Below are 72,089 nucleotides of genomic sequence, written 5' to 3'. Positions count from 1 at the left end.
ACTAAGATATCCATAAAGACAATTTAAAAAAAAAAGATTCACCACAACTTTGGAAACCAAGACTGTCAGAAAACATAAAAACAGAATGTGAGAGGAATTGACACTAATTATTAAGTAGATCGAACTAGAGGAGGAAAAACTCACACAACACAGCTTGACTTTGTTTCTGAAAGAGAGAATTTGATAAAAGGCACTCTGACTTCCAGATGAAGACGGCAGAGGGAAAGCAGGCATTTACTCTGCTCCCTTCTGAATTTTTACTGAAACTACAGGACGTGTTTTATTTCAGATGTAAGACCAAAAGTAAGAAGAGGAGATAAAAGAATAAAACAGCAGTGCAATTTTTAAAAACTGAAATGTAAATAAAAAACAGCCAACTTACTCACCAAACCTTTGCGTGCTGGATCCCAAAGCAGTGGTGAAGAAAGCTCAGGAACAGCCCAACTGATCCCACAGCTGTTAGCACTTGATAATCTCATTTAAGTATCAGTGGCACCTGAAGCCTCTGACCTTAGCCTCTGACGTGGAGGCGGAGCTACAGAGAGGAGCAGTCATTGAAAGTTTGTACCAGTAGCTGTGAGTGGCCTCAATTCTACCCCCTAATCTAGCAGCTAGATGCCTCTACCTCTCCAATGTTGGCAGAAGAGAGGAAATTTGTTCTCTAATATAGTAAAACAGACATTGTTCAGGGAGAATCAGGCACAGTTTAGGATAGGAGTACAGTAAATGACAACAGATGAATTCAGTGAATATTTACATCCAGACTCTGAGTCCACTTCAAATGCACATGTATCCCTGACTAAATGTAAGAACTGAAACTAGAGAACTTTTAGATAAAAACGTGTTCATCTTTATACCTTAGGTCTTGTAGATACGACACCAAATGTACAAGCAATCCAAGAAAAAGTAAATCTGACTTACTTAGTCACTAAGTCATGTCTAACTTTTGCGACTCCATGGACTGTAGCCTCCTCTGTCCACGGGATTTCCCAGGCAAGAATACTGGAGAGGGTTGCCATTTCCTTCTTGAGAGGATTTTTCAAGCCAGGAATCGAACACAAGTATCTTGCATATCCTGCATTGGTAGGCAGATTCTTTAACACTGAGCCACCAGGGAATTCAACATTTAAAACATTGGACTTAAAACAACACTACTGAGAAAAATTGAAGGCAGGAGGAGAAGCGGACGACAGAGGATGAGATAGTTGGATGACATCACCAACTCAATGGACATGAGTTTGAGTGAACTCGGGAGTTGACGATGGACAGGGAGGCCTGGCGAGCTGCAGTCTATGGGGTTGTAAAGAGTCAGACACAACTGAGCGACTGAACTGAACTGAACACCAGTAGAAATGGAGCAAACTTTACCAAGGAGCAAGGTATTTTAAAATCTTTCATTTTCCTCTTTTTCTTATTGAGAAATGTTCCTTCATAGTCATCCCAGTTTAAGAATATTCTATTCCTTATCCATGGTTCATTTGAGACCTCCTGATGGGAAATTAGTGGCAGCACTCTTGGCTGTTTAAACAACAGCAATTTTTCCTTTTTCCTTGGTAATCCACCCCGATTTGTTAAAATATCAACCTACTCAGGGCTCAGGGGAGGCCAGCTTCCCCTCCCCCTCATTACCTAAGGAAAGGAATCCTGATTATTCTAAGCCACTGAGTGTAAGCTATTCCTTTTGCCTGGTGGCTCAGACAATAAAGAATCGGCCTACAATGCAAGAGACCCAAGCTTGATCCCTGGGTCAGGAAGATCCTCTGAAAAAGGAAATGACTACCCGCTCCAGTATCCTTGCCTGGAGAATTCCACGGACAGAGGATCCTGGGCGGCTTACAGCTCATGGGTTGCAGAGAGCACTTCCAACACTTTTCCCTTTGCCAGCAACTGCTTTAGGACAGGACAAGTGACACAATTCTCAACAGAGAGGTGTGAGGGGAAATCTGCTAGGGACATTCCGAGAAAGTCTTTCTTCATTAGAAGGTTTTCTTCCCTTTATTAATATTGTGTAGGTTACGTTGTATCCAGAGCTGCCAGACACTTCTGCAAACATGGCGGGGGGCGGGGGGAGGTGTGGATAAGTGTATGGGTGATGACGTGAAGATTAGGTAGAGCAGAAAGATAAGGAAAATCTGGGTCCATGTTTATTTTGGATCATAAATTTAACAACCCCTAAAACAGCCATATTTTTTAATTTAAAAGATAACACATTTTTGTTATTATTCAATCACATTTTTTAAATGTCCAGACAAAATTATCCTTCACTCATCCTTCACTGAAGATATAAATACCCATAACTCGGGATAGTTGTATGTTTAGGTGGTGGATATAGGGAGGATCGTCACGGAACTGAATTATTTGGGGGCTCAAAATGTTTTAAATGATTGAAATAATCTAATTAATGGTGATATAAAGCCTGGACCATCACAATAAGAAAGCAAACCCTACAAAAGCAAGCCTCAGAAGTCTCCTCTAGGTCTTTATTTATTAGTGACGCTAGTTATTTTCTGTGGATTTTAGGTATTTATGATGATGAGTATCAGGGATGGAGATTATCAGAACAGAAGAAAAAGTGGAAATATTTGGCAGGTGGGTTCACCTATAAAACTTAATAAAATAATCTTTCTAAAAAATATGTCTTAAAATCAGGTAGTCAGTTCCATATTCTTTTCAGAACACCTTGAAACCAGTAGAATTCCCTAATATTATGTGACTAAACTCTAATTTCTTTTTAGAATACATATTAGGATCTTTGTGTGTCATGAGTACAATGTCATTAAATTATATGATAATAAGAAATTCAGTGACATGGAAATAAACACACATTTGCACACACACACACACACACATATAGCAAATGCATGCTTCTAAATTACTTCTAACTCAAAGAAAGAATCTAAATTATAATTGCAGACTATTTAAAAAGTAATGATATTAAGAATTCAACTTACCAAAACTTAAGTGATATGGCAAAAGTTGTACTGGGGAAAAGAAATCTACAGCCTAAATGCTTTCACTTTTTTATGAAGAAGAAATAAAATCAACTCTAGAAACTAGAAAAATAACAGCAAAATCTACTGAAAAGTAGAAATGAGAAAATCATAATGATAAAAGAACAAAGCAATCAAATATTAAAGGGATAAATTCTTTTTCAAAATACAAGATAATGGGACTCTAAAATATACAATAGTGATGGATGGTAACTAAACGTTCAGTGGTGATCACTTCATAGTATATACACGTCTCAAACTATTATGTTGTACTTCTGAAATATACACAGTCTTCTATATGTTTCACTTCAACATTTTTTTAAAAAGACTAGAAATATAACAAGCTTTCCTGTTTTTGACTTCTACAAGTATTTCAAGCTACCAAAGAAGTGGCGATATGAAGCAGCCTGATGAGAAATACTCATACAGTTCTTATTCGTCTCCTCCCAAGTGGTCAGTATCAGAAGTGCACAAGAACACACAGGAAAACACCAAACCGTAAAAGTCTAAAAGGTTATTTAAATATTTCACAAGTACCCGGCTGGCAATGAATAAAATCACATCTTTTTTTCTGTGCTTCTGCATGTAAAAAAGAAAAATTTATCTTCTGCCAGGGATTAATCAAGAAATAAGAAAAAGTCTAAATACATGACATCAGGAATGGCGAAATTTCTCTAGAAACATAAAAACAGAAAAGCAAAATTTACTTAATAACAGGTAGAGCAACTGAGTAGAGCTAGGACAATTGAAGAAATAAATTGTTTTTCCAATGAATTATTTTAATAAAGATTAGTCCCAGTCAGTTGTCTTGGTAAGTTTGATTATACATTTAAAGGTAAGATGATTCCATTTAAATTGAAATTCTTCCCAATTCATTTTGCAAGCAAGACATAACTTTTGAATAGAAATGTTATTAATAGAAAGCAAAGGGAAATTAAAGCCACAGACTAATTTTACCTGAACTCTAAAACTCAAGCCTTAATAGAAACTGTTCTGAGTTCTGCAATTCAATAAACCATATTTTAGCCATTTACTTAGCTACAGCTTAACAGAGACAAATTTTCAGCCCACACCCTGACTCAACCAACTTCACATTGAGATTTGACACTTGTATCTCTCTGTTTCCACTTACCAAGTGCAAGACTCATTTGACTGCTAGTGACTTCTCCCCTCCTTGATTGAACAGTAAGGGAAAGGGTTGACTCATGGGATGGCCAAGTCCAGGGGTATGATGGCTACAGGAATGGCTGGATCCAGGGATGCAAGAAAATGGCAAAAGACTGGGCCGTTGCATGCAATCGTCCACTACGTACACTACACATTTGTACCCAGACCACCCCCACTCTTACAATCATGCGCTCTGGCATGAGCTGCATCCACCCAGAGAGAAAGACCTCTCTTCCTTTGCACAAAGGTGGGTTCCCCTGGCTGAAATTTGAAACTGGGTCCCAAACACAGAGAGAGCAAGGAGAGGTGAAAGAAGAAGGTGCATCGCTCCAGGCTGGTTTTAGTTGCCAGTTTCAAAGAGCAAGGGGACGTATACACAAGGATGGCCTTGGGTGCCTGCTAGAATCTTAAAAGCTTATATAGAGGCTTTAACGGGGTTCAGTCACATACTCAGTCCAGATGGGCTCGTTAACACACTGCTCTCTCAAGACTGTGTCCTTGAGACTGGCTCCCACCGTGGGAGCCATGGGTGGGACATACATTCAAAGGATGGGATGGGGAAGGAGCCACCTGTTGCTGGGGTCCAGCTCGCAGTTCAGCAAGCATTTGCATTCTTCCCATGACCTTCTCCAATTGGCTCTTGTCTAAAGGAGACAGCTTTCTCTAGCTATCAAACACCTCCATTTAGACAGGCAAAGATCATAGTGTGGGATGCAGTCTGCCTCTCCCCATCTCCCGTTTTCTGTCCTCTCTGATGGCTTCATGTATAGAAAAGGTGTCTGTGTAGTGTCACTGATCAAGTTGATGGTGCACAACCCAAGGCTTGCTCTGTCCTTGGTGCCAGAAATCCAAAAAGGTGAATGCATCCTTTTCGAGATAATCCCTTGATACATTCTTCTTGGGTAAACCTGAGTCATGTTACCTGATTGGCAACTCCTGAATCACATAGACTCAGAGCTGGAGAAAGGAGACACAGTGAAAACTTAGGGTGCTGCTTCCAAAAATGAGGTTAGGGAGGGTGGGTAAAGAAACCTTGAAGATACCTTTCATAATCAAGACCATTATTATCTGGCTTGACATCTGCATGCACCTGTATTAAATGGGTTTTCCTCACAGAAAATGGGAAGATCAAATGATAGACCCTACCAAATGGTGTGTGGTCACAGAGCTGTGTGATACAAAAGATTGTTGACACCTTAACCTTCATACATGTGTGCTCGGTTGCTCAGTCACAACGGACTCAGGCTCCCCTGTCCATGGAATTTTCTAGGCAATCTTCCCAAACATGGGATAGAACCCATGTCTCTGGCATCTCCTGCATTGGCAGGCAGATTCTTCACCACTAGTGCCACCTGGGAAGCCCAAACGTCATACCTACACACACACTATATACAGCAAACACATATTGACTCTCTCCATTGTCGGGTGTAAAAAGATATTTCAGTATGGTATTTTCTCTTGGTGTAATATTTCTTGCTACACAGAGATACAGTATGGGCAGCTTCTCTTTCTACTGCAAAATAATCAGAACTCTGCCAAAAGAACTTCATTTAGTGAATTAAAATCTGTGGGAGTTTTCATGTTTGTCTTTCCTGCAAAATTTCTTTTTGTGCTTCTGTTAGGTCAGATCTTTCTTTTGGTGGTTGTAACAAGACCTTATGGATTGACCTTGAGATTGATTTGGGGGCAGTGGGGGGTGGGAGGGAGCAGAAGGGGGGGAGGGAAAAGCACTGATTAGAATTCTACATTGACATTACTCTATTTTCCAAATTTTGTTTTAACTGCTCTTCCAGTATATTCAAAAAAGGTGAAACTGCATGTCCCTGTAGTGAGGAGCCCCTGCTACAGAGAATTGTTTTGAAAAAATTATAAGTCATGAAGTCAAGAGGTCCTGACCCTGAATCCAAGAAGCCTCCTTTTATCCCACACCTAGGGAGCTGTGATCCATTAGAATCCCCAGGTTGGTGCTGTGATCTCCTTACCGCTGGAAGAACTTTTCATAGTCAAACCAAGAAGGCAGGACTCGCTTCACACTCTGCAGGTGGGTGTCCCATTTAGAAGTGTTGAGGGGGGTGGTGTGTGGGTGCGTGTGTACCTGCACACATATGGGGGAGAGACAGAGAAAGAGAGTTTAACCAAAGTCTAAAAATCAGGAAACAAATGCTAGCGGCGGTGATGCTACTGGAACGAGTATGTAAATAACCTTACAGATAATGTCTTTGACTTATCATTTACCTTCATTTTGTGGAAACCATTGCTTGCTAGCTAACCAAATTTTCAACTCTGGCAGTGTTGGTGAAAATAATGAACAATCAATGATAGCAGTCGAGAACAGTTTTACATGCACCAAAGCAAGGATCACAGGCCAGAAAACAGCCTCTCAGATAACTATAAGAAACTGCTACAGAAAAATGTGGTTTTCAGCACAATATTCTGTCTTGTCAGAACAAAGAATATCAAACAAGTCGGGGATACATTCCTTCAAGGTTTCAGGATCAGAAACACAGCACATAAACAGCGAGTCAGTATGGCCTCAGTATCAGGGAACAGAGTCTTATCATCAAAGGAGGACCAGCTCTGGTGTGCCAGGAAGGGAGGCATTTAATCTTTATTTTTAGCATGGACATTCTGTATTTCTAGTCAACGTGCCCTTTTCTTTATTAATTAAAGCAGAAGCACAATGTTATGTTTGAGAGCCACAAACGGGCTATTTCAGTTAGCATAAAATTCAAGTTAACCCCTGTGTAAGCCAGTAACCATGTATGGATGTGAGAGCTGGACTATAAAGAAAGCTGAGCGCCAAAGAATTGATGCTTTCAAACTGTGGTGCTGGAGAAGACTCTTCAGAGTCCCTTGGACTGCAAGGAGATCCAACCAGTCCATCCTTAAAGGAAATAGGTCCTGAATATTCATTGGAAGGACTGATGCTGAAGCTGAAACTCCAATACTTTGGCCACCTGATGCGAAGAATTGACTCACTGGAAAAGACCCTGATGCTGGGAAAGACTAAAGGTGGGAGGAGAAGGGGACAACAGAGAATGAGATGGTTGGATGGCATCACTGACTTAATGGACATGAGTTTGAGTAAGCTCTGGGAGTTGGTGATGGACAGGGAAGCCAGGGGGTCACAAAGAGTCAGACACAACTGAGTGACTGAACTGAACTGAAGACAGAATGACTTACCTGTACCTCAGCATGTGAAAATTTCTTTTATTAGAAGCAAAAATGAAAATAAACCTCACTTCAGGGCAGGGAGAGACGCAATGGAACATAGTGATGCTGAGTATGACAGAAGGCGCTAGTTGGATCATACATTTCTATCTCACTCCGCACTTTTGAGTATGAAAATGTCCAGTCATGCTGAGTTCATGGAAGAAAGAGCAGTGTTAAGAAAATAGTACAAAGTAGAAAAACTTCCACTTTTCTGTTTGCTCTATCCTTGGTTAAGCATTGAGTTGCTTGGCAACTATGTCTGGACTTCCTTGACTTCCTCCGTGAAATGGACAAAAGACTGTATCTGAGTTTTGTTATAAAACTGAAATAAGCTAATAAATGACACATGTTTAAGACGGCAGGAGGCTAAGATGTGCTTTTCTACAAATTATTAAAGATACATCAGCAATGTGGAAGAAAAGAGGCTGAAGGGACTCATTTTAGAAAGCCAGCAAAGAAATATTTTCCTTAAGATTGTACGTGTTAAGAAACTACACAATGTCCCAACGACTTTCCATCAAAGACTCCTGCAGAATTGGCAAAAACTGTGTGACATAATTCAATTACAATTGATTCACTGGGTCAGATTAACTCCCAAACTCAGCACATTCCAGGCAGTCAAGCACCCCAGCCTTCATGCAGAGTTTCATGGGGCTCCCAGAGTGTGCCTCCTACCAGAATCAATTTTGGCTTTGCGCATTCCCCCCGAGATTGCATTAACACTTCCCTTGTGTGTGCTGCCATCCTAGAGGCACTGTTTGCCCATCTTGCACCATTTGATACTTGTAGGGAGGGTAACAGGCTTCCCAGGTGGCCCAGTGGTAAAGAATCTACCTGCCAGTGCAGGAGATGCAGGAGACACGAGTTCGATCCCTGGAGAAGGGAATGGCCACCCACTCCAGTATTCTTGCCTAAAAAACCCCCATGAGTAGCGGAACCTGGTGGGCTGCAGTCCATGGGGTCGCAAAGAATCAGACATGACTGAGCACGCATGCAGGGAGGGTAACAGGACTTAAAACCATGAAAGCAAAGACTCAGAGTGAGTAATTCACTGGACATCACTCAGCTTGTAAGTGTTAGAGTCAGAGCTCACTGTATTTCTCATGTTCTTTTAGCCTAGAAGGGAGGCCCTAGGACTTTATTCGTTCCTTTGGTATAGTATTTACCAAAGCGCTCTGGTTTTTAATTTTAAGTTTATTGAGGCACAATTGACAAAATTGTGAAAGGCTATCTTCTTCTCGGTGTTTCATGTTAATGCAGGAGAAGGATGTCTTCCTGAAAGGCAGTCATGTTCACCTCTGGAACATCTCCAACATTCATAGCAGTGCCTGAGAGGTTTCTGACACTCAGTATGTGTTTGGTCAAATTAACGTTTTAAAGTTCATGTTTAAAATAGAGCATTTTACCCACCACGCTGCCTTGTTAAGTTAAAGAACAAAAGGAGGCCCCCCCCACCACCACTGCACTAAACAGTTTTTGAACTGAGACTTTCTAAGACACCTTGGAAGTTGGTTTTCTGGGCAGCAGGTTTCGAATGCACTTGCCCTTTTCCTTCCTCCGCGTCCCCCGGCCTCTTTCCTCTGGCAGCATTTTTCTATTAACAGGAAAAAGGCTACAGAGGAGATGCTTGTCTTAAAGAAATGTCTCTGCTTTCAACATCTTGACTTGAGCACAGAGCTGTCTCTGGTGGGTTTCTCTGAGCTATCTTTGCCTAATTTTGTATCCTAGTAATTGTCTCAGTAAAATTTCATCCCTTTGCTCTTCTAATACATCACACTACATTTGCTTCTATTTATACAGATCTCTTCCACAGGAGGGGTAGAGGCATAGTTATTTATGTCTACATATATATGTATATATAATGGATTTTTTTTCCCCCATACAAATCTCCCTAGCTTTCCATCTCTTCAATGGAGCTTTAAAACCTCCAGGCAGATTATATCAATGCTTCATCATGCTTCCATTGTCCAGGCAACAGACAATACTCTGAATGGTTCCAAAAGAAAATCACTACCTGCTGATAGCCAGGGTAGATGTCACTTACCAGATGTCTGGCTTTCATTGTTGCTAACTTGTTTAATTTCTACACCCAGCAAGGAAAGTGTTTTGATCCTTCAAAGCAGAATGCACGCTGTACCAATTGATTCCAAATGGCCTCTCTTTAGATTGAATTTTTATTTTATTTGGTTGAATGATTCTCTTTCATTGAAACCTGTATTTATGTGGAAAATTCAAATGCATGCCACTTTGCATTTCAAGAAAAAAGAACCTTTGTGTTTATGAAATCACTTTTGAGTTGCAATTACAGTTGTTTGTCTCTGGGATACACAACATGCAATTGGGTCAACACTGTTAATGAATGACTAGTGTTATTGTTAATGAGTTACTAGTGATAGTTTTAGTGTTTCATCCCCAGTAGGTGGTAAAAACAATATGTTAACAGAGGTAATTATGTTAATGTTTCAAATATCCACGGACCAAGGAAGTCATTAAAAACATACAACTAAGAGGTTAAAAGGGACAAACACATGAAATGGACTATTAGCCAAAAATGCATTAGTCTCCCCTGCATAGAAATTTTGTTCTATATCTCAGTGTCCAGTTCTGTTCATTCACAGAGCATAAAAATGGCAAGAAAAGAACGCTGATTTCATCTATAAATAACAAGTACTGGAGAGAGTGTAGAAAAGAAGGGAACCCTCCTACACTATTGGTGGGAATATAAATTGGTACAGCCACTGTGGAGAACAGTATGGAGGTACCTTCAAAAACTAAAAATAGAGCTACCATATGATCCTGCAATTCCACTCCTGGGCATATATCTAGAAAAAAAAAAAACATAATTCAAAAAAATACATGCGCCCCAGTGTTCACTGAAGCACTATTTACAACAGCCAAGACATGGAAGCAACCTAAATGTCCATTGACAGATGAATGAAGAAAGATGTAATACATATACACAATGGAATTTTAGCTATAAAAAAGAATGAGATAATGCCATTTGCAGCAACATGGCTAGACCTAGAAATTATTATACTAAGTGAACTGTTAGAGAAAGACAAATATCATGACATCACTTATATGTAGAATCTTTAAAAATGTTACAAAAGAACTTACTTACAAAACAGTCTCAGACATAGAAAACAAATTTATGATTACCAAAGGGGAAAGATTAGTAGGGATAGATTAGGAATTTGGGATTACCATATACATACTATTGGGCTTCCCAGGTGGTGCTAGTGGCAAAGAACCGGCCTGCCAATGCAGACACAGGTTCGATCCCTGGGTTGGGAAGATCCCCTGGCGGAGGACATGGCAACCACTCTGGTATTCTTGCCAGGAGAATGCCATGGACAGAGGAGTCTGGTGGGTTACAGTCCATATGGTTGCAAAGAGTCAGACATGACTGAAAAGACTTGGCACGCGTGCACGCATACACACTACTGTATGTAAGACAGATCACCAACAAGGACCGACTGTATAGCACAGGGAACTCGACTCAGTTCTCTATAATAACCTATATGGGAAAAGAATTTTAAAAAGAATAGATATATGTGTATGCATAGCAAAATCACTTTGCCATACACCTGAAACTGACACATTGTAAATCAACTATATTCCAATATAAAATAAAAACATTTTAAAAAGAAGGCTGATTTCAGCTGGTTTTGGACACTACCAACACAGGCAAGTGATAGACCTTAACGCTTCTGGTTTGAGATGCTTAACTGTGTAGGGTAAATATTCAGGTAGTTAACAAGAATTTTATCATTAGAACCTGAGAAAGCCATTGTGTGGAACATGTAAAGTAACAAACAGACAATCTGGTTCCTATCTAAAAGAAGCTTAGAAAACCTTTAGAGAGGCAAGATGCATGCATGTTAAATGGTTGGCAAGACACAAGAAGCAAACTTGAAGACACAAGAAAACAAAACAAGGTAGTTTGTGATTGAAAGCAAGCTGAAAATAGATTGATCAATCAGGGTCAACAGAGGAATAACTCCCTGCACCTTTTGTTGTATGTTTCCATCATTAGAAAGCAAAAATAATGAAAAGAGCAGACGCTACATCATTTCTCTGATGCCTTAGGGGTCAATGATGATTGATACATGCAAATACTTTTATAATTTTGAAAATGTCTTTTATGAAAAAAATTCCCATAGTAGAGACAATACAGAATTTGAAAGAACAAAAATGTGGGCAGGAGTCATCGGAAAATTATCTATGAAGATGGAAGCGTCTATCAGTCAGACATTTGCTTTTTTGCCTGAAATCTTAGAATACCTAACTAATAGTGGCTTCAACCAGTGGACACATTTAAATCTTTCACATATTAATTTGAAGTTAGGAAATTCCAGCACCAAAACAGAAGCTTCAGGGTGTCTTCAAAGACTCAAAAAGCTTTCTGTGTTTACCTCTCTTCCTTCTCCAAAATGCCAATATTATAAAATATATAATCACTAATTGGCTGCTGCTGCTTTAGAATCTTTTTTATTTTGGGGGGAAATTAAGACTAAAAAGGGTTAATATCAAAGACAAAAATAATAGTAATTGTAACTTGGGTTTGTATGATCCAATAGATACAAGAAAGAGTAGAATATTAGAACTAGAGAATATGATAAAATGTGAAGGAACAGTTACAGAACAAATGAGGTATCATTTCATTTATCTACAAAATATCTATTTATACACTAGACGTGTGTGAATTCTGAGAAAACCCAGAACCATCAACATGGCATTTTGCCTATGCTCAGATTAAACTTCAGTATGAGGAAGATGGGATTTTTTTTTCAGAAAAGGAATTTTCAAAGTTATAAAAGTATTTCCATGTTATCAATCATCATTGACCCCTAAGGCATCAAAAAAATGATGCTCTTTTCATTATTTTTGCTTTCTAATGATGGAAACATACAACAAAATGTGCAGGGAATATTCCTCTGTTGACCCTGATTGATCAATCTATTTTTAGCTTGCTTTCAGTCACAAACTACCTCAAACATGTTTGTCTATAAAAGACTTATAAAAAGATAAATATGCAGGTTTTTAGACCATGACTTATTGCTTCTAACATATGACACTTTGCAAAGTCACAAGTGTCTGTTTTTAAACAATCATAGCCTCTGATAGGGAAACACTCCAAATGAAGAGCAAAAGCATCAGAAGGACAAGTGAGCAGGCCCCTCCCCAGTCCTAGGACCTCTAACTTTGCCAAACATCACAGGTGTTTTCTTTCTCAATTTCCAGATCCCTTCAATAAAGCAAAGGCTCTGTGTGTGAGTCAGTTTCATTCCTGTGTACAGCAAGGAAATTTAGCGATCACATTTCTCTCCATTCTAAAAATATCTCGAATTCAGAGCATGTCTTTCTAGGCTCACTCCTATTATTTTATTCTAGGCCACCATCATCTGCTTGGAAAATAGAAACCTTTGAGCAAATAAATAAATAAATAAAAGTCTTGTGTCTCCATTCTCTGCTCACTCAACCCCAGTCTCTACACAGTAGCTAGAGTAACCCTTCCAAAAATGTAAGTCTATTCATCTCACTGCTCATCCAACCATCTCCACAAAACGATTCAACAGGTTGCAGTTATCTCAGCATGTGTATACTAAATCACTTCAGCCATGTCCAACTCTGCAACCCCATGGACTGTAGCCCTCCAGGCTCCTCTGTCCGTGGGATTCTCCAGGCAAGAATACTGGAGTGGGTTGCCACGCCCTCCTCCAGGGGATCTTCCCGACTTAGGGATCCAACCAGGATCTCTTATGTCCCCTGCATTGACAGCTGCGTTCTTTACCGCTAGTGCCACTTGAGAAGCCAGAGGACAAGACACAGACAGGTGGTGATGGCCCTCTGCTTACCTTTACATCATCAGCTGCTCCGCTCAGCTCCAAGAGCTCCTCATGTCAGCTCACCCTTCTGAGCCCTTAGCTGACCAGCCCCTTCAGTAGGCTGCTCCTCTCTCTTCCCCATCCTTCTCACCAGGCAGAAGCCTGTTTATGGGCCCGATCTTACAGCTCTCTGCTCCCGTGTTGCTTCCCCTTGGAAATCCTTCCCTTCCCATCCCTTTTAGACCAAAATAGGGCCTCCTCTGACCTGTTCTCTTCACACACTCACTTCCTCCCATGTAACCCTTATCACATTGCATTATCACTGGGCTGTTTCAACATTTTGGTTTCAGAAACTACTAGTTGGCCCATTATTTCTATTAGTAAATATTTGTTCAATAAGTGCTGGAGGCATTTTGTTCTAGCCCAATAAGAAAAGTGAGCCGAGCTGACTTGCAGCAGCGGACACAGAAACAAATGGTTAATACAATGTGGCTATTTGGGGAACTAGAGAGAATAAACCATCAAACTATGGAGGTGGGAGCAAAGCAAAACTGAATCTGAAGTTAAGAGTATGTGACAGCTGTCAGGGGGTGATGATAAGAGAGGGGGGCCAGGGTTTGGAGGGACAGAGCCACAGGTGATGGCCTGGGGCAAGTGACTCAGTGAAGAAGAAGTTTTGATCATACCCTCATAATCTAGCAGAATGTAGGGTTTGGAGCAGATGAAAATGCTGGCCCAGGTGGACAAAACAAAGATCAAAGCATTTTGGAGCTGACATAACCACACCCGATGTGTGATCATCATGGGATTGTTGCCTTTAGGGTTTCAGGTCAGACTTAGGTCAAATATTTGCCAGTGGTGCCGCTGCCTCTTTTCCGATGCGTCCAACAGAATGAGTCTTCCAGGAAGACAAGGCATCGTATGAAAGATTGGTACCCTACTGGAGCACCCCTTCAAAACAAGTACATAATCCACCCCCCTCAATGTGTATAGTCTTAATGGCTAGACAGCATATCAAAAAGCAGAGACATCACTGTGCCAATGAAAGTCCATATAGTCAAAGCTATGGTTTTTCCAGTAATCATGTATGCATGTGGGAGGTGGACCATAAAGAAGGCTGAGTGCCAAAGAACAGATGATTTTAAATTGTAGCACTGGAGAAGACTCTTGAGAGTCCCTTGGACTGCAAGGAGATCCAACCAGTCCATCCTAAAGGAAATCAACCGTGAATAGTCATTAGAGGGACTGAAACTGAGGCTGAAACTCCAATACTTTGGCCACCTGATGCTAAGAGCTGACTCACTGGAAAAGCCCCTGATGCTGGGAAGGATTGAAGGCAGGAGGAAAAGGGGACGACAGAGGATGAGATGGCTGGATGGCATCACTGACTCGATGGACATGAGTTCGAGCAAGCTCCGGGAGATGGTGAAGGACACAAAGTCTGGTGTCCTGCAGTCCACGGGGTCGCAAACAGGACTGAACAATAGCAAAAGTAAGCTGATAACTTCTGGGTGTAAAGCAATGTCTGTGCAGCTTTAAGAATAAAAAAGCACTTCTCTGCCTTTGTGGGTTCATTTGTTTCTGCTTAATTTTTATTCCTGGAGAATCTTGAAGGGCAACACAGTACATAACCTTCAGCTCATGTGTACTGGGTCTCATAAACCAGCTAGTTCATCTCTTCAGTATCCTTTTAATTGGATCCATGAAGGCCAGTGTGTTTTGGAAAATCTGAGCATATTAGTCTCAAGAAAATATTTCTCTCTATAAACAGTCGATGAACTTATGAAAAAAAAAAAGTTAAACTTCACCAGTTACCAAAGAATACAAATTAAAACAGAAAGTATAAAGTGGTTTACTTATCAGATTGTAAAAGAAGAATGAAAATGTTAGTGTCTACTATTTATGAAGGTGAAGGAAAGAACGTTCTGTACAGCTGCTGAGATTGCGAATTGTCCCAACCAGAGGGCATTTGGTAACATATATCAAAAATCTAAAATAATGCCCAGGATCACCTAGAAGGTTAGAATTTGTCATAAGGAAACAAATGGACATCTGGTAAAATAATTTAATAATTAGTTAAATGTATAGCAGTGGGCTATTTTATCCAAATGTTATAGTTCATCCATAAGATAGACTGCAATACAGTCTTTAAAAATACAGATGCTTTTCTGTATCTGGTGACATGAAAAGATACTCGTGATAAATGTAGGTAAGAAAAATAGGTTACGGAACAAATAAAAGATATATGTTATGCAGTCAATAACCATACACACAAAGCTTGAAGATACATAAAGTCTTAACCATAGTTTTACTATTATGGGGAGATTATTTGATTATTATTACTTGATTTTTATACTTTAAATATTTTTATTTTACACACTTATATGGTAAGTGGTCATGATTGAGATGGGCAGCCAGATGGGGGTGACTGAAGGCAGAAGTCATGCAGTGAATCAGAAACAGGCAGTTGAGGCTTGAACCACCAACCTTTTGGTTAACAGCTGAATGCGCCATAGAGACACCCTTGGGCAAACTCAGCCATTTCTTAATGAAACAGAAAAGGTCAGTTTCCTTCTCAGGTCGTCAGTTCCCTCATATGAAGCATGAAAGGGATTAACTAGATATTCTCACAGTCTATTCTAGTCCATTTCAGGCTCAGGGAGTTTAGACTGATATCATGATGTTTGAATACCAAGAGGCTTTCAACCCTTGAGTTGTAACTACCAGCAAAAAAGCCAGAGGATTCATTACAAAGATATTGTTCATTTTCTTTGTCTCTCAATGGCCTGAAGAGGGGATTGGAGGAGGAGTGGGGAGCCACAAGGACTATGGCATGTTTCAACAATCAGTTTGCAGGACTGAATCACTAATGTTCTCTGAAGCTTACCTCTGTCTGGGCTGATCCGCTGGACATATCCATACAGTGCTGCTGCGCAAAGGTTCTAGGCTAAAGATCCAGGTGAGCCTATTCAAGCTCATGACCAGCCGCATTTAAAACATAGAGTCCAGCAAAGGGAGAAAAAGTGGGCTGATTCCATGCAAATCAGGACTATTACTGGAAAATTAAATTAACAGTCAGTGTCTTCATTACCCTACAGACTATCCCAAACCACATCAAATAGCTATATGACGTTTCATCGGTCATCACCATTTCCATCACTGATTTGGAGTTACTGACCTATAACAAAAAAAGATTTCATGCAAATCAAAACCACAATGAGGTACCATTACACGCCAGTCAGGATGGCTGCTATCCAAAAGTCTACAAGCAATAAATGCTGGAGAGGGTGTGGAGAAAAGGGAACCCTCTTACACTGTTGGTGGGAATGCAAACTAGTACAGCCACTATGGAAAACAGTGTGGAGATTTCTTAAAAAACTGGAAATAGAACTGCCATATGACCCAGCAATCCCACTTCTGGGCATACACACTGAGGAATCCAGAACTGAAAGAGACACGTGCACCCCAATGTTCATCGCAGCACTGTTTATAATAGCCAGGACATGGAAGCAACCTAGATGCCCATCAGCAGATGAATGGATAAGGAAGCTGTGGTACATATACACCATGGAATATTACTCAGCCGTTAAAAAGAATTCATTTGAATCAGTTCTAATGAGATGGATGAAACTGGAGCCCATTATACAGAGTGAAGTAAGCCAGAAAGATAAAGAACATTACAGTATACTAACACATATATATGGAATTTAGATAGATGGTAACGATAACCCTATATGCAAAACAGAAAAAGAGACACAGAAGTACAGAACAGACTTTTGAACTCTGGGGGAGAAGGTGAGGGTGGGATGTTTTGAAAGAACAGCATGTATATTATCTATGGTGAAACAGACCACCAGCCCAGGTGGGATGCATGAGTCAAGTGCTCGGGCCTGGTGGGCTGGGAAGACCCAGAGGAGTCAGGTGGAGAGGGAGGTGGGAGGGGGGATCGGGATGGGGAATACGTGTAACTCTATGGCTGATTCGTGTCAATGTATGACAACACCCACTGAAAAAAAATAAAATAAAATAAAATGCAAAGACATTACTTCGTCAATTAAAAAAAAAAAAAAAGATTTCAAGAGGAATAAGGTCAAGCCTTGCAGAACTTAACTTTGGAGTAGTATTTGCTAACTTAATGACACCCCAGGGAAGTTGGAGGCATTCAGCCTTACTCAATTTTGAGTCCCTTTTTCACAAATTCAGACTGTTGATTACTCACTACTACATAAGGAATTTGGAGAAGGAAATGGCAACCCACTCCAGTGTTCTTGCCTGGAGAATCCCAGGGACGGGGGAGCCTGGTGGGCTTCTGTCTATGGGGTCGCACAGAGTCGGACGTAACTGAAGCAACTTAGCAGCAGCAGCAACAGCACATAAGGGATATATCTCTCTCCTGTCCTTCTACCCAAGTCCATCCAAACCTTTTTCACCCATTTATGAAGGGTGAGATAAAGCCCCACTTCTGGGAGGAAGTCCTATAGACCCCTTCAGTTTCCATCAGTTATTCTTTGCTCTGGCCCATTTTTATAACACTGCGTAAAACTATCTTGAATCGTATTCTGTCTCAGCAACTCTGAAATGTTTCAAAGGTGTCAGTTTTTTGCCTCCATAATAGAAGCTTCTTTGGGATTAAGACCAGGTCCTGTAGTTCTCTGTATTCCCCCAAAGTATTTAATGGATGTCCTGTAAATCTCCTTTAATTGGTGATTAAATAGATGATAAGTAAATACATACCCATGAGCTAGTAAAGAACTATATATGAATAAGCCATCAAGTGTAAAGGAAGATCAATAACCTTCAATCCTTCTGAGAAATGTCCATCAGTTGTTGGGGACACGTTGTGGCAGTGTGGGAACCAAGAGAGGGATCTGGGAGAAGAATCTCAAGGCCAGCATATAGGGAGCAACTGGCGAGGACTGGGAGAAGGATGGGGTGGGACTCCACACTAGAGAGTGTGGGTGAGCTGATACAGACCTGAAGGAAGGACCACTGGACTTCAGGATCCTAACAACTGCTGAAACTGAAGACTCTCCTCTATCCCATTTGGAGAGGCGGAAGCTGACCCAGTTGATATGCTACCTTGACTCTTCCAGGGTGGTGATTCTATTTCTGGCTGAGCCTGGCTGCTTTAGGTAGACCTTGTCCTGAGGATGCTGTAAGTAGCTGCAAGGGCAGTCTCCCTTCCCCCGGCCAGCTGATGGACAGCTGCTGAGGGATGGACATTGGTGACTCTGGCCACACGCCCCAGCGGTCCTCTCCCCACTCCTGCTCTCCTGAGCCTCCTTCACACCTGGCTAGGGCCAAGCAGGACAGCTGGAGCTGTTGGAAGATCTGCTTTATAGCTAGTATCATTTAAAGTGAAGAAGACACTTTTAACCTTGTTTGGTTTTCCAAAATAAGAAGCAGAGGGTGGTGCGAATACTGCAAGGTATTTTATAGGATTATTATGGATGCAAACTTGAAATCTGCCTGGCAAAAAAGGAGCCTTTAGATAAACTCTGGCTATCTCTGCCAGCCCAGGAAGTCTGTGATAATACTGAGAACAAATGCCATTTTCAAAATGGCTCTAATTAAAAGTTCACAAGTAGCACAGTGCCTAGCAAACTGTGTGTGTGGAAGCCTGGGGGTGGGAAGTGGGGAGGGGGCAAACGTACCAAGAGAGAGAAAAAGGATGATATTAATATGTTTAGTCTTACTTTATAAAACTATTCATAATGTTTTATTATTTGAAAAAAAATGAAAATCACGTGATAAGCAGAAATTCTGCCAAAAAATATTCAAAGAATATGCTCCAAAATGTAAAATGATGATCTGTTAGGTATAATAATGGATACTTAAATGTATTATCTCTTTCTGTGTTGATTTTTTTTTTTACTATAAGCATTCATTAATCATAAGATCAGAATTAATTAGAAAAAAAGAAGAAAATTCTTGTCAGTTGGTTCTTTCCTGCACAGCTCCTCTCAGATCTGTGACATCCGCTTCCTGATGTCAGGACATCTGGTGCTCCTACACACAACAGCTTGTTTTTGAATATCAGCTGTGGCATTCTTGGGTCTTTGAGACAGGCCACTGCATTTTTCCTACTCTCCTGAAATTTAAGTGCTGAAAGAAGCAGCTTAAGGCCCAGTTTCTAGCCAGGCTAGTGTTGAAGTTTAAAAATAATGAGACATCTCATCTGTTACTCCCAGACACATAAGCATCTAACCAGAATCTTGCCTACTTCTGCAAACAAAGGAATTGGAATACTGTTTTCACAATTTTCTACTTGTCTAATCATGGAAGCCAAAGTGCATTTGCTTCTAAAATAAAGGGAAAAGAATCAAAGGTCATGGGGTGGTTGGATTTCCTGCTCCATGAAAAGAACAAGGAGACACTGGGTGACATGTAACAGCTCAGAGTTAGAAATGGTATAGGAGCAGCCAATTGCCATTAACCTTTGGAGCACTCTGCCCTGGAACGTTACCCAGGTCAGCACCTTAGCAGGCTTTCAAAAATAGTGTTGGAAGACAAGGTGCATTTAAACCAGATCCCACAATTGTACCAGGTATGCCTATAGTTATTAGCACTATCCATCTCCCCAGACATGAGCAGAGGATTTCAGCTAGTGTTAAGAAACCACTCCAACACTGGTATATGCAACTTGGCTATAAAATTATGTATTGGACAAGGAAGTGTCTGGTCGCAGTCAAAATCACTTGTATTGTTTAGCACTTTGCCATTCAGAAACTACTCCCCTTTATACTTTCATGTAATTTCTAGAGCATTCTGGGAGGAAGGTTATTAATCTTCCCATTGCACAGATAAGGAACTCAAGGCTCAGAGAATTTAGCTGACTTGTGCATTATTACATAGCTCTTGAATGCTAGAATTCCAACAGAGATGCGTGGTCTATTCATCTCTCACCTCATCCTATTTGTCAGATCAGCGGCTGTTTACTGGAATCACACAGTGAGTTTAAAATTAATAATGATGATGATGTTAGGGTACCCATTTCCCACTTAACCACCCCTGTGTATTCAGAGTTAACTGGGACCTGAGAGTTCTTATTTTTCCTAAGAGTTCTTCAATAGACTCAAATGTACAGTTAAGGCTGAAAATCAAACTGTGAGATGAAAATTATGACCCACTGTGATGTGTAATGCTCAGAACAGGCTGTTCCATGACACTAGGGACCCTTTCCATCAGAGAAGGATGAAGATTGATGTTTTCAGGCTGATGCTATGTGTAGTTGAATAAGTGATCACCTACTTGGTATAATTTGACAACCAATGAAGGACACTTGCACCTAAAATGGGCTCCCCTCTGTCCCTTCACTGTGCCTGAAATAGTAGAGAACTGAAGGCTCAGTGCAGGATCAGAGTCTGGGAGGTGCCTGTTGGGCCAAGCAGTGATCCTTCAAGGGCTAGCTCATGGGCAGGTTTCAGATGTATCACTAAAGGGATTTGATGGCCTGGTCAACTGGGGCCCTTGAGGATCTTGGAGCAGCAGGTTTTATTGCCAACTAGTACAGAAGTTTCCAGTGGTCATGTATGGATGTGAGAGTTGGACTATAAAGAAAGCTGAATGCTGAAGAATTGATGTTTTTGAACCGTAGTGTTGGAGAAGACTCTTGAGAGTTCCTTGGACTGCAAGGAGATCCAACCAGTCCATCCTAAAGGAAATCAGTCCTGGTGTTCATTGGAAGGACTGATGCTGAAGCAGAAGCTCCAAAACTTTGGCCACCTAATGCAAAGAACTGACTCATCTGAAAAGACCCTGATGCTGGGAAAGATTGAAGGTGGGAAGAGAAGGGGATGACAGAGGATGAGATGGTTCAATGGTATCACTGACTCAATGGACATGAATTTGGGTAGGCTCCAGGAGTTGGCAATGGACAGGGAAGCCTGACATGCTGCGGTCCATGGGGTCGCAAAGAGTTAGACACGACTGAGCGACTGAACTGAACTGAGCAGAAGTTTTCCTATAATTTGTCATTCATTATGGCCATATTGGTATACACTAACAAAGATGGCATGTCATCTTTGAATATGCTCCCATCTCAGTGTTTAATAACCAGTGGAGAAGCAGGAGTAGAAACCCTGAGTTGCAGTGTTTCCAGTTCCCTTGGTGTAAATACTCTCATCATGGCCAAGTTTAAGCCACCAATGTGATATCACTAAACTTGGAGTTGAGAAGAGGTGTACAGTAATACACAGTTTTGTAGTATTTATACCACATGGATGCAACAAATGTGTAACCTCAAGAGTATGGATACTAGTAAAATAATTAGGAAATGGGGAGCTTTTATCAACTTTTAAAATATAATTTGTCTTATAAGTTTAAATAATTTAATTTTTAATAGTTTACATAATTTAATTTTTAATAAAGACTGATTTTAGCAATCAGATTGTAAAATTCATGAAAATTTAACAACTAACTCTCAGGAACCAGTACAATCTGACTCCAGCACACCAATGACCCATCCCCATCTAATCATTAGTGTCACTATTTGAGGGAAAAGATTGGAAGGTCCCTAATGAAGAACATATATCATGCCTGAAAAAGGGCAATACAGTCACCCAAAAGAATCCATAAATAACTTATGGCAGATTAATTTGTTAGATTGATGAATATTTTGTAATATCCTGGAAGAAAAGGCAAATAGAGAAGTCTCAGTATCTTTGTAAAGAATATGGACATAATGATACCTAAACTCAATAAGGTACATAAAACACAGTGGCTAAAGCATAGTAATCCCTACATAGATGACACTTTTACTTTTTTGGAGTAGACAAGAAAATTAATATTTAATGAGCATTACATATTTGTTAGATATTGCACTAACACTTTGGAAGACTGGTATGATAACAAGAAATATGGCAGATGGAATATAAGAGTTACAAGATGATGAACTAGTCCTCACCCTCTCCATTGTTTGGGGGTTAGACAAACAGAACAGTAACTATACATATCACCTGATGACAAGAGAAAAAAGGCACGGCATAGACAAAGGACTGTTGGACACAAGTTAAGCCCCCCAGTGTTTCGTAGAGGGAATAAGGACAGATAGACAGTGGGGAAATAGTTGCACCTTGAAGACCTAAGAGAAGTCCTTTGGGCAAAAAAATGTAGGCCTTTTCACTTAAAAAAAAAAAAAGCTTACACAAAGGCTCAGGAAGGTCTAGAAGGTCTCTAAAAAGATCCTTTGATGGAGTCTAGGCTGTGTGATGGAGAGAAGTTGTAAATAAGATCTGAGAGAACCTTGTGAAGGAGTTGGGACATTACCCTGTTGGCTACATAGGCTTTATCAAAGGAAGGGAAATTTTGAAATATATGTTTTAGAAGAAAATCTTGCCTGCTCTGAAAGCAAATGCAAGTACTGTATTTGTTGGGTAGGTGTGCTTGGGGAAGACCCAGTTGGGAGACAATTTTAATTGTCCGAGAAATATATATATGGAAACGACCAGAATTACACGCTTACTTCCAGTCAGGGAAGTAGAGGAAGAGCAAACTGGAAAAAATATTTAGAGAATAAAATGAATAACACTCAGTGCGAGTGGGCAGAGGGATGGAGGAATAGAAGATGAGTCAGAAGTTCCCTGGTGGCTCAGTCGGTAAAGAATCTGCCTGCAGTGCAGGAGACCACCTGCAATGCAGGAGACCTGGGTTCGATCCCTGGGTCAGGAAGATCCCTTGGAGAAGGAAATGGCAACCCACTCCAGTATTCTTGCCTGGAGAATCCCATGGACAGAGGAGCCTGGTGGGCTGCAGTCTATGGGTTTGCAAAGAGTCGGACATGACTGGGCGACTTTCACTTCCCTTCAGAGGTTTTTTCGTGGGGAATCTCGGTAGATTATGATGATGCTAGTCAAAACAAAGAAATAGTAGAAGCATAGCTTTCAGAAATACAGTATGAAAAAGCCCATTGTGAGACTTATACACTCAGTGCTTGCATTTAGGGCCCTAGGAGCCTGTGCCAAAGTACCCCCACCCCAGGCAACCCCACCCCAAATCTGGCCACCTCTCCTCCAGCCCAGCAGGGGACAAGGACAATACAGGGACTGAACTGTAGGATAGCCGTCTTTCCTCTTCATTCAGGAAAGTGTTAGAAGAATACTTATGGGACTGGAATTGAGGAGAGGCTACCAGAATCTGCTTTCCTTGGCAGAGACAGGCTGGCCAAAGTGGCCGCAGAGAGGCAGGCAGGAGGCCAGAGAAAGAAGGAGAAACACGGTGACCCTATACAGGGGGAGGGTGTAAGACAGACCTGTCAAGACCACTGGGCTAGTCTAGGGTGTGGGACACAGGACACGGCCAAAAACAAGGCAGGAACGTAAAAGGAAACAGGAACTTAGGTGGGAGAGACGCAGAGGATAAATCCACGAACAGAAGTCAGGTTCAGGTTGATCGTTAACTCCCAGAAGCCGCGGGCAGAGTGCAACTCTGCTGAGATCAGAGGCAGGATTCAGAAGGTTCATTCCCCTCAGAGCAGTTCTTGCTGATCATGCCTCTTTCTAGCAGAATGCTGTGGAATTCCCAAGAAGCTCATCTCAGTCCTAACAAGCAACAGTCATCAGAGCAGGGCGATTTCCAGTCAGCCAGAGTCTTGCCCTCTGGTTCAGGAGTTTCATTGAGTGCAAAAGTCACCTTTGAGAGTGCATGGACTCTATGGGTGACTGAAATCTTATTTACTGAATTTATTTTCCCAGCATTGAGTCCTGGCACAGGGGATTCTAACCAAGACTCTGATGGCAATTAAAGTAACGGCACAAAGTGAGGTTGCTGCCCTGGCAAATTGTTCCTACTGCAGGGGCTCCCTACAGGTGGAAACCTGAGAACATTTAAAGAAAAGGTCTTTTCAAACTTCTGGAGGAGATTAGGATGACTGTTGTTAATAGTATATCCCTCAGTCGAATTTGCTCTTGTTGCTCAGTTGCTCAGTCATGTCTGACTCTTTGTGACCCCATGGACTGCAGCATGCCAGGCTCCTCTGTCCTCCACTATCTCCTGGAGTTTGTTCAAGTTCATGTCTATTGAGTTGGTGATGTCATCCAACCATCTCATCCTCTTTCATCCTCTTCTCCTCCTGCCCTCAATCTTTCCCAGCATCAGGGTCTTTTCCAATAAGTTGGCTCTTTGCATCAGGTCGCCAAAGTATTGGAGCTTCAGCTTCAGCATCAGTCTTTCCAATATATATTCAGCGTTGATTTCCTTTAGAACTGACTGGTTTGATCTCCTTGCTGTCCAAGGGACTCTCAAGAGTCTTCTCCAGCACCACAATTTGAAAGCATTCATTCTTTGGTGCTCAGCCTTCCTTATGGTCCAACTCTCACATCTGGACATGACTACTGGAAAAACCCATAGCTTTGACTATACTGACTTTGTTGGAAAAGTGATGTCTCTGCTTTTTAATACGTTGTCTAGGTTTGTCATAGCTTTTCCTCCAAGGAGCAAATATCTTTTAATTTCATGTCTGCAGTCACCATCCACAGTGATTTTAGAGCCCAAGAAAATAAAATCTGTTACTGTTTCCACTTTTTCCCCATCTATTTGCCATGAAGTGATTGGACTGGATGCCATGATCTTAGTTTTTTTGAATCTTGAGTTTCAAGGCAGCTTTTTCAATCTCCTGCTTCATGCTCATCTAGAGGCTCTTTAATTCCTCTTCATTTTCTGCCATTAGAGTGGTATCAGTTGAATAGATCACATTTTTAATGATTAAGAAAAATATAATCAAATACAAATCCATCTCAAGAATCAATCAACTCAATCCAGGTTTGGCAGGGACCAGTTGTCCAACCTTGACCCTGGACAAGGCACTCCTTCTCCCTGGGTCAAGGGCAGTTATTTGGAAAATGAAGACACTGCATCACAGCATCCTTGATTGCCCTTTGGGCTGGTTTAAGGAATATAAGTAAAGTCAGCAAGATTTGAAACAAAAATAATTATATTTTGTTCCTACACTCTTCCTGTGTAGGCCCTAAGTTGATAGAGATGTTAGATCTCACAAACAAGTTAAGAGAAAAGAGCCAGCATTTGTGTGGTGGGTAAAGAAAAGTCTCCTCCAGCGTTGGCCCAGGTGCAGTTCCTTGAAAGGCAGCCCCCACAACACATGTGCTAGTTTCAACAATGAAACTTCTGCGCCAGAATGCCGCTGGGAACAGCACGATTTCTCCCTCACTCAGTGTCTTCCCAGAAAAAGGAGGAAGAACACAAGAGGCAGTGACTGACACTAAGGTGACCTATTGATTTCTTTGTCAAGTACGATATGTCTGCTCTCACAGCTTTGGGTCAGGGTGGAGGCCATTGAGTCCTGAAAGGGCACCAGCTGGGACCGCCAGGCAGCTGGGCCTCCCTTGAAGACCATCCTGGAGCGTGAGTGTTACCTTACGGCCTGTCATTAATGCCGCAAACACAGCGAACAAGCAAAGAGGGGAAACAAGACATCCATGCTTCCTATGTTCTCAGTAAGAATACAGCTGTGTGCACTGTGTTGCTAGAAATGTAAACTGGTGCACCCAGTATGGAGGCTCTTCAGAAGATTAAAAACAGAATTACCATACAATCCAGCAATTCCACTTCTAGGTATTTTAATGAAGAAAACAATCAAAAAGATAAATATATATATGTATATATACACACATATATATACACATATATATTGCTATGTTCATTGCAACATTGTTTACAATAGCCAGGATATGGAAGCCATGTGTCTATCAATAGATGAACGGATAAAGAAGATGTGAGACATCTCATAATGATTTAACTTACACATGGAATTTAAAAAAATATATATAACAAAACAGAAATAGACTTATAGATACAGGAAACAAACAGGGGATGGCCAGAGGGAGAGAGGAGGATAAATAAAATAGGTGAGGGAAATTAAGAGGCACAAACTTCCAGCAATAAAATAGACAAGTCACAAAGATAAAATGTATAGCATTGGGAATGTAGTCAATAATATTATAATAACTTTGGTGACAGATAGTAACTATGTCTATCTTGGTGATCATTTTGCAGTGTATAGAAATATTGAACCACATGTTGTATACCTGAACTAACATAGTGTTACAGGTCAATTATATTTCAACTTACAAAAAAGAAATGCAGCTGTGTAAAAGAAGAAACCAAGTAACAAAGCTCACAATTGAGAAAAAAGCACTTTCCAAGTCCAACTATAGAAGTACTAAGTTATTTACTAAAATATTATTAAGGAGGGTAGTACCTGAGCCCATGTGGCTTAAATTTAAATTAATTAAAAATTAAATAAAATTAAAACTTTGATTCCTCAGTCTCACTAAGACATTTTGGGGACTTAAGAACCACAGGAGGCTAGCAGTCACCATATTGAACAGCACAGATATACAACATCTCCATCCTGACAGAAAATTGCTGGACAGAGCCGTCTAAAGAGCTAAGCAATAATACATGCAACAAGTCTGCCTCCCACATCACTTTGTACCTAGAACAAAAATGTGATCTTTACTACCTGTTGGCTAAATCCCTGCCTCTTCTATTTCTTTGGCTTTGGTACCTAATCTCACAGCTTACACTCAACTGTGAAGGAATCAGAGTCACAGCACTGAGACATCGAGAAGCACTTCCTCAGCGTCGGGGGCACGTCCCCCTCCTTGTCGCTAAGAAACCCAGGGGACACGACGCAGCTCTGCAGCTCAGGGCCTCCAAGTCTCCTCCAGCAAGTCCTTGCCTGGGTCTCCTCTCTGTGAGCAAGTCAGACTGTGTTCTCTCAGTGTCTCCAACTCCCACTTCTTAATTACCTCCTCCCTCAGGTTTTCACTAAGTGACTCAGCAAGATGACTTTTTAAATGAGCTTTCACAGTTGGATATTCAACCCACATACAAACTGTGACTGGGGCTGATTTTTTTTTTTTAAGTAAACAAACTGACAGTTTAACATCAAACTAGTATCTTTTAAATAATCACCCTTATTATTATGGAAAGTAACATACTTCTTCCAGTTGTATAATCATTGCTCGAATTATAGCTAGAACACTACTTACAGAAGTGGCTAGGGCAGGTGTGAGTGTAAAATGGAATTTTCCTGGAAGAGGGATGTGGCTATCTTCTTGCCCTCATCTCTTTAGGATCTCTACTTATAAACTAAGAGGGCCCAGAACTTTTGATTTTACAAAGCAAGGCTACCAGTCTTCTGACTCTTAGAACTGTACCTCACATACCTCCAAAATTAACAGGGTCTCTCATGAAGTGCATGGGAGATAGTCAAAAGGTGCATTTGTTTGCCTCTCACAGAGTTGAGATGTTTTAACTATTCTTTCTTCTAATGACTGTGTATATGTTTGAGCATTTCTTTCCAGGCTTCACAGTCACTTCTGTGCTGCTTTGCATACGTGTAAATTTGATAATGCTTACCCAGGAATAGTTTGGGCTTCCCTGGCGGCTTCAACAGTAAAGAAACCACCTGCAGTGCAGGAGACCCAGATTCCATCCCTGGGTCGGGAGATCCCCTGGAGGAGACCATGGCAACCCACTCCAGTACTCTTGCCTGGAGAATCCCATGGGCAGAGGAGCCTGGCGGGCTACAGTCCATGGGGTCGCAAGAGTCAGACATGACTTAGCAACTAAACCACCACCATGCTCAGACTGATCAAGCGACCAAGACTCAGTTTGAGTGACAGCAAAAACCATAAAACTAGCCTCCATGAGGAAATAGTCTGGAGTTGCAAGAGGTCAACTCAGCAGAGGCGTGTGGCGTCTGACTGCCCTTTGGTGGTCATGTTCTGGACCCCCGTTACTGTACAGAAGTGACAGAAGAAGGGATGGCCACGGGGTAATGAATGCTGACTCAGCTCAGGCAGTTCATTTGCTGATGCATAAAGTATCCACGTAAGAACATCTTATCCTATAGTTAAAGGTAATACATAAACTCTTGCTTAAGTGGTAAGTGATTTACTCTTGGCAAAGCTTCAAAGAGGAAAATATCAACACCTGTGATCCAAAGGGGGAAGAAGAAATTACTCAAACACTAATGTGTAGATACTAACTTTCAAGTAGGACAGACAATAGATGAGGGGAGGACCCTACGATATGAATGAAGACCCCTCTGCTGGCCCCAGAGTAGGAACAGAAAAGCAAAATCTAAGCCGGTTGCTGATAGCAAGCAGTACAAGAACTAACCACGGGAGAGGGGGCTGGTAAGAGCTACCCAGCATGTTCAGTATCCATCTAGCTTTAGGTAAGGGCAAGGCTCTGGTCCAAGAAGCACACGCACCAAAAAGTCCAGTCGTATAAACACGACCAAGATTGCATTAAAGACTGAGCTGAAGGGACATGCAGATGCTCAGGCAGCACACCCAAGCAGACCAGCAGATGGCACCATACTCATTTCTCTTTTAGCGTCAGCCTTTTGGGCTTCCCGGTGATGCCGTTGGTAAAGAATCCACCTGCTGATGTAGGAGACGTGGGTTCCATCCCTGGGTCAGGAAGATCCCCTGAAGGAGGAAATAACAACCCACTCCAGTATTCTCCATGGCCTGGAGAGTGCCATGGTCAGAGGAGCCTCGTGGGCTACAGTCCATGGGGTTGCAAAGAGTCGGACGTGACTGAAGTAACTTAACACACACACAATTTGGTGAGAATTGGCTATTGGACTTGAGTAAAAGCATCCGTACAACTCGGATTAGCTGGAGAAGAACCAATAAAACCTTTCAAGCATTGAAGCTTGTTGCTTGCAGCAGCTATTGATAGCAACTCTTTACAGCCTTACTCCAGTTATCTCCAAGGCCAAATCTGAATGAACACTATCCCAAGCAGTGCTATGGCTAAGGGAGGTAGTTATATAAATGGTCATATTAAAAAATGAAACATTTGTATTTCACAAGGAAGCCATTGTTCTTTGTTCAGTCTTAATTCACAACATCATCAGTATCTTTACAGATGAAAAAATACGGTGAAATTCAGTCATAGGGTTATTAAAATCTAACATTCTAAATTATCATTGATTGAAGATAAGATGCTAGACCAATACTGTCTATGCAATGACAGTTTGGGGAGGTTCATATGGTCACCTGTATATATACAAATATGATTGTCCTTGTACCAGTATGTATAGCCCCCGATGAGAAATTATAGAAATTCTACCAATTGCATCAGTGGTATTTATAACATTTTAAGAAGTGGCCCATAAATGGATGATACCATACCAATTTTTCAGGAGTTTATATCTCTATTCCCTCAGTTTCAGCCTTTCTGTTTCCCCAGTCTAACTATAACCATTTTGCATAATATTTCTGGAGGTTTGTTGTCCTGGCTTCAGCCTGAATGTAAATTTCTCCTGATGGGATCACAACGGAGAGAACTGGCGTCTTGAAGATCATCATGTGATGCAGACCCCAGGTGACACACCAGTGCTGCAGCTGAGCGCTAGACATGACGTTCGTCCCATGTTACAGGGCAAAGGGAAAGGAAAGTGTTAAGTCTTCAAATACCTGCTAAAATTATTTGCAAAACACATCTCGGAAAAAAGATCATGAATCCAGAATAAGTAAAGACCTTTAAAACTCAATAGTACAAAACAAAAATTCTTAATAAAAGCTGGGCAAAGGATTTGAAAAGACACATCACCAAAGAATAAATACAAATGGCAAATAAGTACCTGAAAAGATGCTCAACATCATTAGTAATCAGAGAAATTCAAATCAAAATCACAAAGAATAAACTCACAATGACTTAAAGACCTAAGTATGAGACATGCAGCCATAAAAGTCCTAGAAGGGAGCATAAGCAAAACACTCTTTAACATAAACAGTAGCAATATTTTCTTGAACCAGTCTCCCAAGTCAAAAGAAAGAGAAGCAAAAATAAGCATATGAGACCAAATTAAACTTAAAAGCTTTAGCATAGCAAAGGAAACCATCAGCAAAACAAAAAGACAATCTCTGGAATAGGAAAAAATATTTGCAAATAATGCGACTAAGAAGGGGTTAATATCCAATTCACATAAAGAGCTCATACAATTCAATGTTAAAAAGCCAAATAGTTCAATTCAAAAATGGGCAGAAGACTTAAACAGCCATTTTTCCAAAGAAGACATACAAGTGGTCAACAGGCACATGAAAAGATGCTCAACATCACTAATTATTAAAGAAATGCAAATCAAAATCACAATGAGGTATCTCAAGCCACACCAGTCAGAATGACCATCAGCAAAATGTCTACAAATAGCAAATGTTAAAGTTGATATGGAGAGGAAATAAAAATGAGGACATTAATGTGAAAAGATACATGCATCCCAATGTTCACAGAAGCACTGTTTACAATAGCCAAGAGATGGAAGGAACCCAAGTGCCACCAACATCCTGGATTAAGATGGTGTGGTATATGTATATATACACACTCAGTGTTTGCTCTATAAATGGTGAATGAGTAGTTTCAGATACATATGCACTGTGAGTCAGAAACAGTTTATAAACAGCTGCAAGAGCTATAGTGTGTGAGGGAAGTGAAGGAATAGGAAGACTGCAGAGTTTTTCTAGGATCTAGTCTCCTCTGGCGTGTTCAAGAGTTGCAAGTTAAGAATTTGAGCTATTTAAAAACTATGCTTGGCTGTTGCTCTGTATTCTTTTGATTGCAACACTGAGTCAGAGCTACATGGGCCACAGCTTTGTAGCATGAAAACTACATGTGTTGCATTATACCTACCCAAAGTAAAAGTACTATACAAATGCAGTGTACCATTGATACTAATTTCTAGAATCCATTTATATAAAGAAGAAACTCCTCCGAGGAAAAAAGTCCTCGTTCCCAAGGGTTGGCAATGATGCAAAGGGTTGAGTACAGTGGGACATTGAGAGGGAACATTTGAGGTGATGGAGCTGTTCTATCTCAGGACAGAGAAGGTGGTTACACAACTATACATATCTGTCAAAACTCCTGTGGCTGTATACCACCAGGAGTTAATTTTACTATATGTTTTAAAAAAGTGAATAAAATGCAGCAAAATTGTAAAATTTATATTGATTGATAGAAGTCAAAATCAACATACAGTTGTCAAATTAAAAATCAAACCACATTTTATCCTGTATTAAAAGTGCTCTGGGAAAAGGGAATGCTTTTGCACTGTTGGTGGGAATGTAAATTGATACAGCCACTATGGAAGATGGTTTAGAGATTCTTTAAAAAACTAGGACTAAAACCACCATACGACCCAGCAATCCCACTCCTAGGCATATACCCTGAGGAAAACAAAATTGAAAAAGACACATGTATCCCATTGTTCATTGCAGCACTATTTACAATAGCTAGAACGTGGAAGCAACTTAGATGTCCTTTGACAGACGAATGGATAAAGAAATTGTGGTACATATACACAATGGAATATTACTCAGCCATAAAAAGGAACGCATTTGAGTCAGTTCTACTGAGGTGGATGAACCTAGAGCCTATTATACAGAGTGAAATAAGTCAGAAAGAAAAATAAATATCATATACGAATACATATATATGGGTTCTAGAAAAAATGGAACTGAAGAATTTATTTGCAGGGCAGCAGTGGAGAAACAGACATAAAGAATAGACTTATAGACATGGGGAGAGGGGACGAGAGGGTGAGATATATGTTGAGAGTAACACAGAAACTTATATTACCATATACAAAATAGATAGCCAACGGGAATTTGCTGTCTGGCTCAGGAAACTCAAAGAAGGGGCTCTGTATCAACCTAAAGGGGTGGGATGGGGCGGGAGATGGGAGGGAGGTTCAAAAGGGAGGGGATATGTGTACACCTATGGCTGATTCATGGAGAAGGAAATGGCAACCCACTCCAGTGTTCTTGCCTGGAGAATCCCAGGGATGGGGAAGCCTGGTGGGCTGGCCTCTATGGGGTCGCACAGAGTCGGACACGACTGAAGTGACTTAGCAACAGCAGCAGCATGACTGATTCATGTTGAGGTTTAGACAGAAAACAGCAAAATTCTGTAAAGTAATTATCCTTCCATTTAAAAAAAAAAGTGCTCCGGTAAAGTAACAAGGACTAATTTACTTTTTAAGGCTTTACCATCAAGGATATTTGTCTGAGTTCTCAAAACCTCAAGTTGGAAGCTGGGTCAATCCTCAGGATGTCCCAGAAGAGCCTCAGTGTTTGAGATACCATGAGGAATAGTGTAATATCTCCAATGGTATTAGCAATGCCTGCCTCCATCTGCCTGGAGCTGGCCTGGTCTAATTTCTATTAATTGAAGACAAAGGGCAAAAAAATCCCTGCATGTGTTGGAGCTTTTCAAGAACTTCTGATCCCTTATTATGAGTAATTTACAAAAAAAAAAAAATTGTCCTCCTTTGAAGTAAAGGAAGAAATAGGATTAGTCCCTGGTTCTTAACACTCATTCTCAAAGTAACAAACCAAAAAAAAAGAAAAAAAAGAAGAAGAAGAAGAAAGAAGAAGCATAAGCAAAAGGCCCGCAACGCTTCAAACACATTTGGGGGAAATGAATTCCAACCCAAACACAGTAGCAAGAATTATGGTTTTTTAAGTTCTGTATTTATAGAATAAGAAATTCAGAACAAAATAAATACCCACAGACATATTTCTTCAGGAAAAGAACCTAAAAATCAAAGTTTCCTAAAATACATCTTTAAGAGTCTTAAACACAATTTTCTGTCCAGTCAAAATAACCCCAGCCACCTCCATACCTCTAACATGCCACCATCTTCACCTGTGAAACTCCTACTCATTCTTCAAGATGCAATTCAAAAGAGTACATTCAATCTGAAATAACTTTGGAATTGGATTTCCTGGTATAGTTCTAGAAACTTGGCAAAATCCAACTTCAATAATTCTTAATCATCACATGTGAAATGAAAAGGACATCATGCGATCAAAAGAGCCCTGCATCACTGGTTCTCAAACTTTAGCAGGCTTTAGAGTCAGGAGGAGGGCCTGTGAAAACCCAGGTTGCTGGGTGGGTCCCATCCCCAAAGTTTCTGATTGAGTGGGACCTGAGAATTTGCATTTCTAGCAAGCTCCCAGGAGACATTAATGCTCTTAGAGAAACATACTTTGAGAATTACTGCCCTACATATTGCAAGAATCAAATAAGACAATACATGTAAAACTGCTTTATGAAGTGGTGGTGTTCAGTCGCTAAGTGCTGTCCAGCTCTTTGTGACCCCATGGACTGCAGCACGCCAGGCTTCCCCATCCTTCACTATCTCCCAGGGTTTGTTCAAACTCATGTCCATTGAGTCGGTGATGCCACCAGCCATTTCATCCTCTTTCACCCTCTTCTCCTCCTTTATATAAGGTATAAAGTGTTATATTAGTATAAGTGAGTCTTTTTTAATTGTTAAACCTACCCTGAATCCTTTAAGAAGGTTTCTGTTTCCCCAACCAGATTTTAACAGTTTTTTCTTTGAAAACTTTGCATTTCTTCTCTGATGTTGCCAGTAGTCTGCCTAGGATTGAAGCCATTTTTATTCTGTTTTTATTACACCAAATAGACTTCACTGAAATCATTGAGATCATTCAGTCCCCTGCAGTGCACAGCGGAGTGTCTAACGCTCTGGGCAATAATTTGTTGAATTGAGTCGAATCCCTTATTATAAGAATATTGCTTTGCTTTCTGGTGGTTGAAATAAAAATACAGTAGGAACATATTCCAAAGCACAATTTATTATTTTCCTGATGTAAAGATCACTTTGAAATTGATACTCCATTGTCTATTTGAACAAACTATGGATGTTGAATAAACTGTAGACTCTACCTATGAAAGTAATCATTGCTAAGAATAACATTCATGGTCATAAATTTTTAAAGTTATATATAAGTTTCTTGATCAATAATGTAAAAGTTCCAAATATGACCTTTATTCCATGAGTAAACCTGTTTTCAACTTTATTGCTTCTTCCAAGAATAATCTGCTACAGGTATGACAATCGTGACTTTACTTCTATACTAAAAAAGGAAATAGTCCACACAAATACTCACAGGCTCCTGATTGTGGTAAGGGGACATTGTGTGCCCACTGTGAAGAAGATGGACAAGCCCATTTTTAGACCTGGGGATACAGCACAGATTTTAAGCTATGGAAATGGCCACTAAGTACTAAGATGTTAAATCATCCATCGTTCTTTGTATTTTAACAGCCAAGGCTCATTTGTTCAAGACAAAGGAACTGAGCCCTAATTATAAAAATACCTGCTTATGAAAATACACCCATAGGTGATACGCTAAGGGATTGAAGGGCTTTCCTCACATCCTCAAATGATGTCCTCATTGACAGTTACTTATTTTGCCCCCTTATAAAGTCAAAGTCTCAGAGGACTGGCAAAATAAAATTCTGAAATGAACCTTTGCCCATTCACAATTCATTTGGTTGATGTTATTATTAAGATTTACAACACAAACTCAGAAGGGGAAAGTCAAAATTGATGCCCAGTTTATTTTGAAAGCCTGCTTGATGGGCCCCCATCAACTTATAGACAGGTAAATTTTGGTTATCAACTGCTGTAAAATAAGTCATCACCAACAATTTATTCACTTTGGCTTGGCAGTTTGGACAGCTTCCCTGGTATCTCAGATGGTAAAGAATCTGACTGCAATGCAAGAGACCCAGGTTTGATCCCTGGGTCAGGAAGAACCCCTGGAGAAAGGAATGGCTACCCACTCCAGTATTCTTGCCTGGAGAACTCCATGGATGGAGGAGCCTGCCAGGCTACAGTCCATGGGGTTGCAAAAGTCAGACACAACTAACAGCTAAACCACAGTTATAAACGGGATGGTTTTCCTCTGCCCCAACTCGTGTAAGCTGAGGCAGCTCCACTTCCAGGATGGTTCCCTCTCAAGACTGGTCAGTTGGTTCTCACTGTTGCCTGTGAGCTCAGTCAAGAAAGGTGGATAGTGACCTTGACTCTTACTCCTGTGGAGATGACTGCTTGGGCTAACTCACAAATGACAGAGCAGGGCACAAGAAGGAGGAAACAGCAGCTTTCTGCCATGTTAAAGCATCACTTCCTCTGCATTCTGTTGAGTAAGCTATCACAGAACAGGCCCTGATTAAAGGGAAGAAGAAAGAACCACCTCTCCATGGAGACAGTGACAAAGAATGTGAGGCCATCTTTAGCCTGTTACTGCAGATTTTAGTTAAGTGAAAGTGAAAGTCGCTCAGTCATGTCTGACTCTTTGTGACCCCATGGACTGTAGTCCATGGAATTCTCCAGGCCAGAATACTGGAGTGGGTAGCCTTTCCCTTATCCAGGGGATCTTCCCAACCCAGGGATCGAACCCCAGTCTCCCACACTGTGGGTGGATTCTTTACCAGCTGAGCGACCAGGGAAGCCCAAGAATACTGGAGTGGATAGCCTATCCCTTCTCCAGGGGATCTTCCTGACCCAGAAATCAAACCAGGGTCTCCTGCATTGCAGGTGGATTGTTTACCAACTGAGCTATCAGGGATTTTAGCTAAGACCAGACATTAAATTGGGGCAGAGGAAACCAAAGTTTTCCGTTAATCTTAAAACAAGACAATGCTTGACATTAGCACTTCTCAATGTGTGGTCCCTAGACTAGTAGCATCACCCAAAAATTTGCTAGACATGCAAATCCTCAGGTCCCACCTCAAACTTACTGAATGAGAAAGTCTGCTTTACATTAAGGTTGAAGATATTTTTTCCCTGACTCTGAATTTTGCTGAACCAATTGTAGAAGATGAAAATGAATTTAACTGTAGTAAACAGCTATGTTTACTTAGAAGAGAGATAACAAATGAAGCTGAAGATCTAGATTTACTTGAAGCAATACACAATGTTTACATATGATTTAACATTCTAAAAATATTTATTGGGATTTCTACATAATAGATTTGTATTGCCATGGTGGTTAATCTTCAGTAAATATGTTTAGTATCATGTGATTTTTACTTATTATGCACTCAGTGTCTTATTAAACTCCAATTAAATCCATATGTGAGAACATTAATTTAAAGTGCTACTGGAAGGACTGATTACAAAATCAGTTACTGACATGAAGTCCTGGCGTTATTCAAAAAAAATGGTTGCCTAAACTTGGTGATCAGAGAAGGCAATGGCACCCCACTCCAGTACCCTTGCCTGGAAAATCCCGTGGACAGAGGAGCCTGATGGGCTGCAGTCCATGGGGTCGCGAAGAGTCGGACTCGACTGAGCAACTTCACTTTTACTTTTCACTCTCATGCATTGGAGAAGGAAATGGCAACCCACTCCAGTGTTCCTGCCTGGAGAATCCCAGGGACGGGGGAGCCTGGTGGGCTGCTGTCTATGGGGTCGCACAGAGTCGGACACGACTGAAGCAGCAGCAGCAAACTTGGTGGTACAAAAGAAAAGCAATTAAAAAGTCACACAGTCCCCAATGTTGTTGTTGTTGTTCAGTCGCTGAGTCAAGTCCGACTCTTTGCGACCACATGGACTGCAGCATACAATGCCTCCCTGTCCTTCACTGTCCCCCAGAGTTTGCCCAAGTTCACGTCAGTGAACAATCACTGACATGTCAGTAAGCAATCTTTCAAGTATTTTGTACCTATGATTGTATCTGTCCAAAGAAAGGTGAGAAAGTGACGTCATGAAGTTCATTGTAGGTTCGATCCTTGGGCTGGGACTATGCCCTGGAGTAGCAAATGGCAACCCGCTCCAGTACTCTTGCCTGGCAAATTCCATGGACAGAGGAGCCTGGCAGGTAACAGTGTGGGGTCGCAAAGAGTCGGGCAGGATGGAGCAACTGAGCACAAGCTCATGTACAATTCTGAGAGAAACAATACTTACACTAATAACTCACCATTAAAGTTCATAGTGACGTGCATTATACAGATTTCTCTATCTGTGCACAGGTACACACATATTTACACAGTACACAGAGCATGGCCGTGGGGAGGAGACAGAAGAACTACAAAAAGCTGACACAGAGCCAAGAACTGCTTTCACATCCCTGAGCCATTTGGTGGAAGACCCAACAGCCCTGAAACTTTAACACCACAGAGATCCATCTGACATCACAGCAAAGTGGGATTTTTAATGGATATAGGGAGAATTTTGGCCTATAATGGAGCTTCTCTAGTGACTCAGACGGTAAAGAATCTACAGTGGTGGAGACCCGTGTGAGACAAACAAGACAAGCATTGCAGCTTTCAAATACATGATACAATATTATTAACTGCTGGCACCACGCTGTAACTTACGGCCCCATGACTCACTTATAACTGGAAATTTGTGCCTTTTGACCCCCTTCACTCATTTTGCCCGCTCTCCCACCTCTGGCAGTCATCAGTCTATGTCCTGTATCTTCCAGTTCAAGGGAGTTTTCGTTTGTTTGCTTGTTTTAGATTTCACATATAAATTTGATCATAAGTATTTCTCTGCCTGATTTTAGAAATATCTCTAAAGTATATTTTATCCAAAATCATTGATTTTTTTTTTAAGTTGATACTTTATAGATGATTGTTAACCACCAGGACATACTGTCTGCCCTCCTGGTGTGGTATACTGGTTGGAGTTTAAAATGTCAGCACAACTTCGCAAAATCACTTTATAAATTCTCTTAGGGAAACTGACTGGCCTCCTGCTCTCAGAGAGGGTAATTTTTAGTCCACTAAATGGGAGCACTCAGAACTTGCAGCCAGGCTTCCATGAAGTGGAGCAATGAGCCCTCAACAGTCTACCTTGCCCAAAACACTGGTCCAGACTAAAGACAGACATTCAAGTGAAATGAGACCTAAAAGGAGATACCACACAAACAGTGCCTCTCACTACCCCCAGAAAACAGAGGCCATGAGGTGCTGAACTCAACTTTTTTTTCCCATTTCCCAGCAATATTCTGCCTCTGTTCCAACTTTTCTCCTTCCTCCTCTCAGAAGAGGACAAGACCTGTGGCTCTGTGGATTCTGGGCTCTGCATTCCTTCCTCTCTCGACCCCTTTAAGACCTTATTCCACAGGTCATTCTTTATGCTACTGCCCGTCTACAGTAATGAAGCCCCCTCCAAGAGGCAGGCACAAGCACCCTAAATTCCAGTTTATAAGGAGAGCCCCAAGAGAGGAAGCAGCAGCAGCAGTAGGCAGGAAAGCAGGATCTGGAATTCTGGAGGGGCCAGGACAGCTTCAGGAACCTGGAGGCATCACAGAACTGGGCGACACCCCGAGACCACTTAGCACAGGGCCAGCAGTTCAGCTGATGTGATCTGTGATCTGAGTAAGTTACCCAGGCTCGCTAAACTCCTGTTTCTTCTGCTAGAATACGGAGCTAATAAAACTTTCCTTGCCAATATGCATGTGAAGATTGAATGAGCTATCTGTGCACAGAGCCTCACAGAGTGCCCAAGGAATAGTTGGGCCCTTTGTATGTACAGTTTCATGTCCCTCTGTCTATAAGGGACAAAACTGCAGATGGAGGTGGACACCCGCTCCTCCGTGGCCAGCATTTGGGCCTATGACACAGCTGCAAATACGGACATCAGTCTGACATCACCGCCTCCTTACCTCTCACTCAGCTTGGAGGCTTACCGGACACTGGTCCAAGTCGCCAGTTCCACATGGGAAAGGCAAAGGATGTGCCCTTCAGTCCTTTTTGTTTCTTTGTCTCCATTTCAGGTGGTCTGCTTTGAATTGCCTCCAAAAGGCAGAGCATCCTGAATGACAAACCGCACATTAGTAATTCTATGATGAGTGAGGAGGCAGCTTTTCCATTCCGCCTCTCCCATTTGGAGCTAGCTCCTTCAGGCCTCCTGCCTGCTTTCAAAGCCCACTGACATATGTTTTTTTGTGTATAGCACAGTGTAGGGAACAATAACATAGCATGATTCTTAACTAGCAGCTGCCTCAGTGAGTGTCATTATAGACACTTGGAGCAGAAAACTAAGCGTGTGTCTTTTCCAGGCAGGGAGACTGAGGTAAGAAGGCAGGTGGAGAAAAGCAACACAGAGTAAATGAAGTTGACTTTGACTTTATTTTTGTGAGTGGGGGTCACTATTTCGGTCTCATTTGCATACTTGCCTGGGGGAATTCTGAGATGCTCAAGGCAGGCTTCGGGGCCTCATTTGCATAATCCTCCTAAACTTCCAGGGGTGGGGGCGCGGGACTGTGACTAAACCCCAGTACCTAAATTCAGGATAAAATTCAGCATAACAGTCCCCTTGGAAAGAACTCCTGGTTTCTGAACCTTTAACTCTCTGTACTGGGGACAGGCCACAATCCAGGGGCTCTCAGGAGGGATGAGCCCCCTGTGATGCAGGGTCCTCCTGCACATTTTAGCGAACAAAAAGATTTTCAGTGAGATGAAAGAAAGCATTTCTATTGGCCAGACTCCTAATGCACAGCATGCCTTGGAAAATTGTGAAGTTGAGGGTTGGAGTAACAAGCAGAAGGGCTGGCTGGTGGTGAAAAGTAAAAGAGACTCCTTCTGCGCAGTCAGAAGAGGCATAGAAGCAGGCCTGACCTACAGAGGCTTTTTCCAAAGTTTATCTCATGGCCGACCCCTCATCTCCACCCAACCCCGCAGGGACATCTCCACCTTGGTGGTGTACTTGCCTATCTGGGCATCACCAGGGGGCTTGTTGAAATGCAACATTTCTGGTCCTATCCAGACTTGCGGAATCAGATGCTCCGAGGGCGGGATGCAGTGATCTGCTAAGAAGCCTTCCAGGTGATTTTGATGCTCTAGTTATCTCTCTAGGTGGGGGTGGGAGATGACTTTACCATTTCTCTGACAGGTAGTTGTCCGCAGGGAGCTCTGCCTCACAGTCAAAGACTTGGCCCTTCAAAGCCATTAGACTGCGGAACCTGCTGATGCCCTCACTTTTCTAGAAACACTCAGCTGCTTCTCGCCTAGAGCAGAGCTGAACATTTCACCACAGAAAGGTTCCGTGACGGTGCCAAACTGTTCCAACACACCCTACTGCGTGGCTCCAACCCTTCCCCTCCCCATCTTCCTTCTGGACCCCTGGCTCTGTCCTTACAGATAAGATCATCGGCCCACCCCCCTCCCCACTTCTCAAATTAATCAAGTCCTCCCACACCCCCTAATTCCAGGTATCTTACTAATACTTCAGCCCCAGGCAGGTGCTAAATATTGGGGGCTTTGATGTCCTGAGAAGGGTTCTGCTGACACCCCCATCCCATCCTGGGAGAAGAAAGCTGAACTCTGTCACCATGCTGCCCGCTTCATGTGTGAGGACAGAGCCTGAGCTCGCCAGGCAGATGGAGAGGAAGACAAGGAGGAGGGCGGGGCGTGGGGGGGATGCTCCCCATCTGAGCTACTACTCATGTTTTCCTAAAGTTTCTGCGACCAGGCTCGTCTCTGCAGAGACCCCCTCTGCAGAGGGTCCTGCAGAGAGCATAGTTTGTGAAGTGAAGTGAAAGTCCCTCAGTCTTAGCAACCTCATAGACTATACAGTCCATTGAATTCTCCAGAATACTGGAGTGGGTAGCCGTTCCCTTCTCCAGGAGATCTTCCCACCCAGGGATCTAACCCAGGTCTCTTTTGTCTCCTATTTTGGCAGGCAGGTTCTTTACCACTGGGCCACCTGGGAATCCCACATAGAAGCGTTTGCAATGAATAGTCCACTTAGTCAACAAGAACATTTTACATTCTTCCTATTTCCAGTGGAATCATGAGCCTGCCCTTACTATAGGAAAGGCTAACTCACCTGAACTTGGCAGGTTGTGGCAGTCAGCGTCACTGCCGAGGTGATTTCCTCAGTGCAGGCACTCAGCCTTGGCCCTGCCCCGGAGCCATTTGGGTGGCAAGCTTCACAAAGTACTGATGCCTGGTATCACCCCTAGAGATTTGAATTTAATTGGTTTGGGGACAGCTTAGTTATCTGGAATAAAATCTTTCCATGCAGAGCCAAGGTTGAAAAGGTGCCTCATCTCCAGTATGGGGGCTGGGTTGGGGTGGGGGTGGAGGTGGGGGGTTGAAGATGAGATTTATTCACCACAACAAACCAGGATGTTTGTAGCTGTTCCTTGGGGTTGGGGGGGAAAGTGTTTCAATGCTAAATAGGCTTTGAGGATCTTGGGTTAAATCACAGTAAATAATAAACAGCCTCTGTTTGCTGTGGGATTTTAAGGCCCTAGCTATGTTAACAGACATGACTGTGCATTAGTATTTTCCAAGCTAGGATAAGCACAGACACTGTTTGAGTGTGAACTCTTTAAAAAATGGGCTTTCCAGGTGCCGCTAATGGTAAAGAATCCGCCTGCCAATGCAGGAGACCCAAGAGATGCAGGTTCCATCCCTGGGTCAGGAATATCCCCACCAGAGTAGGAAATAGCAACCCACTCCAGTATTCTTGCCTAGAAACTTCCATGAACAGGGGAGCCTGTTGGGCTCTAGTCCATGGGGTCACAAAGAGTCAGACACAACTTAGCAAATTAACACATGCTATAATAATACATACCTTTAAAAACTGACAGTATATAAAACAGGTGACTGTAAGGACCTAGTGCAGAGCACGGGGAACTCTTTCAGTGCTCTGTAGTGACCCACACGGGAACAGAGTCTAAGACGGAGCAGATACGTGTGTGTGTATAACTGAGTCACTTTGCCGTGCTGCAGAAATACAGCATTGAAAATCAACTCTACTCCAGTAAAAATTTAAAAAAAACAAACTGACAATCCGACGAATGCGCTTTAAAAAACACTAAAAACGCTAAATTGAGGGCAGTGCCCGGGAGCAGCGTGGGGAGCTGGGTGAGGAGAGCTTGATGGTTGTCGGGCTGCTGGTGCTTCCGCAGCAAAGACTCCAGGCAAAGTCACGCCGTCCCCCACCCCCCGACATGACTCAGAAAGAAGAGAGCACCCAAAGGAACATCGATTCCCCGTGCAAAGGGAAAACGACTATACGGCTCAGCAGGACCACAGCAGACTCAGTCTCGGGCTAATCCAAACAAGCGAGAGTTTTCCTGAAACTTGAGTTCTTGGCTTCCAGGCATGGTTATGACTCAGAAACCATTTACATGATGATGAAGGAGAAACAGCCCTGGATTGAGGGTCCAAAAACCTGAATGTGACATTCCAAAAACGCCCTTGACTCCCTGATTCAGTTTTCTTCTTAGCAAAAATAAAATTAGGACTAGAAATACTATACAATCCCCAATTCCCCAATGATTCGAGTATATATGCTTTCAACTTCAATCTTATGTGACTAGTGCCTCATAATTTTCAAATCATTTTCACACGTATTATCTTACTGGATTCACAGAACGATCCTGTCTGGGGATCTGATTGGATCCCCACGGCGGGTCTGATTACTTACATTTTTCAAAGGGGGGAACCGAGGCCAAGAGGTAACTGGACCTGCCTGGGATGGACAGAAGGCAGTGATGTGTCCGGGTTGAAAGCACAGGTCTTCTTGCCATGTGTTCTTTCCACTCTCTGTGCCTGCTTTAGGATCACAGTCTCCCAGGACTCTCGCAAAAGGAACTTGTTTTCCCAAGGAAGCACACTTGCACGTGAAGAGACATCCCCTCTCTCAGTAGTAACTCCCTGTCCCCACAGAGGGTGGGAAGGGGATTGAGTCCATTGGAAAGTTTGGGAGCAGAGTATGACTGCCCCCGGCTAAGTTCCTTCTGTGATCCTCACGGGCATCTGGCCCAGATCACACAGAGCTGATTAACGTGTAAGTGCTAGTGGTAAAGAGCCTGCCTGCCAATGAAGGAGACATAGATTTGATCCCTGGGTTGGGAAAATCCCCTGGAGAAGGAAATGGCAACCCACTCCAGTATTCTTGCCTGGAAAATTCCACGGACAGAGAAAACTGGTGGGCTACAGTGCATGCCCTCCTCCAGGGGATCTTCCCAACCGAGGGATCGAACTTGTGTTTCTTACGTGTCTTGTTTTGGCCGGAGGGTTCTGTACCACTAGCGCCACCTGGGAAGCCCACAAGTCTCATACACCTTCTCTTATACTAACGTTGAGAAATGTGACGTGGGTCCCTTCAACCAGACCCACCTTCAGAGCCTTTGATTTGGAAGCAAGGAAACTGGCAGGAATGGAACTTCTATTTTGCAGCCTGGAGTGGGAGCCGAAGCCACATATTCCCGGGACTGGAAGTGGGGACAGTGGCAACATCATGGCTGGGCAGTGTGGGCCCAGCAGGCTGGGGCAGCAGCAGCAGCAGCTCACTTACCAGGGCACGTCTGCAGGGTGCTTCCAAGAACTTCTCTGGAAACCAGCCCAGAGATGGCCTGCTGGCTCTTCCCATGACTCTAGGAGTTAGAGAGAGCAGTCTGGGCTCCCATCCCAGCTCTGCCACTTACTGTGTGACTTTAAACATGTTGTCTAACTGCTTTATGCATCAGTTTCCTTATCTGAGAGTGGAAGACAGAGGAAGCTGGCATGCTACAGTCCATGGGGTTGCCAAGGGTCAGACACAACTTGGCTACTGAACAACAACAATAACTTCCTTAAGTGATGGAGCAAATAGGTAGTGAGGTATAAAGGAATTAATCTACGTAAAGCATTTAGAGGGGCTACCCATGTAGCTCAGTGGTAAAGAGTCCACCTGCAAACGCAGGAGACACAGGTTTGATTCCTGGGTCAGAAAAATTTCCTAGAGTAGGAAACGGCAACCTGCTCTGGCATTCTTGCCTGGAAGCATCCATGTACAGTGGAGTGGTGGGCTACCATCCACAGGGTCACAAAGAGTGAGATATGACTGAGCAACAGAGCGTGCACACACACACACAAAATGCATTTAGAACACAGCCTGGAACACAGGAAACACATACGTACTAGTCTTATTATTGCTGTTTCTGCTGTTAAGTACTGTTATTATTACAACTCTAACTACCTAGCATGCATTCTCTTCTCTGCAACTAAGAACACAGCTTAATACAGACAGCGTATGCCTTGTACTTGGTTTTTCAAGTAAAGAAGCATTAACAAGTATATGAGTTTGGAAAAGGCCGACAAAATCAGGATATGAACATGCAGGTGTGTGTGTCTGACAGTCGCTCAGTCGAGTCTGACCCTTTGCGACCCCGTGGACTGTAGCCTGCCAGGCTCCTCTGTCCATGAGGATTCTCCAGGCAAGAATACTGGAGTGGGTTGCCATGCCCTCCTCCAGGGGGTCTTCCCAACCCAGGGATTGAACTTAGGTCTCCTGCATTGCAGGTGGATTTGGGCTACCAGGGAAGCCCAAATATGCAAATAGTTAGCAGTATTTTGATAGGTCACACAGTATTTAAAGTATAAATTAAATAAAAACCATTTTTAAAAATCATTAAGGGGGCCGGGGGATCATAGGAGGAAATGCAGAATGTGGAAAAAAACCAACTGTATTACTAGTACATGAAATAACCACTAAAGAGGGTGTAGAAAAGGTACTAACTTAAGCATCATTGGAAATGAACAGAGATCATAAGACAAAAGGCAGAAGAAATGGTATATAAGCCTGAATTGTAGTTAATAAAGTTTTTCCTATAGGAACATGGGTTAATGACTCTGACTCTGCTATACTGGAATTGAATAGTTAAGTATGAATGACAGATGGTGGGAGCACTGTTGTAATGAACAAATAAGCAAAGGCTAGAATGACCCATGTAGTAATGGGTTAGTATTGGAGACACTGGTATGAATTCACATTTACCTTAAAATAGATACAAAGGATTAAACATTGAAATATTTATAACTAGGCCTGTGAATACATGTCATTATATAAAAATATATTTCCTTGCTTGTCAGCTAAGATTGCCTAAAAGAACAACATCCTACCAGCACACCTAGCGCCCAGAACTTGGTATATAATAATCCTATGCTGAGAAACAGAGGAGCAACTGAAAGGACCAGAATTCTTTCTAAGATCTCAAAAGGGTAAATTAGAAACAGAATATATACCAGCATTTCGAATGATACCATTTTGGTAAATACTAAACAGAGCTCAACTGAAAGAACAATTTAGAAGGACATTAGAGTTTGTGAGGTGACTCCAGTCAAAATTTAAGGCAAAGTATAATTTCACTAAAGTGAAAGTGAAAGTGAGCGACCCCATGGCCTCTACAATCCATGGAATTCTCCAGGCCAGAATACTGGAGTGGGTAGCCTTTCCCTTCTCCAGGGGATCTTCCCAACCCAGGGATCAAACCCAGGTCTCCCGCATTGCAGGTGGATTCACTAGGGGATGCAAATAAAAATCAATCCAAAATATGCAAAAGATGCCTCTTAAAAATGGATCATTACTCTTGCTCCTAAACAGTTGCTTTCTCATGTCAAATTATGCTTCATTTACTTAATCTTCAGGAACAGTTATACCTTGCAGAAACTGCTCAAAGGGTATAGGAATGTGTATTTTTACAAATAAAAATATGTTTATATCTAAATTTATATACACAGATATATATACATACATATACATATATTGTGATTAATATGATTTAAACAGTTCAATGATTAATATAATGTTTAATCAGGTAATTTTAAGTGATCTTTTAGAAACATAATCATCACTATCTCATTTGATCTCTTAAGGAAATTTGGTGATATATTAGAATTCTCATTTTACAGGGGAGGAAAATAGGCCCAGAGAGGTTAAGTAACTTGCTCAAGGTCATAAACTCAGTTAGAAGAGCTTGCAATATAGTTAAGCTAATAAAACACATCCAGGCACATAAAACATCCCAAGAATAATTAGAAGCTTGTGACTCTCTGAATCAAATTCCCAAGCTCAAAAGGCGTCCTCCCAGCTAAAAGGAGGTCCATGCAAGCAAATCATCCTTGCCGGCCTAAGAAATACAGTTGATTCTTTTCACGGATGAAAAACAAACTTGCCTTCTTCAAGATTGCAGATGGAGTAGAAATATTGGTGCAAGACGTTTACAGTTCATTAGCTGTCATCCAGACCAAGGAAGATGTGTGGCTTGCTGAGGGGGCCGTTAGGCAGGGCGATGACAAACATGCCAATAGGTTTAACTCTCTAGCAGCTGGCCTTGTCCACAGACCAGGGGCCCGCCAGAACCACAGAGAGGTGCAGACGGTGTCAGCCGCCCTCAAGGCAGATTTCCTAGAGTCCTCACATTTAGGTGCTTAGAAGACTTTTATATTCCTTATGGCGGTTTCCATTCTAAAATCAGTATTTTGGGAATTCTCTGGTGGGCCAGTGGTTAGGACTCTGAGCTTTCAGTGCCAAGAGCCCGGGTTCAATCCCTGGTTGGGCAACTAAGGTCCTACAAGCTACATGGTATGGCCCCCAAAATAAAGTAAAATAAAAATTTCAAAGCCACTTCTGAAAGACTTATATTGTTAGAATTAGGTACTATAAATTGAATATTACAGCCATCAGCTCCAGCAGAACTAAAATCTATGGCATAAAGGAACTATTAACATGTTTATTCAATGACCAAACAACAGTTTTAACAGAAATCCTCAGGTCCAGCCCATGACAGGCTGTTTACTCAAAAAAACAAGCAAAAAAAAAAAAAAAAAAAAATTAGGAAGAATTGACATATTTAGATCAAATTTGTTACCTGAAAGGCATAAAAAGCAAAAACAAAAAATGAAACTCTGGGGTTTGATTTCGGGGTCAGTCTTCTTGAAAAGAAATGGTGACAAGCACTTTTTAAATGGGCTAATCTTTTCTAATTGTACCAGATGACATTTGGGTGATAGAACCAGTGGTTTGGGACACTGTGTTTGCTGTTTATTTGGGTGAAATAAGGTCTGCTGTGGCCACTTAAATAATTAGTGCCTGATATTAAATGATCCTATTAGATTTACTCAGAATTAAATCAGCAGAGCTTGCTTTTCACAGAAGGAATAGAAATAGTTAATATTTCTCCACATTGAAAACTGCAACCAAGGCATATGCTGTTATTTATGGTAACAAACAATTATCATTCACAATAGAACTAAAAACAGAAATCAGATTCATGAATATGCTCTTATTATTCTTCCCTGCTGTGGACATTATTAGTCCTTCTCAGCCTAAAGCAGATTGAGAGAGAGTGTTGTATATATACATGTGAGTGGGTGTGTGGGTATATACATGTGCACGTGTGTAAATGTAAATAGTCAATAAAATGTAACTCTACTCATTCTTTTTTAAACTAAACATCAAATAATAGCATCTAGTGGTTGGCAAATGAGTATGACAAATGTTCTGACAATTTTAATCTAGAGCTAAGCTTATTACTGATATCTTTTTAGATAAGATATCTTTCAGTGAATGATACACAAATCATTAAAGCGATCTTTTGAGGCCATTAAGTATGTTGTCAATGATCAGCTATTAGATGGCTATTCATCTTGGATTTGAACTAGCATATAGGATGCTTGTGTTACTCTCAATAACCCAAGTATTTGCAGTAAACTACCTATCACTGATATTGACACGTGTATTTAAAAAATGATGTACCTCTCTGATCGTACAATTAATGGTAGAATTGTCAACAAGGAGGCAGTGGTAATGTAGCTGCCATTGCCTGTGCATTTAGGACTTTGTCATAGATGTTCCATTACTGTTACTTCAGTTAAACTGAATAGTTTAGACCTAAAACAAAGGGTATTGTAATAGGAGACCCAAATGTCAAGCAGAACTCTTTTCTTCAATTTTTATGTGGTCTAATTAACCAACTTTTTTTTAGGACTTCAGGACTATTATATTATGATTAGAAAGATCTTTCCAAGCTAAGATTTTAAACACTGCACATTTTTTTGTTGTTGTTGTTTATAATTTTATCCCTTATCCTTAAATTTTAATCCTTTTGGAGTTTATCTTGGTATTCTATCATTTCCCTGATTTATATCCTCCATTTGTTCTGACTTACTTTAAGTTATTGGGTTGGCCAAAAGGTTGGTTCATTTTGTCCTGTAACATGGCTCTGACAGCTCTTTTGTGTGTTGTTCGGTCCCTAAGTTGCGCCCAACTCATTTGCAACCCCATGGACTGTAGTCTTCCTGGTTCCTCTGTCGATGGGATTTCCTAGGCAAGAATACACACGTTTCTTTCTCCAGGGGATCTTCCCGGACCAGGGACCACACTCGTGTCTGCAGCATTGCCAGGCAGGTTCTTTCCCACTGCGCCACCAGGGACGCCCACGAGTGGTGTTTAATCGTCTTTAACTTCATTCGAAACAGTTTTGTGATATTGTGTGTAACAGCTGTCATATCAGTGTGCATTTAAAAAAATAAAAGTGGGTGAATTTTTGTATAGCCACTTTAATATTGAAGGCGGAAGGAAAAAAGGAACATTTTCAGCATATTATGCTTTATTATTTCAAGAAAGGTAAAAATACAACTGAAAGGCAAAAAAAAAAAAAAAGAAAGAAAAGGAGATTTATACAGTGTATGGTGAAGGTGCTGTGACTGATCAAATGTGTCAGAAGGGTTTGGCGAAGTTTTCTGATAGAGATTTCTCACTGGATGATACTCCACAATCAGGTAGACCAGTTGAAGTTGATATCGATCAAATCGAGACATTAATTGAGAGCAATCACCACTACACCATGGGAAAGAGGGCTGACATACTCAAAATATGCAATTCAAGTGCTGAAAATCATTTGCATCATTAATCACTTTGATGTTTGGGTTCCACATAAGATAAGTCAAAGACAAACCTTCCTGACTGTATTTCCTCACACAATTCTCTACTTAAAGCATAAAAAGTTTCATTTTTAAAACAAATTGTGGCAGGTGATGAAAGGTGGATACTGAACAAAAACGTGGAATGGAAGAGATCAGACGACAAGCAAAATGAACTGCTACCAACCACACCAAAGGCCGGTCTTCATCCAAAAAAGGTGATGTTGTATATATGGTGGGATTTGAAGGGAGTCCGCTGTTAAAGAGCTCAGTTCAGAAAGCCAAACAATTAATTCCAACTAGTACCGCTCCCAGTTAGAGCAGCTCAAAGCAGCACTTGACGAAAAGCGTCTGGAATTAGTCAACAGAAAATCATAACCTTCCATCAGGACACCCCAAGACTGCGTGCTTCTCTGACGACCAGGCAAAAACCGTTACAACTTGGCTGGGAAGTTCTGATGCATCCATCATATTCACCAGACATTGCACCTTCAGATGTCCATTTATCTCACTCTTTACAAAATTCTGTTAATGGAAAAAATGTTCAGTTACCTGGAAGACTGTAAAAAGGCACCTGGAAAAGTTCTTTGCTCAAAAAGGATGAAAAGTTTTGGGAAGACAGAATTGTGAAGTTATCTGAAAAATGACAGAAGATAGTGGAACAAAATGGTGAATATGTTGTTCCATAAAGTTCTTGGTGAAAGTGAAAAATGTGTCTTTTATTTTTACTTAAAAACCAAAGGAGATTTTTGTCCAACTCAATATTTCTTGGTTTTCAACTTTCCTCTGACTCATTCAACAATTCCTGCACTGGTATCTACTATTTTAATCATTGGGACCTTAAAACATTTTGATACTTGGAAAAACTGTTTATACCTCATTTACACCTCTTCTTTTTTTTAGAGTTTTTCTGGCTATACTTATTTTTCAGTTTCCCATTCAAGCTTTAAAACACCTTGTGTGTTTTAAAAACCATTTGGAATGTTGATTACATTAAATTTAAAAATTGACATGGAAGAATTGGTGTGTTTATAATATGTAGCCTGCCTATACACGGAGATAAGTGTTTCAAAGATGGTTAGATGCTCACCAAAACAGTTCCAAGGCTGCTCCTGACAGCTGGCTGCCTGGTTAGGGATCATGTTTTCCAGCCACCCCGGAAGGTGACCCAATTCGTGTTCACTTCCAGGCCAAGGCATTTAGGAAAGGTGTGCCTTTGCCATGATCATCCCCCCTCTTCTGCAAGCTGGGGGGCAGAGGACCAGGGGGTTCTCGCAGATAAAAAATCAACAAGATGTGAAGAAATGTGTCTGCATTACTTCCTCGAAAGTATAGAGATTTTTCTCTAAGACCTAGTTTAGGGCCAATTTTTGTGACTATTTTCTAGGCATGTGAGAAAAATGCGTGCTCTCTATTTTCACAGTGTAGAGTATGAACTATATCCATCTCATCAAACTGTGAATCACACCACTTTGCTTTTCTCCGTGTTTTTGCTCACTTACCCAGTTGAAGATGGAAAGAAGTGAGTGAGGTCCCTGACTATTCATGTTTCTCCTTTTCATCTCTTGTAATTTCTGCTTCAATTTCTGCTTCAATTTTGATGCCATGACATTTGATGTATAGCTAGCATAATTGTTAAAAACTCATAAGCTGCACACTATAAGATTGAAATGACTTTCTTTATCCTACTTAATTCTTTATTTTTGCCTGAATTCTAATTTCTAGTAATAAGATCATGACTCTTCCTTATTTGCTACCTTTTTTTAGTTTGCTTTTGGAGGGTCTATTTTTTGTTACTGGGAGGATCACATTTTTTTCTTGCATTTCTTTACTATATCTCTGCTCACTTTTTATTTTCAACTTTACTGAATTATTTCATTTTCATATGTTTCCTATACACCATATATCAAGGTTTGTTTTTCTCTGATACAGTCTAAAATCCTTTTGGTAGGTGATTTAAGCCCATTAAAATTAATATGAGATCAGTGCATATCATAGGTCTGCATTTTATTTTGTGTTTCTCTCTCTCCTTAACTATGTGATGCATTTTCTTTGCTTGGAATATTGGTCATATTTATTCTGATATATAAAAATTTTATTTATGATTGCATATAATCCCCTAGGCCTTTGTTTCTTTATAGTACGTATCAATTCCTTATTCTGAGAAATAATAAAATTAGCACACTTCATGTTCCCTGACCATGTGTTTTTAGTTAATAGGCTATCATTTTTAAAGTTTACTCTTGTACACTTCATTATGCCAATTTTCTAATAGGCAGTTTTAATAATAACTACTAACTATTATTTAGTAAGGAAATCAGCAAAACTATTCCACTGCCCACCTTCTTTCGAAGTTCCTCAAAATATTTGTTAGTTGTAACACTTTTATGTTGTCAGAAAACAAGACTCATATTATGATTCATTGTGCTAATCTCCAAATTTGCACTAGTGTTAATTATAGAGTGAAATATATTCAATATGTGATACCTTTTGTTGTAATTTTCCTAGTTATCTTTTAACTAAGGTAAGTTTATCTTACAGAAATTTCTTCAAAAAGTTCTCGTCATTATGCTCCCTTAGTGTTTGCATATTTCAGTTTTATACACAAGCTTTGTATTTACTGGAGTGTTTGCATAGAAAATTCTTCATTTATACTTTCTTATTTGAAGTTAAAGTCTTGCATCATTATACTTTGACAGGGCATTTTGTTATAGCCAAATTTGAGACCTGCCTAACTTTTCACTTCAGTTCAGTTCAGTTCAGTCGCTCAGTCATGTCCAGCTCTTTGTTACCCCATGGACTGCAGTATGCCAGGCTTCCCTGTCCACCACCCACTCCCGGAGCCTATTCAAACTCATAGCCATCGAGTCAGTGATGCCATCCAACTATCTCATCCTCTATCATCCCCTTCTCCTTCCACCTTCGATCTTTCCCAGCATCAGGGTCTTTTCTTTACATCAGGTTGCCAAAGTACTGGAGTTTTAGCTTCATCATCAGTCCTTCCAATGAATATTCAGGACTGATTTCCTTTAGGATGGACTGGTTGGATCTCCTTGCTATCCAAGGGACTCTCAAGAGTCTTCTCCAACACCATAGTTCAAAAGCATCACTATTTTGCCACTCAATTTTCTCACATTCCAACACATTCCAACATGACTACTGGAAAAATCATAGCCTTGACTAGACAGACCTTTGTTGGGCAAAGTAATGTCTCTGCTTTTTAATACACTGTCTAGGTTGGTCATAACTATTCTTCCAAGGAGCAAGCATCTTTTAATTTCATGGCTGTAGTCACCATCTGCAGTGATTTTGGAGCCCCCAAAAATAGTCTCTCACTGTTTCCATTGTTTCCCCATCTATTTCCCATGAAGTGTTAGGACAGCTACCATGATCTTAGTTTTCTGAATGTTGAGCTTTAAGCCAAATTTTTCACTTTCCTCTTTCACGATCATCAAGAGGATCTTTAGTTCTTCTTTGCTTTCTGTCATAAGGGTGATGTAATCTGCATATCTGAGGTTATTGATATTTCTCCCGGAAATCTCGATTCCAGCTTGTGCTTCATCCAGTCCAGCGTTTCTCATGATGTACTCTGTACATAAGTTAAATAAGCAGGGTGACAATATACAGCCTTGCTGTACTCCTTTCCTGATTTGGAACCAGTCTGTTGTTCCATGTCCAGTTTTAACTGTTGCTTCTTGACCTGCATACAGATTTCTCAGGAGACAAGTCAGGTGGTCTGGTATTCCCATCTCTTGAACAATTTTTCACAGTTTATTCTGATCCACACAGTCAAAGGCTTTGGCATAAGTCAATAAAGCAGATGTTTCTCTGGAACTCTCTTGCTTTTTCGATGATTCAATAGATGTTGGCAATTTGACCTCTGGTTCCTCTGCTTTTTCTAAATCCAGCTTGAACATCTCGAAGTTCATGGTTAACATACTGTTGAAAACTGGCTTGGAGAATTTTGAGCATTACTTTACTAGCGTGTGAGATGAGTGCAATTGTGCAGTAGTTTGAGCATTCTTTGGCATTGCCTTTCTTTGGGATTGGAATGAAAACTGACGTCTTCCAGTCCTGTGGCCACTGCTGAGTTTTCCAAATGTGCTGGCATATTGAGTGCAGCACTTTCACAGCATCATCTTTCAGGATTTGAAATAGCTCAACTGGAATTCCATCACATTCACTAGCTCTGTTCGTAGTGATGCTTTCTAAGGCCCATTTGACTTCACATTCCAGGATGTCTGGCTCTAGGTGAGTGATCACACCATCGTGATTATCTGGGTTGTGAAGATCTTTTATGTACAGTTCTTCTGTGTATTCTTTCCACCTTTTCTTAATATCTTCTGCTTCTGTTAAGTCCATACCATTTCTGTCCTTTTTTGAGCCCATCTTTGCATGAAATGTTCCCATGGTATCTCTAATTTTCTTGAAGAGATCTCTAGTCTTTCCCATTCTATTGCTTTCCTCTATTTCTTTGCACTGGCCACTGAGGAAGGCTTTCCTGTCTCTCCTTGCTATTCTTTGGAACTCTGCATTTCAAATGGGTATATCTTTCTTTTTCTCCTTTGCCTTTCACTTCTCTTCTTTTCACAGCTATTTGTAAGACCTCCTCAGACAACCATTTTGACTGTTTGCATTTCTTTATCTTGGGGATGATCTTGATCACTGCCTCCTGTACAATGTCATGAACCTCCATCCATAGTTCTTCAGGCACTCTGTTTATCAGATCTAATCCCTTGAATCTGTCACTTACACTTTATAATCCTAAGGGATTTGATTTAGATCATACCTGAGTGGTCTCGTGATTTTCCTTAGTTTCTTCAATTTAAGTCTGAATTTAGCAATAAGTAGTTCATGATCTGAGCCACAGTCAGTTCCTGGTCTTGTTTTTGCTGATTGTATATGGAGCTTCTCCATCTTTGGCTGCAAAGAATATAATCAATCTAATTTCGGTATTGACCATCTGGTGATGTCCATGTGTAGTCTTCTCTTGTGTCAGAAGAGGGTATTTGCTATGACCCTTGTGTTATCTTGGCAAAACTCTATCAGCCTTTGCCCTGATTCATTCTGTACTTCAAAGCTAAATTTACTTGTTACTCCAGTATTTCTTGACTTCCTACTTTTGCATTTCAATTCCATATAATGAAAAGGACATCTTTTTGGGGTATTAGTTCTAGCAGGTCTTGTAGGTCTTCATAGAACCGTTCAACTTCAGTTTCTTCAGCATTACTAGTTGGGGCATAGATTTGGATTATTGTGATATTGAATGGTTTGCCTTGGAAACAAACAGAGTACATCCTGTCGTTTTTGAGATTGCATCCAAGTACTGCATTACGGACTCTTTTGTTGACTATGATGGCTACTCCATTTCTTCTAAGGGATTCCTGCCCACAGTAGTAGATATAATGGTCATCTGAGTTTACTCCCTTTTATTGCTTTGATCTTTTTTCCTGGATGCTCAGAAAATATTTTAAAATCTTTACATCTAACAAATGTACTGGACCCTGTCTCCATATTGACCATTCTAGATCGATGTTTCTTATTGCATACTGTAAACTTTTGACTTAGATGTTTGTCTATTTTTATTTAAATAAAATTTAATTAAATTACACACTTTAAATATTTTTCCATTTTGTACTTTCATTTTCAGAGACTGCAGTTACACAAATGTAGAATCCCTTTTGCCATTCCTCTCTAGTTATAATGCTGTGTCTAACCCTCATCTATTATTTAGAATTGCATTCATTTTTGTGACCTTTCTCCTTTCTTCCTGTGTTCATTATCATGTTCTCCACGAGGCATGCCCTTCATTGTGCTTCTTACAATGTTGTCTTCATTTCTGTGATGGCTGTTTGTCAGTTCCTACTTCTCTCCTGAGATCTGACCCCTCATGTTTTGTCTTCTTACTCACCAGTTATCTCTTTCCCAACTTCTTATATTCATTCTTGTTGAATTCTTTGTAGAGGTGATGGCATCATGTGGCTACTTTTTCTTTTTTTCAAATGTAGTAAAATGTTTGGTCACAATTTTATTCTATCTGGTGGAAACATTTTTCTGGTAAATGTTCACCATTTGTTAGAAAATTTTGATGCACTTTTGCTTCTTTTATTCTTAGAGTAACTTTGCATTGATTCAGTACTTGCTCATCTTTTCCTTAGTCATCACTGGATCCCTGGGCCAGCCATTTGCAGGGAATGACTCTATGGGAGGGAGAAGTACCCTTCATGGTAACAGAGAGGCTAGCAGGTATTTACAGCACAATCTATGACACCACAGAGAAGAAGCACCCTGCACACATGGCTTTTGGTTCAGCTCTTCATGAAGCTCTCATCCTTGGATTCCCTCCACCAAACCGGTTTTGTGAGTGCCTATGCACTCACAGTTTACCCACATCTCCAATTCACCCAGAGAACCGGGGGACCGCAACCTTCCCTTCAGGAAGCACTGGTGCTCTCCAACATCGCTGCCTCCTCACTCTTCCCCACACCTCTCTCTTCACGTCCTCTATCATTTCTCTCTGCTCTCAGCTACTTTGTTGAGCCTTAACACATATTTTGGGAACTGTGAATTATACATGCCTCCTAATTTTACCAAAAATAATCTCCAGGGCTTTACGTCTTTAACTTTGCTTTTGTCATACTGGTCATTTCCAGAAAGATATGAGTAAATGGGGCTTCCCAGGTGGCTCAGTGGTAAAGAATCTGTCTGTCAATGCAGGAGATGCAGGTTTGGTCCCTGGGCTGAGAAGATCCCCTGGGGGAGGTCATGGCAACCCACTGCAGCATTCTTGCCTGGAGAATCCCATGTACAGAGGAGCCTGGCGGGCTATGATCCATGGGATCACAAAGAGTCAGACATGACCAAGCAACTGAGCATGCACACACACGAGTAGATGCCAACTTATGAAGTTATTTTCCTTCCAGAGCTGAGAAGCCTTTCACTTCTCTCCCCTCCCCTGCCTAGTCCATCATATATGTTGGTGTCAGGTGATAATTTTGGAAACACAGGCCTTTTTAAAGATCAATTTATCCATGAACTCAAAATTAGACAGTAACTTTCTACTGAGTTCATGTTCTTTAACCTGCCATACAAGGCTGGCTAGTGCCAGGCCCTAGCCTAAACTTTCAGCATCCTTTCTCACGGCCCTGCTCCTGTATGTCCCCATTTAGTTTTTCCTTTCTAAACACTTTATCTTATATTTGTCATTACCTTCATGAGAAACACCGTTCCCCTCCCCTCATCTTTACATGATCTTATCCCAGCACTGAACCCACAGCCAAGTACCACTTTGGTCTTATGCTTAATTCCTATAATATTTTTCTATAGTTTCCTTTGAGAGTCTGTCTTTCTCTCAGACATTTATAGTTATTATATGCATGCTTCTTGTCTTCTCTCCTAGCAAGAAGGCTCCAGAGAAAACAATCCTGCCTGATATACCTTGGTTTCCCACAAAACATTCAGCACAATGAAAGTACTCCATAAATACGTGTTGAATGAATGAAGTCACCCTCAATACTTAATAAGAATAGGAATAAACACTGCTTTAAAGATGAATAATTTTGTTGAGCTTGGAGATATCATCATCCCATGTTGGAGTTGGAGGAATTTACTGTGGTTTGGTCTTTTCATAAAATGGAAGTTTTAAAGAAACCATTAATCATTGACAGCACCGAGTAATTGAGACGTGGCTATCTGTGGCTTTGTAGGTCTACATCTGAGCCTCTCTTGCAAGATTCCTCCTGCTTCCCAGGGTATGCCCTCTCCCACTCCCTCTATCACCTTAATCCTATCAAAGCCCACCTTGGCTGATCCTTCCCCTTAACTCCCCCAACCTCCCAGGACTCAGGCAAAGGCTTTATGAACTCTTAGAGTAAATTTGTTGACATAAAGCTCTTAGCTGAGATTGCCTTACTCCAATAATACTATTGAAATGGCCACATTTCTGATCTCCCTAAGTAGACAGGATTTTTTGAGGACAGAGACCATATCTTATATCCTTTGTCCTAAGCTCTAATAACTAAACTGTATCCAATAATATTAATATAGGCTTCCAAGAACTTTAGTCAGCACAGTGTTATGCTTCCTCATAGTTAATGGCTGGATGAAATCCAGTCACAACATCCCAGACACACCATTGTAATGTCCTTTCTCAAAGACAAGTCTGGTATCATCTTTTTCTCTCTGACCTTTGATCTTTAAGACTCAGGTGTGAACCTTTTTTGGAGGCTGCATATCTAAGCCTTAACCACCGTGGAATGGACAGAAATACTGAAAAGGTAATCCTGCGCAGGGTTTCTATACAACGGAGTGTGCTAGCCAGTCACACCGTTTTGACTGCAGAGAGGAACAAGGGAGGGGTAGAGAAGCAGGAGGTAAGGAAAACTGGAAAGAAAAATATGGCAAGATCTAAACTTCCCTGGTGGCTCAGACGGTAAAGAATCTATTTGCAAAAATTTCGGAGACCCAGGTTCAATCCCTGGGTTGGGAAGATCCCCTGGAAGGGAAAATGGCAACCTACTCAAGTATTCTTGCCTGGAGAATTCCATGGACAGAGGAGCTTGGAGGGTTACAGTCCACAGGGTCGCGAAGAGTCAGACACGACTGAGTGACTTGCACTTTCACTATTTCATCCCTAGAGCAGTTGTGGCAGGTGTGTGTGTGTGTGTGTGTGTGTGTGTGTGTGTGTTGTGTGTGTGTGTGTGTGGTGATGATGATGAAATGACCCTTCCCACTCAGGTTTTAACAGCTATCCCCTTACAGTGACCTTTGCCAAGGCCACAAGGGAAAGAATAAACTATAACTGTATAGAAGACAAAGCATGACAGCACATGAAACCAGTACCTTCTTTGGGAAGCAAGCAGAAGTCTTGTGTCCCTCCACAGCGGGGTAAAGTTGTCCAGGGATAGAAACAAAAATAAAGCTAAGCGCTGAGTGCCACCTAGTGGAGAGATATGCCACCGCAACAGGACGGATCCCTCAACGTGAGAAGCTAGGTGAAGACTGGACACGACCCTCGGCTCCCCCCTCCCTGCCCCCATCTCACCTGAGATCTCGTGCCACTTTCCCAGCACATGGGGAGTTGGGGGACGTCCCCTGAGCCCTCACTCTCTGAGGATGCTGGCTATGAGTAGGGCAGTGACATGAGGGAGCAGGTTCCAGAGAGGGATGGGGTGATGCCGTTCACTGGTACAGTATAAACATCCGTACATACACACGTGCAATCCCAAATGACACCTTTCACCAACTCCTGCAAAGGGGGAGACTTTACACTTCTCCCTTCTTATGACCTCATTGCCTGCAGGAATGCCCTTTGCCTTGCCGTTCATTGTAAATGAGCTTTGTAAATCCTGATGAGGGTGGCCGTAAATCCAAGGTGGGGAGAATCCAGCGTGCTCAGTCCTGGAAACTTTCTAAGGATCTCCCTGGAAAAGTTGTATGAGTCATGCATTTTACTTTCTATCCTAGCCTGTGACGGGGACTTTAATTTGTCTTGAGCGTCTGCCTTGCTCGTCAAGCCTGCCAGAAGGGGCGGCGCTGGACTCCTGAGTTCAACCTTCAAAGCGTTTTCATCTAGCAGCTGCCGCTTTGGCCGAGCTCCCCCGGTGAGAGAATCTGAAGGCAGCATTGATCTTCCAGACAGAGCGGCCCCCTCCGAGGCTGTTTGTTTCCAAGTTGGTACTGCAGCTGGGAGAGAGAGGACTTAAGAGCCTGGCCCTGCCTCTGCAAAGAGACCGTTTTCTTGCCATACTGACCAAACTGAGGTCACTAACGGGGCAGGAGTGATGAGGCTCCATGTCCCCAGGCCAGACGGAGGTCTCAACAGAACCCCGGCTGCGTGTTGTTCAGGCTGAAGGCTCCCTTGGCTGCCTTCCATCTGCACAGCCAGACAATCACGTGTCTGTGTCAAGTGCGACATCCGAGTCAGACAGACCCTGGGGGTTCCTAGCTCAGCCACTCACCAGCCCTTTGTTCATTTAACCTCTCCGGGTTTCATCGTTTTTATCCATCCCATGGGGATAATATTGCTTTCCTCATGGGATTATTATAAGAACTAAAAAATGCAAGTATCCAGCACAACTAGGCTCAAACTGAATTCCCTTGACAGTTGTTATCTCTGAAAAATGAGATGATAGCTATCTGTATAGGTGTGTGTTTCAAAAAAAAATCTTTTGCACATTCATTACAATGGTGACAGCATATTTTTTTGGGTATCAGAACATTTAAAAAAATACAATTACTTTTATTTGTATTATTTAAAATAATCAGTACCTACTTGTGATGTTTCACAATATTTTCTTTCATTCTTTCAAAGATAAAATCTCTGTCAAGAATAAACACCACCGGATATTCACAAACTGAAAAATATCTTTGCAATCCATTTTATGTATGTTTCATCCAGGTAATACTCCACAGGTAAATACATTTTTGCAGTTTGTATATTCCACATTTTCTGCAAAGCAGGCTTTATTCCCTCAGTGGTAAAGAACCCGCCTGCCAATACAGGAGATGCAAGAGATGCGGGTTTGACCCATATGCTGGGACGATCCACGGGAAGAGACCGCCCCAGGATTGTTGCCTAGAAAATTAGACGGGCAGAGGAGCCTGACGGGCGATGGTCCATGAGGCCACAGAGAGCTGGACAAGACTGAACACCTGGGCACACACAATGGAAACATTCATCAAGCGGTTGAATTGTTTATCAGTGGTCTGTTTTTCATGTATTTTCCAAATTTATTCTCAGCCAATGATCAGACCTCCCTGTCTGTGAATTCACCACCACGGTGATCCAGAACAGACCCATCACCCCCCAAATTCCCTCCTGCCGACTCTCTGTTGCCTTCCTCACTCTCAACCCTTTGGCAACTATTGGTCTATACTCCAGCCCTGTAATTTTGCCTTTTCCAGAATCTCACATCAATAGAATCATAGATTATGAATCCTTTGGGGTGTGGCTTCTTTCACTTAACCTTTGTGCTCCATGCATGCTGTGACATGTACTCATAGTTCATTCCTTCTCACTGCTCAGCAGTCATCCAAGATGACATTTAAGGTGGAACCCATCAGTTCTCCTGCACCTTCTTTCCTAGCCTGATACAGTAATGCAAACTGTCTACCAGAATCCAGAAAAGATTTATTTACAGGCAGGCCATGCTAGAAACAAAAGAAATGGTCCTCATCCCACTGACTGGCTAGCATTAAACCCAGCTGTATCACGCAAGTAAGAACGCCAGGCTGTTTGTCACGTGTGAAGAGAGGAACACAGCAGTCAAAAATTAACATCAGGGTTTGGGAGAAAGATCATCTGAGTGTCATGGGCGTGTTCCGGGAAGAAGTGAGCTTGAGGTGAGCTCAGAAGTAAGAAGGAGCTGAGAAAGTGCAAAGGACTCAGGAGTGAACAGTATGAACCAAGACTGGAGAACAAGTCAGGAACTCATGCTTGGGCAAGATGGGGTTTGGAAGCTCAGGAAAGAAGAAAGTTAGTGTGACCAGAACACACTTAGTAAGTGGAGACTGGTACTAAGTGAAAAGAGGAAAGTGACCAGAGACCAGATTAACAGGGCCACCAGGCTACTGCAAAGCCGTCAGCATTACTCTGGGTGTGATGGGAATAGAGTCACAAGTATTAACAGGGTTGTTCTGACTCTTCTGCCGTAACATTCTTTTGGCTTGGGTGTAGAAGCAGGGGATCAGGTAGGAGGCTTTCATGAACAGTCCAGGTGATAAATGACAATGACTTTTGCCACGATGGTAGAGGTGGTGAAAGGTAGTCAGGGTCTGGACATATTTGGAAGATAGAGCTAACAGAACTTGCTGAAATAAGCTACCAGAGGATGGAACTGTCATTCACTGAGATGGGAAGACAGCAGGAAGAGCAAGTCCGGAGACAAAACCAGCAATCTGGTTTTGGATGTGTTAGGAGGATGAGGCCCTCCATGGCCCTCGTGGGGATGTTGCTCCAACATCAGAGTGTCAGATGTATGAATCAGTGGGGAGGTTGGGGGATGGGAAGGTTAGAGTGTCTTTCATGTATGGATGAGCAGACAGGGGTACACATAAGATGGGTCAAAGAGGACAGGGAATAATGGGGGTGAGGCCACAAGGAAGTCCCACCATGGTCCAGGGGCAAAAAATTGGAGGTGTGGGCATGGAGTTCAAAGAAGAGAGACTCTTCGGGGTTGTTTAAAGGATGACTCTGTGGCCTTGGGGATGAAGACAAATGTCCCCCATTAAAAACTTTGGATGACTTCACGACTGCTGTTACCATACTAAAAATAATGATTAATAGACCTTGTTTAAGTTTTACTGCAGAAATATTTTTTACAAGTGATGAAGGCACACTCTTTATATCATCCAGAAGGAATGAGTTCAATTTTTTTGGCCTCAGCAGAAAGAACCCCAAACTTTTGTGATATTTTATCATCCAGTGTCAGTGTCTACTCAATTCCAGTGCTGAAAAAGCTCGAACTCCTTCTGCTTTCCCCAGAAACATCTTATCTTGAATAGTCAAAATCTGTAAACAGGCTCGAAGTGGGCACCATGTGGAGTTGGAATAACTTCTAATACCTGAGCTCACTCTCCTGCTTTGAGGCAAATAATTGAATCTTTCAGCCTTGATAATGACTCACAAGGCTACAAAATCACCATCCTTAATATCACTGGTCTTTGTCCCCTGGAAAGAGACATTTTTGTCTGAAATGCATTACCCCACTGAGCGTAGAATTTGTACTCCCTGTTGTGGGCTGTCTGCTTATATCTTTTAAAATTCCCTTTTCTTAATACAAGTTAATTCTGTTTTCGAATAGTTCCCTGAGGTGATGCATCTTCTTTCCCCTAAAGGAAGACCTTCCTCAAGTTCTGTATCTCAGGAATGATCTGCTAAGCATCCGGTCACCACATCCGAACCCTGAGAACCATCTTCTGCCTCCCTGCAAGCGTCCCCTCAGTTTCTCTCACCAGTGACTCTCTGGTTCACCCCCTTCTTCCCAGCCCCCTTGCCCCCATCTTCGCTGAGCCTTTCCCACCTGGAAAAGGTCCCAGCACTAGTCCCTCGATTCTCATCTCTTGTCCTCTAATCCAGTTTCCGCCACCACATCGCAGTGGTCTCACCAAAGCATGCGGTCTTGCTTCTATTGGCAGGAATTTCCCGTTGCTTTAAGGACAGGTCCCTACCCTTCAGTCTGGCATGCCTGCAACATCCTGGTGTGATCCAGTTTTCTTCCCTAAACTTTTCTCCTGCTAGAATCCCTGGATGCTTCAGACCTCCCAGCAGAACCCAGCCCAATTTCGTAAGCAGACTCATTTCCCCCTGCTTCTGTGCCTTTTTAAAAAAAATGCTTCTTTTGCTTTGACCACCCTCTTTCCTCTCCACATAGAGGTCTTAATCATCCTTCAAGAACCAACTCAGGCATCAGTTCCTTTGGCTCATCTCCCCGGCTGTGGTCCTCCAACCTCAAACTGGGCCCTTTTATCCTGCTCACTCCCTAACATCCTCACCTCCCTTGCATCCAACTCCCACTGAACCATAACTATTGGGCTAGTACCCTGTAACACGTGTGTGCATGTGTGTGTGTGTTGGGGGGGCACATGGGTCTCTCAGGTGGCTAGTGCTAAAGAATCCACCTGCAGTGCAGGAGACGCAGGTTCAATCCCTGGATCGGGAAGATCCCCTGGATGCAGAAATGGCAACCCACTCCAGTATCCTTGCCTGGGAAATCCCATGGGCAGAGCCTGGTTGGCTGCAGTCCACGGGGTCGCGAAGAGTCAGACACGAGTGAACATGAGCATGATGGAGAGCATGCACATGTGCGCGTGCGCGCGCGCGCGCACACACACACACACACACACACACACACAGAGTTTGCTTTATCCCCGCACCTAGCATAGTGCTGACGCGGAGTAAACATTCACAATTTTTTTTATTCCATTTGTGAGGGAATGAACCAAAATTTTTAGGTTTAGTGAACTCTGACAATTTGAGATTATCAGGAGTTAAGTGCATACAAATGAACTGTGACAAGCTAAATGCATACAAAAATAAAGTTTACCTTTATACTTTTAAGGGAGATTCACTTTTTACCCTCTACAAAAGCCCTTCAGTTAAAGCTTTACATGTAAGAGCATCTATAGATAGAACAAAGCCAGAGTTGTGAGAACTCTGCCCATTGCCATCAATGGCATAGCAGCTGTTTTTATGGTGTCACTTTGGTCTCTAGGAACAAATCAACTTTAACAGTCTTAGAATATACAACCTGCTTATAAGTACAGAAGCCTCACAGAGTGAGTGTTTTCCAAAAACCCAAATTTACCCCTAAGGACTAGTGAAGCATATGGAAAACGAGTGCAGAGGAAATGGAGTCAGAGGGTCTAGTTCACTTTGGTATATAGCCTATTATGCCCACAGGCAGAGAAGGGGTTGTCTTTTCAAAGTTCAGATGGGATCTAAGTCATATACACAACAGTATTTAGAGAGACTCTAGGAAAGCCATCTTGTCCCCCAGATGTCTTCCCACCAAAGAACTACAACCCTTGATCTCCATCAACAGAACTATCCCAATTGGATACACTAGTTGAGTATTCCTAGGAGGAGCAGTAAGGTCAGCTTCTACAGCCCATGGCATAGATCACTTTCTCCAAGACAAGAAAGCCTCAGAGCACCGAGGGAACTTTGAGCAGAGAAGACACACTCAGAAAGGCAGCCTGGGCACCCAAGTTACACCCAAGTCTTCCCTTGGCAACCATGCTCATCCCTTTTGCTATTTGTGTGTGTCGTTAGATTGGGGACATTCTCTACAGAAGCCCTTCCATGCCTGTTAAGCAAAAAGGATGATTTTTTTTTTGATAGCCACAACTCTTCCATGACATCAGCAGAGTCCTGGCCAGTCTGGATCTGAATACATTCTCAAAAGCATATGAGTCAAATCTAGCTAAGGACTTCACCAGCCTGGCTGGAGGACATGCATCAAATGGCAAATAAAAAGGCTGCGTAATCTCTTTCAAAGGCATGAGTGTTCCTGGAAGTTGCATGAAACTATCATTCCCCACAGGCCCCCCCACCCCCCCCCCCCTCCACCAACAGGCAGAGCAAGTCTGCTCTTCAGAAAATGATACTATGCAATGTCCAAGTACCCAGGATTCTGCTGCAGTCTCTGGGGTTCCCAATAAAGCTGATTTGCACACTGATCTCCAATAATTGGCATGAATAACACATGAATAATGCACATTTCAAACATGTCCTGAATAACAGTATAAATAGAAAGAGATGGTCTTCCAAGGGAAGGGTTCAAACTGCACAGCGAACAGGTTAAACGGATGAAGAAAGCAGGGTGGAGGGTGGATCTCATCAGAGAAATGGAGTGTGAATGAAGGGATGCGCTCTGGGGGAACAGACCCCAGGAAGCTGAGGCAGTGGTTTTGTGAAAGATTTTGACAAGAATAAGGTACTGAAAGTGTCAGTGCAAAAACTGATAAAGCCACGGTTGAAACAGACAGTTCTAGACAAGGAGGCTCTGGGGGAGAGGGAAGCATGCGGGCAAAGAGTGGAAGGTGTCTGCTAGATCAGAAGGGATTAGAGATGACCCCCAGGTGACTTTTGAATCCTAGCAAAAAACTGCCAATGGCCTAGCACAGTGGGACTTCTACCGACTGCTTGTAGAAGCAATGAAGCCTGCTGGGTAGCTTGGATTATCGAAACTAGCCCATTAGGTCCCTCTCGATGCACGATCACCACTTCTGGTACAAGAAATATGTCGAACGTCAGAATCAGTAACGCCAAGCACCCCTCCTTAAGCCCAGGTATGTGCCCCATCAGTCATCACCGTGGCTTCCTGCAAGCCCACCTCCAGCCCCCACAAGGGCTCAGCCAAGTCTGCCTCAGCACCGACTGGCTATAATGCCACCCAGACACTGATCTAGAAGGGCATAAAGAATTGGCAAAAGGAAAATATTAATTTAAAAATGATAAAGCAGAGAGTCCAAGTTGATGAAGTCACTTTTCCTTTGATTTTCCAAATTGGAGGGAAATCACTTTGCCAACAAAGATCTGTATAATCAAAGCTATGGTTTTTCCAATAGTCATGTACGGATGTGAGAGTTGAACTATAAAGAAAGCTGAGCACCAAAGAACTGATGCTTTCAAACTGTGGTGCTAGAGAAGACTCTTGAGAGTCCCTTGGACTGCAAGGAGATCCAACCAGTCAATCCTAAAGGAAATCAACTCTGAATGTTCATTGAAGGGACTGATGCTGAAGCTGAAACTCCAATACTTTGGCCACCTGATGCAAAGAGCTGACTCATTGGGAAAGATACTGACACTGGGAAAGATTGAAGGCAGGAGGAGAAGGGGACGACAGAGGATGAGATGGTTGGATGGCATCACCAACTCGATGGACCTGAGTTTGAGCAAGATCCAAGAGATAGTGGAGGACAGGGAAGCCTGGCCTGCTGCAGTCCAGGGGGTCATAAAGAGTCAAACATGACTGAGCGACTGAACAACAACAAAAATGTTGAACAGCCATAGGTGATCAGACAAAGGACCCAGGGCTGGGTGTCCAGCGGACACTAAGGGTCCCGTGTAGTCAAGCAGCTTCACCCACACACTGGGTTAGACCGGGACCTGGGGATGATCCTCAGGCGCTCCAGCCGGGTTCCCCACCCAGGAGTCCAGCAAAGCCCAAAGGGACGAGAGTGTGGGCAAATACAAGGGCCAGATGTTCCTTTCAGGCAAGGAACAGTAGATGCCAATGGATGCTAGCATAAGCCTCCCAGGATGCATGACCTCCACCACTCTACTCCGAAACTCCTAACAATGGAGTGGGACTTCCTGACACATACCAGAGTTCTGACACAGACCCCAAGACAAGGTTAGCCACCCTTTCTGATCCGAGCTCTCTACTCACGGGGTTTTGAGGCTCCTGGAGAAAGGCAGACCCCTCGGGGTGCAGAGTTGGTGGTGGAGGCCAGGCAGAGACGCCGCCCTCTGGGAGCTCACGCTGGACCAGGGAGCAAGTGCGTCCACCCCATGCGGTGGGCCAGCACTTTGCTCAGAGATGGGGACAAGGCCTGTTCCCCGAGGTTTCAGAGTGAGTGAGGGAGAGAGCAACACACTGAGGCTGGGAGCAGCGCTGTCTCAGCAGGGCTACTTGGGGGGACCTTGGTCAGCCAGTCAAGACATGGGAGTTTGCACAGCTACCAGCCAGAGCTGCAGCACTCACTGAAACCCCTGACTGTGGGTCCTGAGAAACCGTGGCTGTGACTACAGGTATTTGTTTATCTCCAGTGATGTTTGGCTCCCTCACTGAGCCAGCCCTTATTCTCAAATGTGAGTGGGTTGGCTTCTTATATTCTGGTGGGGAGAGGCGGGTGAGGAAGTGGCAGATGTTTGACCATTATCCTTCCCCTGTTCAGCTCTTTGTGACAGTACAGACCAACCAGAAAAGAGCCCTTTCTCTAACTCCAGATGACAACATCCTCATCGTAGGCCATTGAATCTTTATAGCCCACTTACCTTTTATGGCTGAGGTTTTAGTCAATTCTGGCTGAGGAGGTATCTCACTACTTGTCAGACAAGAGTAAGAGAATTTAATAACAGTCCAAGAACGTATATGGGATGTGGACACTGTCGGGCATAGCACGAGGTATAGTCGTGAGCAAGACAGGCAGTGGAAGACTGCTTAGAATTCACGGTCCAGAGGGGGAAGGAAAGCATGGAAGAAGCTGTATGAGGACAAGAGCTGTGGAAGGGAAGCACAGACGCATGGGCAGCATTCTAAAGGGTTGTTGTTGCTGTTCAGTCGCTCAGTCGTGTCTGACTCTTTGCAACCCCATGGACGGCGGCACGTCAGGCTTCCCTGTCTTTCACCATCTCCCGGAGTTTGCTCAGCTCATGTCCACTGAGTCAGTGATGCCATCCAACCATCTCATCCTCTGTCACCCCCTTCTCCTCCTGCCCTCAATCTCTCCCAGCATCAGGGTCTTTTCCAGCGTGAAACAGAAATAGTGTTAATCTGTCTTCTGTTGTTCCATTTTTACCAGAAGAAAAAGAATAAAAGGGAGTTGAAAGGGGAGGAAAGGAAGAAGAAAAGAAGGAGAAAATAAAAATAAGCATGAGAGTAAGTGGTAGCTGGGGACCTGGGCTTAGGAACAGGGAGGTGATAGGGAGTGGAGAGGACTGTGGTAAACAAGCGCTCACCCAGATCTACAGGAAACCCTTCCAGCTAGTTGCTTCCGAGTGTAACTGCAGGGCCACTGTTTCCAAAGCTTCACTTTTTAAAGTAAAGCAAATAATTCGGATTTTTTTTTAGGTGAACTCTCCTGATTTTTAAATGTTGACTCATATAAAATAATTAAATTCCAAACTGGCCAAACCAAACACCTCGGCAGGTGGGACTCAACTTTTAAGGAGCCAGTTTGCTGCCTTGGCCTTTAAACAGTGTCGTGGAAGGTTCTAGATCTCAGAGTGCAAGGCCAGACAGATCCCATTATTCCAGACCCTGGGCTCCTTCTCCAGCATGGCAAACACCTCACAACAATTCCACATTCCTTATAAACCGACGTAGCATTTTACTTCCGTGTTTGCCAAGCGGAAGAGCTATCTTTTAAGGACACTGGATTAGGTGACTTCAAAGGTCGCTTCTGAATCTAACTGACAACGCCCAGCTTGAAATTATGAGAATAATAACAGCATAACAATGATGAAGGCAATGATGCATTAAATACTCCACTTCCAGTGAGTTCACCCGTGTTATCTGGTTTAAATTACTCAAAGAGTTCAATCATCTCATTTGTGCAGAAAAAATTATCACTGAATTACACACTATGGGTAAAATACAAGCCGGACCTGCTCACCCTTCCATCCATTTTTTTGGATGCTTGTGCCAGAGATGAAGGACTTGCCTCATTACTGGTGGCATTTTGCTTCACTGGCCAAAAACGTTACCCCCAGGGCAAGCATGTGCAGAATGAGGCAGGCTGTACGAAAAGATCACCCTTTCTATTGTTTCACCAGATTAACTCGGGCTAGCCCTGAAGTGGGCGTAATTTCTCCAGAAATTGACAGTCTATCCAGAGAGCGAAAGGATCTCCTCCTATTAACAGAAAAGCAAGAGCTAACTCAGGGACAAATTCAGCAGGGAGAGAGATGAGAGGTGGTAGAGGATTTGCTCTCTTTTGTTGCAGAGATGGACGGAGTTGGGCTAGGGAGGTGAGTTATGTTAGAAAATGCAGGCAGGAAGTCAGAGGGTGCAAATGCAATTCCCCTCTTGGGATTTGCAAGTTTCATCTCCGTTTGGCAGCCTGGGACGCCTGTGGGAAAGACAATGAGGAGACTGGAGATGAACCAGGACAAACCAGGGCCCCTGACTTCTTTTCTGTGCCCACGCGGCCCTGGCACGTTTTACCTCCGGCCTAAACTGCCGGGCCCGGGCGCCCACGGCACAGTTGCAGGCTGGCAGAGGGCAGCGCTGGGCACACAGCACTGGCGCCTCTGCTCTTTGTGACATTTCCCAGCTGATCCCATTTCTTCAGGGGCAGCAGGGCTTTGAGGACTCCTCTCAGGGCACCGTCCATACGAGGCTCTCCTGTAGGCTGTGGGCAGGCCCAGGAGGGGACCAGAAGTGGGCTGGGGGCCAGGGGAGCCTGGAAGCCCCTTCCTCCAACTCACCTGGAGGCCTGAAACCCTCCTTTCTAAACCAGTGCAGGCAAAACAATTCAGGTTGTCTGTAGGCTAGGAGGACGCCAGGAGGCAGCTATGAGGTGGGTGGGGAGAGTCCTGGTGGGAGGCAGGCGGGGTGGGAGCGAGGGAGAGAAGGCAGGAGGGGGGATCCCATTTGGAAAGAAGGCACAGGCTTTGAACTTGCAGATCTCTCCAACTGAGCTGGAATCCACACAAATGCAGCCCCAGCTGGGCGCCTAGGGGTCTGTGAATAAATGTGATGGGGCGAGTGAGATGACAGCTTCCCAACCTTAATGCATTCACCCCAAGGTGCTCCCGGGCACCTGCTCCATAATTAACCAGGCTCTCCCCTCTGTACTCCCTCCTGCCCCTGGCGTTGCTGAGACAGTGCCGTAATTACCCCCTGCGGCTGTAAGAAGCCCTCTGGAAGGAGTCTGCCCTTGGCTCCTTCCCTTCCTCCGTCCTTGCCACTCTGGGTAGGGGGACAGCCATCCCTGGCTGCCAGGGGTTGGGGGCATCCCCTTTCCAGGGGCCATCGCAGTATCCGATCCTGCCCACCATCATCCATACAGCATCTGCTCTCCCCCACAGGAGACTCAGTGAGGCATCACAGGGTACCCAAAGGGGCATTTTCCACCAGCAGATCAACCATCTATATCATGATGTCTGATGGCACGATCTATTGTGTCAGTGGGTTGAAAACCACTGCAGTGCTGAAAACCGATGGGGCCACTCAGCACCTAGAAAACATTGAGAATGTCTTTCCAACAATTGTGTGATTAACACTAATAACAGCAATAATAATATCATTTATTCTAGATGAAAGAGCAAGAGAAAGTGTCTGCCTGGCTTATTATTTACTCTCAAAATGTGTCCCTGTGTGTTGCACGTACCAGGTATTCAATACATTCAATACAAGAGAGATCATGGCTTTGTCCCATGCTTTTCATGAGATGTAAGTACTATCATCTTTATATTAAAGTGAAGATAACTGAGGCACGGAGACGTTGAGCAACTTGCCTAATGCCACACAAGGACAAAGTCAGGCTGAACCCAGACCTATGGTGGCAGGACGGTGGCCCTGCTGCTTTGCCACGCTGCCAGGTCACTTCACTGCATGAAGCACTTAAAACCCTAAAACCCCAAAAAGTGGGTTTCCTATTCTTTCTACCTGTAATGTGCTGTTTGACTCGCTGAGCTTAAAGACTCAGCCCATTAATTTATGAATCTTTTATTTCACTGCTTGAGCTTAAAGACTCAGTCCATTAATTTATGAATCTTTTATTAGTGTGAATTATTTTCTTTAACTCTGTATCACGACTGCATTTCACAAGTACCTAGCATATGATAGATATTCGATAAATATTCGTTTATCGAATAAACCAATTCGATGGTAGATATTCAATAAGCACTTTGTTTAATATTAATGTAATTTGTTTTACAGAGGACACTCCTGAGATTCCAGAGATGGAACTCTCTCACTAGAGGCTATACAGCCAGGAAATGTAAGAACCACGATTTGAATTAGAGCTTGCCTGAGTTCAGGGACCTTTCCAATAACCCATGTACCACTGAGCTCTGAAGACATCATTTCACATCATGTTAACAAGTAAAGTTCTATAATTGTGTGACAGTATCTTAATATATACTACCAACTAATAATCATAAACTTGAGTTATTTCAGTTTTTATTGTAACGAAAGTAATGTGAACTTGCTATAGATTATTAGAAGAGAACAAAGAGAAAAGAAATTAAATCAATAATCTCCAAACATTTTAAATGAATATTTTCTATCAATATGTTTATGCATTTTGACATAATTTAGATTATAGTTTTTATATTCTAGGCTTTTTAACTTACTATTATAATATAAACATTTCCCTGCTTACTTCAAGAATTTCAATAACTTCCCTATTTACCATTTAAGAGACTTAAAATTATCATTTTATATGCTCAATAATCATTTTTAATGACTAAAAAAAATCATTGTATGGAGCACAGACTATCAATTATACATTCTGTCCAATCCTAGATAATTTTTCACTACTAGAAATAACAGTAAGGTGAATTTTTTTTTCTGAATTTCAGAACACTTTGTAGTTTTCTAGGAGACAAACCATCAAGACAACGGATATGAACACTTTCAAAGCTCTTGACATAGATTGCAAATTGCTTTCCAAATGAGTTGTGCTAATTTTTTCCCCCACTAACAGTGATTTGGATTTTACCAGCATTTTAAATGTGATAATTTCTTTCAAATGCACACACAAAACCATCATGTTTTGAACTGTAATAGGCAAGCAGTGTTAGAGATGGAAGACTCCCTCCATCTCATATACATCAGGAAACTGAGGTCTGCCCAGTTCAATGGCCGGCCCAGGGTCATGGTCACTCAGGGGGTGAACTGGGCTGGAGCCAGGTCTGCTATCCCACTCTCCCCTACTGTCTCCCAGGGACCTAAAACCCATTTGACAACCTATTTATCTATGCAACGGCAGTGTTGCACGGCTGCCATCACTTGACATCTTAATTTTGATGATACCAAGGGAAGCAGCTTTTGGAATATCTGGACCCGGCAAGTAGCAAATTCCCTTCTATGGTGAGGAAAGGGTATTTCCTATAACCCTCTTCTACCGGCCAGGGCTCTGCGGGGAGCCTTGTATCTGCTTACCACTTCCTCCTCTTGGCTCCGGCTTCTGGAGTTCTGTGAGGCCTGCTTGACAGGCACCTTGGCAGCTCTAACTGATCCTTCCCGGGGGCTTCTCTCTCTCTCCTGTCCCCGCTCAGCACGATGGCAACCGACCTCGTTTCCAACCTCAGGCCAAGCACTAGTGCTGCTCCTGCCCATCTGCCACATTGGCCAAGTTTCCCTGATTGCTAAGTGATTCCAGGCTCTTCCCAGGAAGGCTGAGCAAGCTACAAGCTAAGCCTAAGCCTCTCCTCCCGGGCTCTGCCTTGTTCTCAGAGGGGCTCCAGTGAAGTCTGCGGATGCACCTCCCTCACCAGGACCCAGACAGCCCATCAATCGCCCCCTAAATGTGGGGCCTGTCTGATGCCACGAGAGACAGGAGGTACCTCCCCAACAAAGTCTCCCAGATGACCTCCCAACTCCCAGCCTCTTCCTCCAACTCAAGTCACATACCACGGCCATGCCGAGTGGTCCACAACATACTCAGCTTGCTTCTCTGCTCAGAAACCTTTCTATGACCACCAGTGGAAAGAGACTGGCTTCGCTTTCAAGTCCTTCCTTATAACACCTGCCATCTACCAGTCAGACAAGTTCTTCATATACCAGCCTGGCTAGGAATGGCTGACCACGGAAGGGGAGTAGCAGAAGGTGGCAAGTGAGCTATGGCTAGAGTGGAGATATGATTGAGGTTGCGTGTAGGAATAAAGCATGAGCTGGGATGGTAAGGGGGTTGCACTGTCTACTCTGTTAGAATGTTCTTTCCTATTTTCTCTCTGATAGACCACTCATCCTTCACAACCTATTCATAAGCCACCTTTGAAGTCTTTTACAACCTGCCTTGAAATATAATTATTGCCTGGAGAATTCCATGAACAGAGGAGCCTGGTGGGCTACAGTCCATGGGGTTGCAAAGAGCCAGACATGACTGAATGACTAACATGCCTGCCTCCAAACTTTAATATCTTTCTCACTAGTCCTAAGACACTTGGCCCACACATCTGCTATGCCATTTTTCACATGAATTGATGTAT

Source organism: Muntiacus reevesi, chromosome 4 (assembly GCF_963930625.1).
Source record: "Muntiacus reevesi chromosome 4, mMunRee1.1, whole genome shotgun sequence".
Lineage (NCBI taxonomy): Eukaryota > Metazoa > Chordata > Mammalia > Artiodactyla > Cervidae > Muntiacus > Muntiacus reevesi.
This window is presented reverse-complemented; position numbering follows the sequence as displayed.